The following is a 72,089-nucleotide window of genomic DNA, read 5'->3' on the forward strand; positions in this document are numbered from 1 at the left end:
GAATTAGTCATGAAGAATGTCATTAGTATTCTGAAAGCAAATGTACAGGAAGCTAGTCTAGGGGAGATTAAGTATTCCTGAAAAGGTGACATCAAAACTGAGACGTGGACAGTGCTAACAACTGGCTAAATGAATAATGAGGGAAGAGAGTTGCAGCAGTTGGAGAAACATGCATAAAGGCCAGATTATCAGGTTATTCTGGTCTCAGTTTAGGCACTACTTTCTCTAGGATGCCTTCCCTGACTTCCTGTGTCTAAGTCAAGCATCCTTTCTTTGTGCTTCCTCAGGAATCTTCAGTTCTATTTTCTCAGCATGTCTCAAAATATGTTTGCCTGTTTTCTTGACTTTCTTCCCTACTGGGATCTGGAAGGAGTTTCATGTTTGACTTGTTCCTCAAAATATCCTTGTGGCTACAAAGCATCTGACATATAAGAGAAGCTTAAGAAAATCAGTCAACTAATTGAATAGATCAGGGGGTGAAAAGGTTCCAAAGGTCAACAACTCTGTGGATGTAGATAGAGGCCAAGAGATTTGCTTTGCCTTTGTTGTGGTCATATTAATGGATGTATTCAAATTGGGTGAATTCAAGGCAATGCATTCCTGAGCATGGCCATTATTTGAGGCACTGTTGAAATATCACTTACTCTTCTTCACTCACATGTTACAGTGATACTACTCTTATTTATCAAAGGAAATCTCATTCAAAATAAATAATGTGCAGAGTATGTTTGGGTAGCATTTGAATATTCTTTTGGAGCAAGGATATTGTTTTTATATGTGTGTATCATTAGGACCGTTTCTTTCTCTTTCTCTCTCTCTCTCTCTTTTTTTTTTTTTTTTTTTTTTTTTTTTTACTTGCTGGATCACTGCAAGGTTTTGGGATCTGTAGCCATGAATGAGGAATTTGGAATTTGCCCTTCAAGAGAAGGGCAGTTCTCAATAGTACCTCAGTGTGTCATAGTCACTTATAAGATATTACCACCAAAAAATGATACTAATGTTTTCAGAGCTCTTGCAGTATTATCAGGGTTTTGGAAGAAAAGAGAGCAGTTGGGCAGCCTAGAAATTTCAGTGAAAACAGACCATTAGCACATCAACCTGTGGGATTGATGACAGATCAAGGGTTTTACCCCTTTTAGACACGTTAATGCAGTTGTAGGCTTGTAAAAGCCCTTTAGAGGAAAGAGATTGGAGGAGGAGGTGCTGGCAGACACTGTTTTATTGTTTAGATTATTTTTGATGAAAATCTTTACTTTGAAGTTGTGGCATTAGTTAGGAATTTCCCTGCCAAGAGTTGACATCCTAAAACATTATCAAAGCAAATCTCATAATTTTGCTGTGAAGGCACCAAATTTCCAGTCACCTTGGAGGAGAAAAGTGTGTACCAGTCCACTTCCTGCACTGAAAAAGGGTATAACCATCCACAAGAGGTGCTAAATTATAGACATTGTGGCCTTTACATCAATGGAGAATAAAGATTGGTTGCAGGCTTCTTGACGCAATACTTCTGAAAGTTGAGTTAACACACACAATTTCCAGCATGGTACTTTCATGGCAGGATTTATAACTTTGGCTTTAGTTATCATCACTTATAATGTCTTTTAGGGGAAAACTGCAACTATCACATTATTCTATTTTTTTTAATAATTAAGGGGCAGTGAAGTGGAATGAACACTAGACTGAGAAATTTCAAGTTCTTAGGTAAGAACTCTTAGGTAAGTGCAGTCACTAATTTGGTAGACATCTTGGATAAACTACTATAGGTGTTTAGCAGTTCAACTAAAAAATGTGAAGAATGGACTCTCTGTCAACTGATCTCAAGTTGTATCCCTCAAAAATGTCCCTAACACTCCTGAAAGACCACTCAGTGGGGAGCAGAGAAGATACTTATATGGGGCTACATATTTCTAATTCCATTTTGATTAGAATCGCCACTTTCATCTCCTTAAATACTGGGCTTTCTTGGAATATTTTCTTTGGACAAATGGGTCCTCTGTTCATTTCTTTTTTTAAACAGTGGACTAAATGACCTCCAAGGGCCATAACCCATTGTTCTGTTCCGAGTCATTGTTTAAAACTTTCATAAATTCACATATTAAATTCCTTAAAAATTCACCTTAAGATGTTTCCAGAATAAGTCAGACTTAAAAAAAAAAATTCTCGGGAAGCCTGGGTGGCTCAGTTGATTAAGCAGCTGCCTTAGGCTCGGGTCATGATCCCAGCATCCTGGGATCGAGTCCCACATCGGGCTCCTTGCTCGGCAGGGAGCCTGCTTCTCCCTCTGCCTCTGCCTGCCATTCTGTCTGCCTGTGCTTGCTCTCTTTCCCTCTCTCTCTCTGACAAATAAATAAAACAAAACAAAACAAAAACCTCAAGGAAAATCATTTTAAATAATGTCATAAATTCCTCAATCTACAGTTTATCTTAAAAATGAGAATAACAATGTTTATCTTATTTTATAGCTAATCATGAATATTCATCTGAAATTAGATATTATCCTCAGAATAGAGCACCAGAAAGCACAAGAAGTGGCTTCTTATTCTGAGACTAATTGACTGAAAGCTAATAAAAAAAAATTTTTTTCAACCAGTACTGTTTGAATATCTACTATATACTAGCCAGGTACTTTTAGGTTTTGAGAATAAAACAACCCAAATGTCCCTGATCTTCAAGATATAGTTCAGTGGGAAAGATAGACACATGGATGATTAATTACAAAATAATAATGTATATGCAGAGATAGAAGTATATTGCATATAATTTTAAAATGGTAGTAAAGCAATAAGATCTGTGTTCCATTATTTCATTATTTATTATGGCTTCGAGCCTTATGACTTGTTTGAATTATGGCTCCACTCTTTTGTCTCTCTGTGTGTATGTGTATATGAAATGAGAAGAGGAAAAGTATCTGCTTCTTAGGAATTTTGTTGTGCCAGTTAAGTGTTACAACCACTGTCAAATACTTGGCACAAGGTCTGCATTAACTACTACTTACATGGGAACTGTTGTATTATGTAGATTTTTTCAATTTTTGTTTCCTGTGTACTAAGTATATGGAGATAATTTGTTCCTATATACCTTGGAAGAGGATGCCCTGACTGCTTTTGTTTCAGACTCTCTCTTCAAAGGTGTTATAGAGCAAATAGCCTTGGAAAATGGAGATGGTATCTCCCCCTAGACCAGTATATTCCATTAAAATAAAGACAATCTCTCTATCAGGGGCAAAAGTTAGGCCAGTTTATTGCCCATTATAAAGGATTCGAGTTTTCCCACACCTGGGTTTCCTTTTCTGTAGCACAATGTACAGCATGTGTACGTATCTCTTGGCCCACTTTGTGTCACCGTGTGGTAAGTGGGGCTTGGGCAGCTTGTCTGCCTGCTGATATTCTGTGAGTGCTAAAGTCTTGTCTCTGAACCAGGAGTCCTGTGTCTTTTTACAGCATCCATGACAGTGTCAGGCTAACATGCTTGCAAGAAGGATATCATCTCAGACCTTTCATAGTTCTTGATTGAATAGAGATTCTGAGGGAGAGATCTTACCCTATTCAGAGGTTTTTTAAACCATATTTCCTTTCTTTTTCAACAGTTTATTATGAAAAAGTTTAAACATGGGGCGCCTGGGTGGCTCAGTGGGTTAAAGCCTCTGCCTTCAGCTCAGGTCATGGTCTTGGGGTCCTGGGATCAAGCTCCGCATGAGGCTCTCTGCTCAGCGGGGAGCCTGCTTCCTCCTCTTTCTCTCTGCCTGCCTCTCTGCCTACTTGTGATCTCCATCTGTCAAATAAACAAATAGAATCTTTTTTAAAAAAAAGTTTAAACATATGTCTAGGGGAACATCTATATACCCACCGTTTAGATGATATCAGCAACAATTTAGTATGCTGCAGAAGGTTTTTTCTGAATATAAAGAATAACATTTTTATTTTTCTGTGATGATTATAACTGACATCTGTACCTCACAAAACTTTAGGTCTCATAATTAGAGATCAGAACACTGAGCCTCACCAAAGGTTTAGGAGCTTGCCTGAAGTCCTAATGGTAGAAATTATTTCAGCTTCTGAGTTACTTGATTCCATATTTCTGGTTTTTAATAAAAGAGTACATATTCATTTCATAAAATCAGGCAGGAATGACATTGACTCCACCTTTCTGCGTTGAGGTGAAGAGTGCTTAAACCTGGGACTAAAGATAGAATCAAGCTCACTGTCTTATTTAATCTGAATTATCTCTCACTGAAAATATAAACACCCAATTTAGGGACATCCTGAACTTGCCGATGGCTGCTCCTTTGAGGGTCCCTACCTCTGCTTTAACTGACGCCATCAGATTTATCTGTACCAGAAACACTGCTGTTACTCTGGTAGACCCTCAGTTTCCCCACGGGGTTCATGAGCAGCTGTGAGGAATTTTTTCCCTTGCCTTCACTACCAGGATGGGGACGGGAAGGGAGCACAGAAGCTCTGGGATGCGAGGGAGGAGAAGCTGTCCAGTGTCAGGAAGGTCTATTGTGGTCTGAAATGAAAGTAGAAGATAATAATTTAGGTAGTTGTGAATCAAGTGGCATTTATGGTCTGGTCTGGGGCCCATCCAAAATTTGTTCATGCTATTTTATGGGAAATACATTGATTTGTAAGTAAACTTCTGTTGATAACATGGGAAATTGTAAGTTGGAGTTAAATAGGTATATATAATCCTTAGTCTTTAACACTAACATTTGTAACTTTATAAGAAATATCATTCTTACTGCCTGTGAGTATATCATGACACACCATCCAGGAGCAGGCCTTATTGAGTTACTTGCATAATGTGTTCATTTTGAACCCCAGAATTGTGTTCACACCCGTCAGTGGGTCCACTCAATGAGATTCTTTGTTGGGGTCCATAAAAACAACAATACTTTCGACTGATTGTGTAAAACTGGTACTTAGGACAGTTAGCTGACATAGTGGGAGGTACTAAAAATATTCACTGATGAAATGATTGAGTGAACGAACCTATATTACAGGAACAATTTCATATGAATATATGTAAATATATACCACATTTCATCACTGTTAAGATGCAGTTTTTTTCATATTCTAATTAATATCTCTCAAAGTAAGATGAATCTTAAATTGATAATGTTGGCAGCATTTTTTTCTTTCAGATAAAATTAATGATACATTTTCAGTGTAGATATTTTTTTATCTCAATGAAATGCACTTTTTATTTCTTCTTTACCTGTGTATTGTGTATTCCTATTGAATAAGCCTGTCCCTTCATTACTTGAAGAGGTACTGTATTCATTTCTCATAATGCATAATTTAAAATAGAACATTTTCATTAGCTTTGCTTTTAATAGTTTGAAACGTGTTCATATCTGCTACCATTCATTTGCATAGTGAGTGGGGTATAAAAACGTTCTCTCTCTGAGAAGCATTCTACAAAACTGTCAGCTGCAATTGCATGCTGACATAGGAATGACAAGTTAGTCTCTTCTAGTATTGGGTAGGGTGTGGGCATTCAAGGGCCATCCTGGGATTGAACAGACTGACCTCCACCTCAAGAAAATTTTTACTCATTACTCAGTGGTCACTTTCTGTGCAGTCTCTTAAGGGTTCCATCACCTCTGCAATATCTAGACTTTAAATTCTTAGCTTTTGACTCCCAGTTCTGCGTGGGCTTCTTTATCTGTCTTTATGTTCATTATTTAAGTGTTGCTGTTACAGTGGGTGGTAGAATGCTGTCTGAATTGTCATGGCAACCAGAAACTCATTTGTCTAATCTTGCCGTTGGTTATCAATTGTTACTTTATAAATCCATTAGATAAAAAGTCTCCACCTGTCAGATCTAATCAATCTTGTAGGGATGATTTTTCCACCTACCCCAGATATTTTAAGAGTAATTAGATATCAGATTGCCAAACATTTTCTTCATGGGTTAGAGTGCCAATAGCCTAAAGACAATGACTGTTCAGTGAGATTGGGGACAATAATATGTCAATTCAAAACTCAGAGTCCCTGGCCATTTATCTAGTTTATTTCCCCCTTTTTACTTTTATGTGATAATTAAATGTAATTACAGGGAATTTTTAAGTGTATAGTACTCATATCCTAAGTGCAATACTTTAACGTATCAGCCTGAGGAAATTCACTGGCTTATTCTTTGTAGATTGAAATGGGCCCTTTTAATTTTGTTCAAAATTTTGTAGCTTCCTGTACTAATGGTATTAAATATACCTTGAAAGAGAGGCTAAGTAGTGTTTCTTTTCCTTCAAATCCTGGAATACAGAGCAGCATAGGAGATAGAAAGCTATGACAAACTGCCTCGCTATCTATGTTGAAAGTAGAAATGTGTGCTTTTATAAAGGATTTAATTCACAGTGTTTCAAACCACTATGCTTGGGTTGGAATTATTGCCTTTGCTTTTAATGATAGTGGATGTAGAAACAAGATGGGATTGGGAGGGAGACAAACCATAAGTGACTCTTAATCTCACAAAACAAACTGAGGGTTGCTTGGGGGAGGGAGTTTGGGAGAAGGGGGTGGGATTATGGACATTGGGGAGGGTATGTGCTTTGGTGAGTGCTGTGAAGTGTGTAAACCTGGTGATTCACAGACCTGTACCCCTGGGGATAAAAATATATGTTTATAAAAAATAAAAAATCAAAAATAAATAAATAAATAAATAAATGATAGTGGATGTATATAGATGCAGAATAATTATTGATTGCTTTGGTGTGATTTATGATGGCCTGATTGGATATCACCATGGATGACAGACACAGTCTTCTGGGCTTTCCATTGTATCTCAGTGGGCTCTTAGCATGGAGGAAACAGGAGTAGGATTTTTGCTCTGGCAGTTCAGTGGATGGGACTATACAGAGATAGTTCATGCCATGTGTTATGTACCATGGATGTGCATTCTGTAAATAGTTTATGAGTCATCAACTTATTGGGCAATACCCTAGTTCATTTATTTTTTTATGGAGAATATAGTATCTTCTTTAGTTTTTATTATTCTTTATGCTAGGTGCTTTCCTTTTTATTTAAAGGCTCTCTGGATAATTCAGACAGTAAAAAAGAAATGAGTGTGGTTTAGAAATACCTGAATCGTCTGTTAGTCTTGAATTCTCCTAAGCTTGGTATGCTCAAACAAGGGCGCACATCAAAGAATCTCTGCCAATAAGAATGTTAAAGATGCCTAGACCTCCTGATTCAGAAACTTCCACAGGTAGATCCCTGTCTTTTTAAATAGATTTCAGATGTCCCTGGTCCCTCACTCTGGCTAAGAACCACAGACCTATTAAGTACTCTGCTACTGATTTATTTGGTGTATACCTGATAGTTTGCAAAGTGCCTTCATTTTATCCTTACATCACCTTGTGAGATAAATAGAGCATGGGCAGTGTGCATGGATGTACAAGTTGGTTCACCGCTCATGAGGTGAGGGCACATGTGATGCTTCAAACTTGGTCCACACAGGCAAGAACTTGAGTTTGAGCCTGCATCAGGCCAGATTTGCCCACAGGGGACATCTTATAATCCTCACCAAGGTGTGCCATGGGCTAGCAGCACCACTGACGTAAGCAAGCCAGAGATTATTATCTCCATTTATGACATGAAAAACTTTCAATGTTCAGAGAGAATCATTAGGTTTTCAAAGCTTCACAGGTAATGAGCAGCCAGCTCAGATGAAGTCACTTAATCCAGTGCTTTTTCTGTCATACTAGAAATCATTTCTGCACATTCTTTTAGACACCCATGTAATGCCACCAAAATGTTCTAGCAAATGCTCTGGTTGTTCATTAAAACTGTTTCTTGGCCACGTAACTGCATAGAAAGGATTTCTCTTTCTCATTAATCGGGATAAACTCAGTCAACTTTGTGACTTGTGTTTGAAAACAATCATATAAAGAAAACACCATTCTAATAATGAGAACATCATTAAAATTTCTGGGAGTTTTCATAAAGACAATGATGTGTATAAGATCATTCTTTTTTTAATTAAAATTTTTTTAAAAATTTATTTCTTTTCAGTGTAACAGAATTCATTGTTTATGCACCATACCCAGTGCTCCATGCAATACGTGCCCTCCTTAATACCCACCACCTGGCTCCCCCAACCTCCCACCCACCACCCCTTTGAAACCGTCAGATTGTTTTTCAGAGTCCATAGTCTCTCATGGTTCATCTTCCCTTCCAATTTCCCTCAACTCCCTTCTCTCAATCTCCCCTTGTCCTCCATGTTATTTGTTAAGCTCCCCAAATAAGTGAAACTATATGATAATTGACTCTCTCTGCTTGACTTATTTCACTCAGCATAATCTCTTCTAGTCCTGTCCATGTTGCTACAAAAGTTGGGTATACATCCTTTCTGATGGAGTCATAATACTCTGTAGTATATATGAACCACATCTTCCTCATCCATTTGTCCGTTGAAGGGCATCTTGGTTCTTTCCACAGTTTGGCGACTGTGGCCATTGCTCTATAAACATTGGGGTACAGATAGTCCTTCTTTTTTACTACATCTGTATCTTTGGGGTAAATACCCAGTAGTGCAATTGCAAGGTCATAGGGAAGCTCTATTTTTAATTTCTTAAGGAATCTCCACACTGTTCTCCAAAGTGGCTGCACCAACTTGCATTCCCACCAACAGTGTAAGAGGGTTCCCCTTCTCCACAGCCTCTCCAGCACATGTTGTTTCCTGTCTTGCTAATTTTGGCCATTCTAACTGGTGTAAGGTGGTATCCCAATGTTTTAATTTGAATTTCCCTGATGGCTAGTGATGATGAACATTTTTTCATGTGTCTGATAGCCATTTGTATGTCTTCATTGGAGAAGTGTCTGTTCATGTCTTCTGCCCATTTTTTGACCTGATCATCTGTTTTGTGTGTGTTGAGTTTGAGAAATTCTTTGTAGATCCTGGAAACAGTCCACAAAACAAAGAGGCAACCCACAAAATGGGAGAAGATATTCACAAATGACAGTATAAGATCATTCTTTTTTTTTTTTTAAGATTTTATTTATTTATTTGACAGAGAGATCACAAGTAGGCAGAGAGGCAAGCAGAGAGAGAGAGGAGGAAGCAGGCTCCGCACCAAGCAGAGAGCCCGATGTGGGACTAGATCCCAGGACCCTGAGATCGTGACCTGAGCCGAAGGCAGAGGCTTAACCCACTGAGCCACCCAGGCACCCCGTATAAGATCATTCTTAATGACATGATTGTTTCATGATATCTTAGAAGCAGTGGTTGACTGGAGGTTAGAAAACTCAGCTTTGTCCTGATATTCCCCCTGACTTCATCAAAATTATTTACTTGCATTATAGATAAATCCTTAAATAAAAGTATTGTTTAATGGAAACAATTATCCAGATATATAAATATCCAAATAGTTATCTGCCAAAGAAACAAGAATCTGTGTTCTTTCAGATGCCAATTTGTGTGGCTTGTTATTAAATTTTTATGTGTGTCAGTTGTTGCTAGAAAACAAAAATAAAGCCCCTATTTTTTATCTAGAGCCTTTGCTACTTAGAGTATGGTGTCAGGACTAGTGACATCAGCATCATTTGAGAATTTGTTGGATATGAGGATTCTCAGACCCACCCAAACCTAATGAATCAGAATCTGGATTTTACCAAGAATCCGAATTGATTTCTGCACACATCAAAGTTTGAGAAACCCTGGTTTGGAGTGGTGTATGTTCTAGCACTGATGTAGAATTCCATTATGATACAGGCAGCTGTTGATGAGATGTGCCCAGGGAGGGCATCAGTCTGTCCACATACCAAGTATGTACTTGGAATATACCACTGTTCATCAGCTGGAGATCTCTGTGAGAGTAGATGGAGGCTTATCATTAAGAAATCTCCTCTTGGGGTGCTTGGATACTTCAGTTGGTTAAGTGTCTGTCTTCAACTCCAGTCATGATCCCAGAGATGCACTCTCTCTCAAATAAATAAAATCTTAAAAAAAAAAAAAAAAAAAAAAAAAGGACACATTTCTCCTAATGTTTCTTCCATCTGGTACACACCTTGGAACGTACCATTTCCAAGCTCCATTTTAAAGCTCTGAGGTGTTGAGGGCCCATGTCATCCATCATGGAGCCTCAGCTGTGGATCTGTTTAAACAGGCACACAAGCTCATTAGTGTTATCTGAGTGACGGGGGCTGTTTTGTGACATCACTTTTGTCTTTCAGATTTTTGGTGCTTTCTGCTTTCCTGGTTTACTCATTGACCCTTATTCTCCAACCCAGAGGATTTCTGACTTTTACCTCTCTGCACACCTCCAACAGCCTGGGCCAGACTTCTGCATGCTGGGGTCTGGTCTGAATATTTTGTCAAGTCTCTCTTGACAAAATGGACATCCTGAGATGTCCTGACATCTTGGACATCCTGAGACTCAGTACCCCTCTCCAGTTCTGAAAATTGTCTGTCTCCTCTGGCTCTGGCTGATGGTGGACTCTACTGTCCATGGGGAGGTGGCTACTAGCGTGCTGTAAGTAGGACTGCTCCACCCGGAGGTGAACCCACCTTCTGATCCTTCTCTTCCAGGCTGGCTCTGCTTCAAGCCAGTCCATAGGCCTTTGGCATCCCTTGCCTTGCACAAAGGTCCAGGCCCATTAGCCTCTCTTCTGTAGAATGAGCATGAGAGTATGAATGAGCTACAAAAAAGGGAAGGCTATGAGCACATTAGTCAAGGGGGGCTGAATGGGTTTAATTTCAGCTGTCAGTACAGCCAATTCTGCTAAATAAAAGCACAAGCAATACACAGTCTCATTTGGTTAATAGAAAAAGTTGAATCTCACAGTCAATCAGGTTGGCTTTTCTATGATCCAACCAGTTGTGGAGATAAAATAATGTGTCTTATTCTCCTAACATGATGCCTGGTCTAGAGCATGTGTATTCATAAGAGCTAGTTCTCTTTCTCCTGGCAGTTAGTTCAAATAAAAGTAAAAAGGACTGTTTTGATGTGGTGGGTAAACCTGGCTTTAGTGACTATATTCTGTCTGGGTTCCTGGGGACATAGATTAAGTGTCATAAGGAAAATCTGAGGCCATTCAATTCTACTGGACAGCCCACCATTTCAGTCAGCAACACATCATCAAGAAATGTCTTTTTTTGTGGGTGGGGGGACAATGGTTTTTCCGTAATTGATAAAAGCTACAGAACAGTCTTTGCAAAACCCAAGGTCTCTTTAGAAGTGTGATGCCAGCTTGCGAATGAACAGTATGCATTCTGTTCAACTTGGTTCAAATCATTGAGCATCTGGTTTATGCAGATAATAGAGAGCATTTGTCCAGACACCTGGCATGTGTAAATTGCTTCTCATTTTTATACTTGCAAATGAGGAATCCAAGACCCCTACAAGGTTATGAATAAATAACAGGGCTAAAGGCTTACAGACCAAAGTCATCATTAAAATAAACAAGGTTTTGCTCAAGATTTAATAAGACAGCCACTCTGCAAGTAGTATATTCCCAGTTCTTCACTGTCATCTTTGTGGTGTATGTTCACCAGTCATTTCTTTTTCTCTCTATCTCTCCTTTTTAAGAGATTGTACTCATTGCCTCATTTTGATGGCCTCTGACAGTGGGTGCATTAAGGAAATACTGTTTAATGTAGTGAGCTTGCTTGGTACGAGGATGTCGTTAGAGGCCTTTGACTTTGTCCCTTTGGTAAAGTCTCATAAAAGAGTTGGCCCTGGATAAAATTCTGAGTGTATCCTTCCATTCCCTGAGGTTCCTCTTCCTCTACCCTGACTTTTCCTTTTTGGGGGATTGCCTCCCCCAAATGTTCTTTTTCTTCTCCCCCCTCCCCTTTGAAAATGTGCTTTCAGGAGAAATGCAGAAAAACTCTTCATGAGCAGACAGCTGTTAAAATTATAGTCCTTTTGCTGAGAATATTGATATTTTTAACTGGAGACAAGAACCCACATGTCAAAGGAAAAAAAAAAGAAATCTGTTACTTGCAGAATGTTAAGCATTAGTAAGCAGGTGGAGAAGATATTTCGATGGGAGAATGAAACCTTAAGTTCTGTTAACTCCACACAGGCTCTTTGCTTTGCCCTACGGATAAGAATGGCTGTTCTTCAGGGTTGGAAAGTCAGGACTGAGGTGAACTGGTGCAGGAGATGAGTGGTCTGTGTGAGGATTAGAGGGGAGACAGAGAAAGTAGAAATAACTGTGAAACGCTAAGGGGTTTGAGTTATCTAATTAGTTAAGAAATTAAGGCTTTATCTGATATGTCGTTTGCAAATATCTTCTCCCATTCTGTCAGTTGTCTTTTGATTTTGTTAACTGTTTCCTTTGCTGTGCAAAAGCTTTTGATCTTGATGAAATCCCAATAGTTCATTTTTTCCCTTGCTTCCCTTGCCTTTGGCGTTGTTCCTAGGAAGATGTTGCTGTGGCTGAGGTTGAAGAGGTTGCTGCCTGTGTTCTCCTCAAGGATTTTGATGGATTCCTTTCTCACATTGAGGTCCTTCATCCATTTTGAGTCTATTTTTGTGTGTGGTGTAAGGAAATGGTCCAATTTCATTTTTCTGCATGTGGCTGTCCAATTTTCCCAGCACCATTTATTGAAGAGGCTGTCTTTTTTCCATTGGACATTCTTTCCTGCTTTGTCGAAGATTAGTTGACCGTAGAGTTGAGGGTCTATTTCTGGGCTCTCTATTCTGTTCCATTGATCTATGTGTCTGTTTTTGTGCCAGTACCATGCTGTCTTGATGATGACAGCTTTGTAATAGAGCTTGAAGTCCGGAATTGTGATGCCACCAACGTTGGCTTTCTTTTTCAATATCCCTTTGGCTATTTGAGGTCTTTTCTGGTTCCATATAAATTTTAGAATTATTTGTTCCATTTCTTTGAAAAATATGGATGGTACTTTGATAAGAATTGCATTAAATGTGTAGATTGCTTTAGGTAGCATAGACATTTTCACAATATTTATTCTTCCAATCCAGGAGCATGGAACATTTTTCCATTTCTTTGTGTCTTCCTCAATTTCTTTCATGAGTACTTTATAGTTTTCTGAGTATAGATTCTGTGCCTCTTTGGTTAGGTTTATTCCTAGGTATCTTATGGTTTTGGGTGAAATTGCAAATGGGATTGACTCCTTAATTTCTCTCTCTTCTGTCTTGCTGTTGGTGTAGAGAAATGCAACTGATTTCTGTGCATTGATTTTATATCCTGACACTTTACTGAATTCCTGTATAAGTTCTAGCAGTTTTTGGAGTGGAGTCTTTTGGGTTTTCCACATATAGTATCATATCATCTGCGAAGAGTGATAATTTGACTTCTTCTTTGCCGATTTGGATGCCTTTAATTTGGACTAGTGTCCAGAATCTATAAAGAACTTAGCAAACTCAATACCCAAAGAACAAATAATCCATCAAGAAATGGGCAGAGGACATGAACAGACATTTCTGCAAAGAAGACATCCAGATGGCCAACAGACACATGAAAAAGTGCTCCATATCACTCGGCATCAGGGAAATACAAATCAAAACCACAATGAGATATCACCTCACACCAGTCAGAATGGCTAAAATCAACAAGTCAGGAAATGACAGATGCTGGCGAGGATGCGAAGAAAGGGGAACCCTCCTACACTGTTGGTGGGAATGCAAGCTGGTGCAGCCACTCTGGAAAACAGCATGGAGGTTCCTCAAAATGTTGAAAATATAATTGCCCTATGACCCAGCAATTGCACTATTGGGCATTTACCCTAAAGATACAAACGTAGTGATCCAAAGGGGCACATGCACCGGAATGTTTATAGCAGCAATGTCCACAATAGCCAAACTATGGAAAGAACCTAGATGTCCATCAACAGATAAATGGATCAAGAAGATGTGGTATATATACACAATGGAATACTATGCAGCTGTCAGAAGAAATGAAATCTTGCCATTTGCGACAACATGGATGGAACTAGAGCGTATCATGCTTAGCGAAATAAGTCAAGCAGAGAAAGACAACTATCATATGATCTCCCTGATATGAGGAAGTGGTGATGCAACATGGGGGCTTAAGTGGGTAGGAGAAGAATCAATGAAACAAGATGGGATTGGGAGGGAGACAAACCATAAGTGACTCTTAATCTCACAAAACAAACTGAGGGTTGCTGGGGGGAGGGGGTTTGGGAGAAGGGGGTGGTATTATGGACATTGGGGAGGGTATGTGCTTTAGTGAGTGCTGTGAAGTGTGTAAACCTGGTGATTCACAGACCTGTACCCCTGGGGATAAAAATATATGTTTATAAAAAATAAAAAATTAAAAAAAAAGAAATTAAGGCTTTACTCTAAGAGATAGAAAACAAAATTACTTACAATTCCTACTTAATGCATAAAGGCTATCCTCAAAATCCACTGTACTTGCAATGTAAAGGCATTCTTTTGAAGAGTGATAAGTCCTTATGTAAGAGCTTCTAATAATTCTTCATTTAAAAAATATCTTTAGTTGTTTTGTGCTGGATTTGCTTAAGTAATGCACTTTTGCGTGGGAAACAAACCTTAGGTCATAAAATTTAATCAGCTATCGTATGGTAGCCAGCTTCTAAGATGGCCCCAGTAACTCTTACCTCCTTGTGTTCACATATTTATGTCAGCTTTCCCCATGTTGAATATTGTTGATCTGTGCGGGATAGATCAAGCATATTATGGAAGTGACACTCTGTGGCTTTTGCAAGGTTAGGTGACAAACCTATAGAAGCTTCTGTCTCATACCTCTGCACAGCTTGCCCGGAGGAAGTTAGATGCCTTGTAATAAGAACATACAAGCAGCCCCAGTGGAAAGCCCATAAGGAGAGGAGGAAGCAGGGTCTCCTGCTATCATTCAGCTTCAACTTGCCAGCCAAATGAATGACTCCCACTGGAAGCAGATTCTCCAGACTCAGTCAGGGCTTCGGAGGACACCCTAGATGACATCTCAACTGCATCCTCATAAGAGAGCCTAAACCACAACCACCTACACAAACCGCTTCCAAGTTCCTGAATCACAAAAGCTATGAAAGATAATAAATGTTTATTGTTACTTTAAGCCAGTAATTTTGAGGGTAATTTGCTACAAAGCAATAGATGATTTATACATATGGATAAGACAAGGATCTAGGCTAGACCTTGGGATAGTAAAGTCAATGAATCAAGTCAGTAAATGTGACTCACTGATGTACTATGGCCAAGCGTAATTCTAGACACTGTAGTTAGAATTTTTAAAAAATGCAATATCCCCCCTTCTGAGATAAATGTTGGTATGATTGGACAAATGAAGTTTATCCACATCACCAAAGAGAGAGCACAGGGAAAGATGTGCTCGTGTTCTGCAGATATTATGAGCTATAGAGAGGAGGACAGTTTGGGTATACCAGACAGACAGTTAGTGTGACTTGTGGAGAAGGCACTAGAGGTGTCCCACAAAAGAGTCAGGACCATGTGAATGGATTTGAGAGAGGCTTTTCTGGTGGGAAGACTATAATCTTAAGGTATGGGGATGGAAATGAGCAGGCTCATTGTGGGAAGATTAGTGTCGGTATGTGTGTGTGTGTGTGTGTGTGTGTGTGTGCGTGTGGAGTGACAGTTTCCGGTTTTCTGATCTTGGAATATAATCTGAAGTAGAAAATATTAAAAATTCCTAAACATTATAAGTCATCTTGGAATCTGATTTTAAGAAGCCTAATTTGATTTTAGACTATACGATGAATTAGGAGAATGTGAAAATCACTGAGAGGTTCTCACAGTTATCCAGGTCTGAGAGAAATTTAGTTGGAGGCAATGGAGATGAAGAATGTGGGAAAATCTATGAGAGGCGAGGATGAAAGTGCCCAGTGACAATCTCTTTTCCCTTGAACTGCAAACAGCATAGTGTCAGGAACAGTGTCCCCACTGCCTAGCACATGACTGGCATTAGTAAATGCAATATATGTTTGTTAAATAAAGAAATAAAATAAAATGGAGCCCGTCCTTGGTAGAGACGCCAACACATTGATAGTTAATCAGTAGTTGGCACAGCTGAGACTTCAGGAAGTGTGAACAGCTTCCTTCCAAGTCTGTGTTCCTGTTCACTGGCCTTCTTTCAGGTGTGGACTCGCTGCCATGTTACTTGCTGTTCAGGGTTTTCCTCATGACACTGCTTGCCATGCTTGGGCCAGCCGCTCCTGGGTCAGTAAGGTAATGACAGATCTCAGGATTATTTTGCTAGTATCTGGCTCTCCAACAACTTGTAAATAAGCTCCACAGGAGAGGTACCATGTGTGCTAGAATCTTTATTATTTCCCCAGTGCATTTTATTGTCCACATCTAAGTGAGGGATGAGATATCAAGTATTTCTGTTCTTGACCTCTGCCATATGCATTCGCTTACTGCCTAGAATACCCCCATACTCTCCTTTTCTCTTCCTGAACAGCTCTTCAATGCACACCTCATATTCTCTCTGTCCAGAAAACACTTAATGTAGCCAGCCCAAGGCTGCTATCTTTAGAACAGCTGCTTCATGATTAGCCCTTGGCTGGCATCAGGAGTATGAATTTCTGCAGACTTCCCACCATTCCCTAACTGCGAAGAGTGGTTGATTGTACCTAGACTATTTGTACACACGTTGGACACCTGCTTGCTTTTGGGAGCCTGGAGATTTGGTACATGTGAGGCAGAGAGTGCCTGTGTGGCCAGACCCCAGTAAAACTTTGGGGCATTCGGTCTCTAATGAGTTTCCTGACAGACGCTGTTGCAATTCAGTGTTGTGACTCTCTGGGGAGACGACTCTTGGAAGTTGCACCCCATTCCCTCCGGCCTTCGCTTCATGCGCCTTTTCCCTTTGCCGATTTTGTTTTGTGTATTTGTGCTATAATAAGTCATAGCTGCAAATCTAACTATCCGCTGAGTTCTATGAGTCCTAGCAAATCACAGAAGCTGAGGGTGGTTCAGGGAATCCCTGACCCGCCTTCCATTGGCAGTGGCTCTCACAATAGATACTGGATATGACCATTTCTCATGCACTCCTCTGCTTCCACTTTTGTCAAAAACCTTATCATCTCTCCCTTAGCTGACTCTCCTAAGTAGTCTCCCTCTTTCTACTCATCCTTTTTTTCTACAACAGAGCAGAGTGAATGGTTTAAAACGTAAATATGACCTGTCACTCAGCCGCTCAAACCACCTAATGACCAGATATCCCACACAAAGAAAAAGCAAATTGCTTCCATGACTAAGTGTCCCAGCCTGCGTATCCTCCTTCCCCGCCTCATCCACTTCCCTCTGACCTGTGGGTTTGGGTTTGCCTGCTCTTCCTCACAAGCACATCCCCCGCTCCAAGCCTTCACACCCACAGTCATCTCATCCTATGATGTTCTGCCCAGAAGGATTTGTGTAGCTTGGCCCTTCAGTACCTTTAGACTTTTTATCGAATGGACCTTCTGTACAAGGCCCTCCCAGCCCCCCTCCCTAAAATATAAACCCTCTCTCCATTCTCCTCATCCTTCTTTACTTTTCTTCATTCACACTTGTCCACCTCCCATATGTGTTTACCTTGTTTGTTGTCTGCGTCTCTGGTATGTAACTTTCATGATAGGATTTTTGTCTCTTGTGCTCCTTGATGTATCTCCAGTGACCACAACAGTTTCTGACACCCTGACATACTTGGAACTCAATAAACACTTGTCGAATGAATGCATAGATTAATGAATGAATAATACACAACCTAGCCCCAAATCTCACCTTTTCTGTACAGCTTTTCTGAATTCCCCAGAACCATTTGTCTATATCTTTTTTTTTTTTTGTAATTTACTCATTTTCCTTATTTGCTACTCTTAGTTGACAATCATTTCATTAATTCTCTTTGTGGTCTCTGTACCTAGGATAGTGCCTGGCATGTTATAATCATTAAAACAAGGACAACGGCAATAACACATTTTTCAATGAATGAATGAATGAATGAATAAAAAAGCTTTTATTATGATGGGAAATTGCTTCCCGAGTGATGATTCCATATTATACTGCCACTAGCAGTATATGAGTAAGGTGCTTTCATTAAGATAAGTGAAGATTTGGGTTTGTTTTGCTAACTCTATCATGCTAAGTGTTTATATTATATTTTTGTTTGTTCTTTTGATGCTACTGCTTAACTCTTTTCACTTCTTCTTATTAAATCTGTAAATCTATTCTGCTTGACCCAGTTTACTGTAGAAGAAATGAAAAAAACAAAACAAAACAAAACAAAAAAACCAACATTTTCCAAAGACTATGGACATTAATTGATTTTCTCATCACCAAACTTGGCGAGCGTGTATGAGTCACAGTCCCAGATGCCTCTGGGGCCGGTCAGGCAGCATAAATTTGTGAACCTGGAAGTGAAGGTCCTGTCAGTGAAGACAAGATGTGCAATCTCTGCTGTCCACAGCAGCTGGGACTCAGGACAGCTAATTGGTGCCTTGTGGGGAAGCAGGGCCAGTGTTGCCCAAGTTCCTTTTCCAAAATTACATCTTTTATTTCATAGGCCTCATAGGTGAAAACCTTGAGGGGGAAATACAGAATAACATCAGCAGTAGAAATAATCGCCTAAAAGGTAATGAAATGGTAAAATGCTGTGAAGTAATCAACGACATGTAACAAGAGAAGCTGTGATACACACTGGCCACCCTGGAGAGTGTTGAACGTAGTGTGTATTTCATATTGAGGCCTCCGGGAAGCCCTGGAATGGCTTATGATGCTTAAGAATTCTTTTGTCTTTCTTTCTTTTTTTTTTTTTTAAAGCCCCCTCTGTCAGATTTCCAAAGTGTAATGATTGTAGTTGGTAAAAGGCCGCTGTTACATTTGATTTAGAACATGGTGATTCATTTATAGCAGCTATCAAATCCCCGGTGGGTATAGAGGGGAAGCTTCTGGCCAGCAGAAAGCACGTGCTGGGCACATTTTCTCAACCACCCGAGAGAGCGGACTGTCTCATTTTCATGACCAGCTGCCCTCTGCAAACACCAGCCTGGAGTTTTGTGCCATCTCACTAGGGCTCTTATGAAAATCTGTATTCTTGAAGAAATCACTTTGTTTTCAAAGAGTTGCTTGCCAGAAAAGGGGAGCAACATGAATAATACAGGAGCTCCCATCATTTGACAATTCCCTTGGCGGTCAGTTCTAGTTGCCCTCCTAGGGTGAGCAGCATCTGTTATACAGACTTCAAGTTTGCTGCTAACAAAAGGACAACTGAGAAGCTATTGAATGCACCTTGAGACTCCTCTCAGATTCTGTAGGTGGCATTCCCAAAGCTCAACTCTTTGGCAATAACCTTGTGTTAATCGTTAAAAAATGCTTCCTTCTTGAAATGTGACGGTTTCTATAGCTGCGTAGGGAATCTCGTGACACAGGAACAGGGCGCACCTGCTTTTTTCTGAAAATATCTCATGGTTATTACAACTTAAAATTCCAGAGCAGGCAACACTGACTGAGTTCGGAGCTCTCCACCAGGTGCTGTGCAAGGATTTAAAAGTGGGAAGAGTTTGGTTTATCTTGCTTAACAGGAGGTAGCTCCAGAGATACCTGATGGGGCTTATTCGGTTTTACTTAGGGCATGATTATTATGTTGGTATATTAAGAAAATTACCAAAACCCATTTTCATAATATCATGTAATGACTGTACTTTATCACAGCACTGTTGTCGTGTAATCTTAACATTATTGCCTTATCCATCACGCCAGCAACATTGTTTTCATATCCTATCTCTCCTTCATTTCCTCTCTCAAACAAGGCAACAAGTAACGCAAGCTCCCTTTAACTTTCCAGGGGCAAAGCTTTACAATAATTGATTTTATTCCTTTTTAAATATTTTTTAAACTTAGAATGATTTTCTTGATGTTTGACTAGGGTCTTATACACATCCTTGTCAAAGACATACAGCTACTTAGGAAGTGGTTGCAACTTCTTAAATCAAAGCAAACAAACAAACAAAAACCAAGCCAGAAAGCACAGTAATGAGAGGCTTGAAGGACTGGTCATTAATTTGTAAGAATGTAAGAGATTCAGAGGCTTCTATGCATGGGGTATGGGCTTGGTAGGTTAAAAACATTCATTGTTTCTGTAGGTCGACCTTACTCAGTGAGTAATATGTTTCTCTTTTTACAAAAAAAGAAAAACAAAAGCAAGTAGTAAGGGACAGAACTGTTTCTATCAGCCTTGCTATGTGAAACTAAATACTTTATTTTTGCAAAAAGCAGAAGAGATTCAGGATAAATCTACACAGGTAAATTAACTGAGATTTTATTGCAAAAGAAACAAGTTCAACAAACCAATTCACTATCGTACTGATTATGCTGTGTTCATCTTTAGCTGCTCGTCATAGTGACATTGACTTTTTTTTTTTTTTCCCAGTGTCACAAGATCATGGGCTTCCACATGAGTTCTGTAGCCTTTAAAATAGACATCTTGGGGATGCTCGACATGAAGAAAATAAATTAAATGTTTCAACGACTCTTTCCTTTGGATTGCCTTGAGAGTGTCTGGCACTGTTTTAACATTTTCAGTGGTGACAAGTTCTCTGTCTTTAGAGACTGGTTTTGAAAAAGTGAAGAAAAAAAAAAAACAAAAAAAACAAAAAGGAAAAAGCTGTCCAGAGTTAAGTCTAGAGAGTAAGGTAATAATTGCTTTACTTGAATTTTAATTGAGATATGAATATAAAATAAAAACCACAATTTTCTCTTCCTTCCCACTTCCTTTCCTTCCACATGTCTAGAACCTGGCTGAGGATGACTGAAATGTCAGGCACTGGCTGGCCTTTTCTCCCCAAAGGACCTCTCCAAGTGTCTAGCACCTACTTTCTCACAGTCTCAGCAGCAGTGGGTGATTTCCTCAGAGGGAGCACTTCAGGAAGCAAGAGGCAAAAGTTGTCAGTCTCAGAGGCCTGAGCCCAGGCACTGAGGCAGCATCTCTGCAGCCACATTCTTTGTGTAAAAGCAGTTTCATAGAGCCAATCCACATTCAAGGCCAGAGACACAAACCTCAGAACTGAAGAAGAATGTCAAAGAATCCAGGGTGTATTCTTAACCCGCCACAAAATCTAAGGCTATCCAAATAGAACATCTATCCTCTGGATTTTTCTCTTTTGAAAACATCAGAAATGTTCAGGGTGCTCTGTGAAATGTGACGTGTAGATTTGTCTCAGGATACTGCATGTAAATGCTCAAGATCTGGACACATTTATTTTAAAAATTTTATTTTAATACAGAGATTAATTTATATATCTACATGGCAGACTCATTCTAGAAAGTAATCTGTCAGCAAATTTTGGGTACTTTATTTGGAAAATAATGACCAGATAGATTAATACAGTTTACCTATTCTATGATGTAAATCATGTATTCCTCTCTATTCATGTTCATGTTCATTTCCTTTCTTGAAATATTCTATTTCTATTTGTGCTTGCTTTGCTTTTTGAAATTTCTGTTTGTCCATGCCTTCTGTTAAGCCTTTTCTCATCCCCACATCAGATATTTTCTTTATTTCTTCTAACTTACTATAATATTTTTTTGACTTCTCTTATGATTCTTCACATACTTTACCTTGGACTAAAGCTACTTATTTACTCATTATCTTTTCACCCCTGATAAGCTCCTGGGAGTTGGAACTGTTTCTCATTTATTTTTTTCATCTGATGCTGTGCTTTAGTGTGGTGTCCTGCCCAGAGGAAGTGCTTGAGAAGTATGGTTCAAGATGAATTATTGAAAGACTAATGCATCAGGGTTTCTGTTGATTGTGCCACTTTTATAGAAAGATCAATTATTCTAAAAGATGTGGTAAATGGAGCACTTAACCTGGCTAGAATAGTGTCAAGTGCTTTCCAAACAACATCCATTCAGCGGTTATTAAACTAATTCCCCAGCACTTGCCTAAGCATTATGCTAGGCCACCAACTAAATGCAGCTTTCTCACTCAAGGAACACACCTTCTGGTGGAGGAGTTGGACATCACACAACAAAACTGTAGATAATCATGTAGTAGGGTTATAATAAATGCCATTATCAAGAAGCACAGCATGCTAGGGAAGGTAGAATAGGGAGATCTAACCAAGCCAGAGGACTGGTTGTTAAGGAAGGCTTCCATGTGAAGGTGACTTTTGAGTGAATTTTTAGTTATGACAACGATGGCCTCATCTTAATTGTTGGAACCTGGGAACATGTTAAATTATATAGCAAATGGGACTTTGTAAATGTGACTAAATTAAGAACTGTGAGTTGAGAAGATTATTCTGTATTTTCTGGGTGCGCCCAGTGTAGTCACAGGGATCCCTAATAAAATGGAGGCAAATAGATTAGAGTTTTAAGAGAGAGATTGGCAGCAGCTATGCTCTGACTTTGAAGGTGGAAGAAGGGACTGGGAATTAAGAAGTGCAGTGGTTTCTAGAAGCTAGAAAAGACAAGGGAACAAACTCTCCCCTCGAGCTTTCAGAAGGACCCCATCCCTACCAACATCTTGATTGTATCCCAATAAGATCGATTTCAAAATTCTGACCTCTCAAAATGCCAATTTGTTGTTTTAAGCCATTAAGTTTGTGGCAATGTGTTAGAGTAGAAATAAGATACAAATATGTGATGGAAGAAATAGTTTTGGCTAGTAAAATTTTTATGTGCAAGATTTGTGCACAGGAAGGTGTGTTATTTATGCATATGGCTCTTAAACAACGATCTGCTCGTATTGATTGAGGGTGCTTTTACCGATGAGGACAGAACATGCACAGAACCTAAATTCATACCAGTAATCACTTTATTTCTCTTTTTTCTTACTATGGTATTATTTTTTCCCCTTGTTTGTTTTAAGACTAGTAAAAAAAAAAGAAAAGCATAAATAAACTGAAAAGTTCTTTGAGGAAAAGATTTTCCAAGATGTTTCTGTGTCTGGCATGATGAAACTTCCCCAGTAAAAATGATAACTGGAAAGTACAAAGCTCTTCAAAGTTCATGCAGAATGAGAGCCTGGCCTTTGGAGCAGAAGGATAGCATCTGCCATTACCATGATTTTGTGCCTGAAAAATTACTTGCCTGTCCTAGAAAGGTGATTTTCAGGCAAGAATTTCTAGTATAATCTACTCCAGTTAATATGATATTTTAGAAATTTGGGGTAATTCTGCATTATTCTTGGTACTGAACAGCTTCTCTCCCTCCCTCCTTTCTTATTTTATAGACATGTGGCCATCTGATCTCTCCCTAAAACCATTTACTCTGTAGTTAATAGTGGAGCATTTTGGCTTGGCTGGACATAAGTTTTCATTGTGCCTGTTTGTGTATGCTTCGCTTGTCAGAAAGTGAAATCTAAAACATTTAACAAACACCCTTCTGATGAATAAACATGGAGACAAAGATTATAATATGAAATTCAATATAAAAAGAGTAAAATTCTAACTTAGTATTAGGAATTGTTGTGCTTTCTTTAAGTTTACTAACTTTCTGTATTTTATAGGAAGCTCTTAAGAGTCTTTAATACCATAATAACACTCTGAATACAAGATACTAAAGTTACTAATATCCTTTAATTATTGAATATTTTTATTAAAATTCTCTTAAAATAAAATTGTTTGGTAATAAAGCATGGCTATCAATACTGCTCTATTAATAAAGTAATTATTTCTATACAGGAAGAAAAATATTTGCTTGGAATCCTAACTTAGGCCCTACAAAACTGAGGAAAATTGCTATTTTAGTTGAAGCTTATTATGATTTCAAGTTTATTACAATAGAATTGAAATTGCTCTAAAATCACATATTCCCTGCTCAGCATTCAGGCTAGGACTGTGATAGACTAACTGTTCACATTTGAGCCCTTTAGTAATTTTTACTTTCTTCCTCTCTAAACATGCCTGAAGTATGCAATTAACTTCCATTATTTAACCCAGAGCTTTACTTCCCTAGGTAGGCAGAGAGCAAGTGATTGTCAAAACAGGGTTGTGGGGTGTTGCATGTAGTTTGGAAAATCTCTTTTGTGGTTCTGATGCAGGCCACCCCACCTCTCCACTCAACTCTCTCTCTTTTTAAAGATTTTATTTATTTTTTTGACAGAGAGATAGAGAACACAAGTAGGTAGAGCAAGAGAGAGAGAGAGAGGCAGACTCTCCCTGAGCAGGGAGCGTGACGTGGGGCTCAATCCCAGGACCCTGGGATCAGGACTGGAGCTGAAGGCAGATGCTTAACCGACTGAGCCACCCAGGCACCCCTCCACTCAACTCAATAAAGAAAGTGCCTTTGTAGAATATCTCTTACTTTATAGAAACTTGAAGGCAAATAACCTCTCAATGAGGCAAAGGTTGATAACCATAATCATAATCCCAAGAAACTGGAGTTACTGCCTCTCCACCTACTTGTGATCTCTGTCTGTCAAATAAATAAATTAATTAATTAAAATAAATTTAAAAAAACATTTTCTTTATGCATACTTTATTGTAAGAATATGGAATACAGGGCGCCTGGGTGGCTCAATGGATTAAAGCCTCTGCTTTCGGCTCAAGTTGTGATCCCAGGACCCTGGGATCGAGCCCCACATTGGGCTCTCTGCTCTGTGGGGATCTTGCTTCCCATTCTCTTTCTCTGTCTCTCTGCATACTTATGATTTCTCTCTCTCTCTCTCTGTCAAATAAATAAATAAATAATATTTTAAAAAAGAATATGGTATATAATACATATAACATAAAATTTATGTGTGAACTGACTGTTTATATTATTGATTAGTTGAGCATAATGTGGAGGGTCTATTTCTGGGCTCGCTATTCTGTTCCATTGATCTATGTGTCTATTTTTGTGCCAGTACCATGCTGTCTTGATGATCACAGCTTTGTAATAGAGCTTGAAGTCTGGAATGGTGATGCCGCCAGCTTTGGTTTTCCTTTTCAACATTCTTCTGGCTATTTGGGGTCTTTTCTGGTTCCATATAAATTTTAGAATTATTTGTTCCATTTCTTTGAAAAATTTGATGGTATTTTGATAGTATTGCAATCAATGTGTAGATTGCTCTGGGTAGCATAGACATTTTACCAATATTTGTTCTTACAACCTAGGAGCATGAAATGTTTTTCCATTTCTTTGTGTCTTCCTCAATTTCTTTCATGAGTATTTTAAAGTTTTCTGAGTACAGATTCTTTGCCTCTTCGGTTAGGCTTATTCCTGGGATTCCCTAAGTATCTTATGGTTTTTGGTACAATTGTAAATGGGATCAACACCTTAATTTCTCTTTCTTCTGTCTGGTTGTTGGTGTATAGAAATGCAGCTGATTTCTGTGCATTGATTTTATATCCTGGCACTTTACTGAATTCCTGTATGAGTTCTCAAAGTTTTGGAGTGGGGTCTTTTGGGTTTTCTAAATAAAGTAGCAAAGAGTGAGAGTTTGACTTCTTCTTTGCTGATCCAGATGCCTTTTATTTCTTTTTGTTGTATGATTGCCAAGGCTAGGACTTCTAGTACTACGTTGAATAGCAGTGGTAATAGTGGACATCCCTGCCATGTTCCTGACCTTAGGGGAAAAGATCTCAGTTTTTCCCCCACTGAGAATGATATTTGCTGTGGGTTTTCATAGATGGCTTTGATGGTATTGAGGTATGTACCCTCTATCCTTACACTGTGAAGAGTTTTGATCAAGAAAAGACTTGGGCAGATGCTTTTGCGCATATATTGAGAGTATCATATAGTTCTTGTTCTTCTTTTATTAATGTTTTGTAGAACACTGATTGATTTGCAGATGTTGAGCCAACCTTGCAGCCCAGGAATAAACCCCACTTGATCTTGGTGAATAATCCTTTTAATGTCCATTGGTTCCTACTGGCTAGTATTTTGGTGAGAATTTTTGCATCTGTATTCATCAGGGATGTTGGTCTGTAATTCTCTTTTTTGATGGGATCTTTAATCTGGTTTTGGGATTAAAGAAATGCTGGCCTCATAAAATGAGTTTGGAAGTGTTCCTTCCCTTTCTATTTTTTGGAACAGTTTCAAGAGAATAGGTATTAATTCTTCTTTAAATGTTTGGTAGAATTCCCCTGGGAAGCCATCTGGCCCTGGGCTCTTGTTTGTTGGGAGATTTTTGATGACTGCTTCAATCTTCTTGCTAGTTATGGGTCTGTTCAGCTTTTCTATTTCTTCATGGTTCAGTTTTGGTAGTTTATATGTCTCTAGGAATGTATCTATTTCTTCCAGATTGTCAAATTTGTTGGCGTAGAGTTGCTCATAGTATGTTCTTATAATTGTTTGTGTTTCTTTGGTGTTGGTTGTGATCTCTCCTCTTTTCTTCATGATTTTATTAATTTGGATCCTTTATTTTTCTTTTTGATAAGTCTGGCCAGGGATTTATCAATCTTATTAATTCTTTCAAAGAACCATCTCCTAGTTTCGTTGATTTGTTCTATTGTTCTTTTTGTTTCTATTCCATTGGTTTCTGCTCTGATCTTTATGATTTCTCTTCTCCTGCTGGATTTAGGCTTTCTTTGCCATTCTTTCTGCAGCTCCTTTAGGTGCAGGGTTAGGTTGTATACTTGAGAACTTTCTTATTTCTTGAGAAAGGCTTATATCGCTATATACTTTCCTCTCAGGACTGCCTTTGCTGCATCCCAAAGGTTTTAAACAGTTGTGTTTTCATTTTCATTTTTTTCCATGAAGTTTTTTCAATTCTTCTTTAATTTCTGGTTGACCCATTCATTCTTTAGTCAGATGCTCTTTAGCCTCCATGTATTTGAGTTCTTTCCAACTTTCTTCTTGTGATTGAGTTCTAGCTTCAGAGCACTATGGTCTGAAAATATGGACAGAATAATTCCGATCTTTTGGTACTGGTTGAGACCTGATTTGTGGCCCAGGATGGGATCTATTCTGGAGAATGTTCTGTGTGGACTAGAGAAGAATGTGTATTCTGTTGCTTTGGGATGGAATGTTCTGAATATATCTGTGATGTCCATCTGGTCCAGTGTGTCATTTAAAGCCTTTATTTCCTTGTTAATCATTTGCTTAGATGATCTGTCCATTTCAGTGAGGGGAGTGTTAAAGTCCCCTACTATTATTGTATTATTGTTGATGTGTTTCTTTGATTTTGTTATTATTTGTTTTATATAATTGGCTGTTCCCATGTTAGGGGCATAGATATTTAAAGTTGTTAGATCTTGTGGACAGACCCTTTAAGTATGATATAGTGTCCTTCTTCATCTCTTGTTATAGTCTTTGGCTTAAAATCTAATTTATCTGATATAAGGATTGCCACCCCAGCTTGTTTTTGATGTCCATTAGCATGGTAAATTGTTTTCCACCCCCATACTTTAAATCTGGAGATGTCTTTGGGTCTAAAATGAGCTACTCATAGACAGCATATCGATGGGTCTTTCTTTCCTTCTTTTATTTTTTTAATCCATTCTGATACTCTGTGTCTTTTGATTGGGGCTTTTAGCCCATTTACATTCAGGGTAGCTATTGAAAGATATGAATTTAGTGCCACTGTATTTCCTGTATTTAGTGCCACTGTATTTCCTGTATTTAGTGACTGTTACTGTATGTTGTCTCTGTTCTTTTCTGGTCTATTTCTTTTAGGCTCTCTCTTTGCTTAGAGGACCCCTTTCAATATTTCCTGTGGGGCTGGTTTGGTGTTTGCAAATTCTTTTCATTTTTGTTTATCCTGGAAGCTTTTTTCTATCCTTCTATTTTCAATGATAGCCTAGCTGCATATAGTATTCTTGGCTACATATTCTTCTCGTTTAGTGCTCTAAAATATTAGGTAGTCTGCTGTCTACCTAATATTTCTACCATTCTACCATTGTATGTTACAGAACTCTCGTCCAGAGCTCCTTTCAGGATTTTCTCTGTCACTAAGAATTGTAAGTTTCTCTATTAGATGATGGGGTGTGGACCTATTTTTATTGATTTTGAGAGGGTTCTCTGTGCCTCCTGGGTTTTGATGCTTGTTCTCTTTACCATATTAGGGTAATTATTATAATTTGCTCCAATATATCTTTTGCCCCTCTGTCTCTTTCTTCTTCTGGGATCCCAATTATTCTAATATTGTTTCATCTTATGGTATCACTTATCTCTTGAATTCTTCCCTCATGGTCTAGTAGTTGTTTGTCTCTCTTTTGCTCAGCTTCTTTATTCTCCGTCATTTGATCTTCTGTATCACTAATTCTCTCTTCTGCCTCATTTATCCTAGGAGTAAGAGCCTTCATTTTTTATTGCACCTCCTTAATAGCTTTTTTAATTTCAACTTGGTTAGATTTTAGTTCTTTTATTTCTCCAGAAAGGGATTTTATTTCTCCAGAAAGGGATTCTCTAATATCTTCCATGCCTTTTTTGAGCCCAGCTAGCACCTTGACAATGGTCATTCTGAACTCTAGTTCTGACATATTACCAATGTCCATATTGATTAGGTCCCTAGCCATTGGTATTCCCTCTTGTTCTTTTCTTTTCTTTCTTTCTTTCTTTTCTTTCTTTTTTTTTTTTTTTGTGGTGAGTTTTTCCACCTTGTCATTTTATCCAGATAAGAATATATGAACGAGGGACACCTGGGTAGCTCAGTCAGTTAAGCTGTTGCCTTCACTCAGGTCATGATCCCAGGGTCCTGGGATTGAGTCCCATATCAGGCTTCTTACTTGGCAGGGAGCCTGCTTCTCTCTCTGCCTCTTCCTGCCACTCTGCCTGTTTGTGTGCTTTCTCTCTCTCTCTCTCTTTCAGACAAACAAATAAATAAAATCTACTGAGCAAAATAAGTCAAGCAGAGAGTGTCAATTATCATATGGTTTCACTTATTTGTGGAGCATAACAAATAACATGGAGGACATGGGGAGATGGAGAGGGGAAGGGAGTTGAGGGAAATTGGAAGGGGAGGTGAACCATGAGAGACTATGGACTCTGAAAAACAACCTGAGGGTTTTGAAGGGGTGAGGGGTGGGAGGTTGGGGGAGCCAGGTGGTGGGTATTAAGGAGGGCAAGTATTGCATGGAGCACTGTGTGTAGTGCAAAAACAATGAATACTGTTACACTGAAAAGGAAAAAAAAAAGAATATATGAATGAGAGTGTAGAATACTAAAAGTATGGCAAAGACCTTAGAATAATATATGTTAACCAAATCAGAAGATACCCCAAACCACGGGATGATGTGGTGGGAAATACACACACACACACACACACACACACACACATACACACACACACAGACACACACACATACACATACATATAAGTATGTATATATATTAGACTGCTGAATAGAACAGAGATACCCACTTGATTTTAGTATTCTGGTCTCTTAGAAGAAACTACCCCCCAAAATTTTAAAGAAATAAAAGTATATATATTTTATATATATATAAAAAATAAGGGTAAACATGATGAAGGGATGGAATATGACTGTAAAGATGAAAATTTAAAAAGATTCTAAGCAAGGAATTGATAAGATAAGTTGGTTGGAAAAAGAAAAAAAAAGAGGAGAGAATGTGATCAGGCTGGAGCTAGATTTACGGTATGTTTTGATCTATTAGCAGAAATTATATCTGAGGGGCATCTGGTGGCTCAGTTAGTTAACGCCTCTGCCTTCAGCTCAGGTCATGATCTCAGGGTCCTGGGATCAAGCCCCGCATAGGGCTCTCTGCTCAATGGGGAGCCTGCTTCCCCCCCCCCCCTCTCTGCCTGCCTCTCTGCCTGCTTATGATCTGTCAAATAAATAAATAAAATCTTTTTAAAAAAAGAAATTATATCTGAAAATTTTAAAGGAAAAAACCTATATGTATACAAAAATAAAGTTAAATACAATGAAGGGATAAAATATGACTATCAAAATGAAAATTTAAAAAGTTTTAAGTTATTGATAAGATAAAATAGTTTAAAAATGTTAAAAGAGGAGAGAGGAAAAATTAAAAATACAGAATAAGAAATAAAATCAAATTAAAAAAATTAACTTTGCAAGACTAAAGGATCATGGGAAAAAGCCATGAATTCTATGTGTTGCTTTCCCTTAACTCTGGAGTTCGGCAGTTCTCATTGATCAATGAACTTGGTTTTGGCTAGAAGTTCTTGCTGATTTTCTGGGAGAGGGGCCTATTGCAGTGATTCTCAGATGTCTTTGCCTGAGGCAGAATTGCACCCCCCTTGCCAAGGGCCAGGCTAAGTAATCTGCTCGGATTCACTCTCTGGAGCTTTTGTTCCCTGAATGCTTTCTGTAGAGCTTTGGAGGATGGGAATGAAGATAGAGGCTTTGCAATCTCTGGCTTGGAAGAGCCAAGAGCTCAGGGCCCCCCTCCTCAGTGTGCCCTCAGAGAAAAACAGTCAATCCCTCTTGACTCCCTGGTCTCCAGCCACACTCTGAGCTTACCCAGTCTGTGACCAAGCATTTGTATCTCTGGCACATGGTTCTGTTTGGAGTCTCCAAACCCAGCAGACTCCTGCTGCGTGCTCCTGTGCCACTCCTCCTAGAGGAGGAAGGGGGGCTCTCCGAATCTGCCACTTTTGGGGTCCTTGCTCTAAGAGCAGTAGCTGACTGTGACTTGGATCATGGTTTAAGGTAACCAACAGCTGAGAGTCCCCACCTTGGCTCCATCTCTGCCGCCAGCTTTCCTGCTCTGATACCTGGCAACTCTGCCACGCTCAGGCACCCCCAGTCTTTCTGTGACCCCATAGGTCCTGAGACTACACTGTCCCTGTGAGGGCTCCACCCCTGCTTAGCTTCTGGAGCAATGTTCCTCAGTGGAGCAGACTTCTAAAAGTTCAGATTCTGTCTTCTGCTGCTCTACTGCTTGCTGGGAGCTGGCCCCACCCCCCGTGGTCTATCTTCCCAAATATTGCCTCTGATTTTTTCTCTGCACATTCTACCCTCCAGAAAGTGGTCGATTTTCTGTTCCTAGAATTACTGCTCTTCTCCTCTTCAATCTCCTGTTGAGTTTGTAGGTGTTTAGAATGGTTTGATAACTATCTAGCTGAACTCCTGGGACCTACAGCTATTTCATTTTCCTACTCCTCTGCCATCTTGTTTCCTCTCCCATTTATTTATTGTTGACACTTAGGTTGTTTCCATGTCTTGGCTATTATGAATAATTTTGCAATAAATTCTGGAGTTTAGGTAACTCTTCAAGATAGTGATTTTATTTCCTTTTACTGTATACTGAGAAGTAGAACTGCTGGATCATATGGCTGTTCTGACATTTTTCAGGAATGTCCATGCTGTTTTGCATAATGGTGGTGCCTGTTAATATTCCAGTCAACACTACATGAGGGTTCCCTTTTCTCCACATACGTGCCAACACATGGCATCAGTTATCTTTTTGATAATAGCCATTCTGACTGGTGTGAATTGACATCTTTTTGTGGTTTGAATTTGCATTTCTCTGATGCTTAGTGATATTGAACAACTTTTCAAATACCTGTTGGTCATTTCTACATCTTAGGAAAAATGTCTGTTTAGGTCCTTTGCCTTTTTTGAAATCAGATTACTAGTGTTTTTTGCTATTGATTTGTATTAATTCCTTATATATGTTTTATAATAACCCTTATTCTAGTGTATGGTAACAAATATTTCCTCCCATTCTGTAGGTTGCCTTTTAATTTGGTTGATTTTGTTGTTGTTGCACAGAAGCTTTTTCCTTTGATGTATTTCCACTTGTTTGTTTTTGCTTTTGTTGCTTGTGCTTTTGGAGTCATATCCAAAAATTATTGTCAAGACCAATGTGAAGGAAATATTTTCCTATGTTTTCTTATAGGATTTTTACAATTTTAGGTTTACATTTAAGTTTTTAATCCATTTTGAGTTAGTTCTTGTGGGTGGTGTAAGACAGGGGTTCAGTTTCATTTATAAGCATGTGAGTATCCCATTTTTCCCACTATCATTTATTTTAAAGACTATTCTTTCCTCATTGAATATTCTTGGCTCCCTAATCAAACATAAGTTTACTGTGAATACATGAATTTATTTCTATCACTTCTGTTCCATAGGTCTGTATGTATGCTTTTATGCCAACATCATTCCGTGTATTACTTATAGCTTTATACTATAGTTTGATATGAGGAAATATGATGCCTCCAGCCTTACTTTACTTTTTAAGGTTGCTTTGGCTATTTGGGGTATTTTGTAGTTCCATACATATTTTAAGATTTTTTTTTCTCTTGCTGTAAAAAAAAAATGGAATTTTTTTTTAAATTTTTTATTTTTTATAAACATATATTTTTATCCCCAGGGGTACAGGTTTGTGAATCACCAGGTTTACACACTTCACAGCAGTTTTGATAGAGATTGCTTTCAATCTGTAGATGACTTTGTAGTGGTACGGATACTTCAACAATATTAATTCTACATGAACATTGGATATCTTTTCATTTATTTCTGTCTTCTTCAGTTTCTTTATTCAGTGTTTTACTGTTTTCAGTGTATAGATATTTCACTTCCTTACTTAAAAGTAACTATCTCATATTTCAGATTGGGAAACACAAGCTCAACTACAATTACTAAGAAGCTCAGGAAAAGACAAGGAAATATGAAGCCCAGATGGAAAAATTCATTATTTGCCTCTCCTTATAGTTTCTTCTCAAAAGTAACTGTTTACATTGCTGGTGAAAATACCCAGTGTGTTCCTGGACATTTTAATGAAATATACCTCATAGCTGGGCTTTCAAATATCATTAAAAAATTCTCATATAAGTAAGATGATGTACTCATGGTCATGGAAGTCCTTTTGGGAAGTACTGATTAAGGAGGAAGCTAATTTTCTATCAGTTATTTTGCTGTGCTCTTCCTCCACCAAATAGGGACATAAAGTATGAACCCAAGAAAATATTTTCTTAAAAAGTTTTAGTGGGGGAAAGCTAGAGTTGGTTCTACAGTTATCAAAGTAATAACCTTGAAAATCAAGGGCTTCTTGCTGTTAATAGCTCTGTTAATAATTCAAGGTTTTCTGTCTGTGGCATTTTAAAGAAGGCCCTTCAGATGGATGGTCATGTTTATAAAATAATTCACTCTGGTCTTACTGTTCTGAAAATATGATTGCCATTTGACTCTAAGTAAGATTATATTTATTGTTAGGTTTTTAACCTTCTTTAAACTTATCTTAAGACATTTCAATATGTGTCTTTTAGCTTCCTGTTGATTTCCATTTTTATTATTATTTTTTTCTCCATCCTACTGAGAAAGAGAAATGGCCAAGGAATATATGTTGGTTAGAGTTGGTATTGGATTTGACCTTGATAGGTAGCCTAGAAGTTGGTTATCCTAGACACATGTTTGATTCAACACTGCCAATTGTACTGGTAGCACATTCAATCTCGATTGATAACTGCACCAAGTTCTATAGGATTGCTCAGGGTGGTGATATTTGAGTTGAAGCTCCAATGATGGGACTATTGTACCAATGAGATGAGTAGTCTAGTCAAAGATGCAAACTCAGGTGTAAGGTGCTTGCATTTTTATAATTCCTGGGAACTTTAAACATACTTAAATGGAGTGGAAACCCTATTTCTTGAAGATAATGCTTTAATTTTCCTTAATTTCCCATCATGAATATTTGAAAAAAGTTCAAAGAGCATTGTAAATGAATACCAGCCTATCAGCACATGAAATATTGCTGTTGTCAAATGAAAAAATTGCAACAAATATCAATGATACAATTAACACTGCTATACTGAAATTTTCTTAGGAAGCCAGGGGATGCATCACTGTGTCAGAGCAGATACAGCAATGAATGGTTAAGGACAGGTATGCATTTTAAGTTCTAGTAGAAGTCTTTGCTTCATTTACCTTGGATTAGATTAAGTGATTTAAAGTACTTGGTTGAATTTTTTTTAATATAGATAAATAGACCATGTTAACAAATCATCTAAAAAATTCTCATTTAAAACAGGAATAAAAGCAATAACACATATAAACTGTTTGGAAAATAGGAATAGTAAAAAGTAGACATTCATGAGTAAATTGGCTTCAATTTGATTTGCTTCTGTTGTGAGTTACAAATTAAGAAAACATGTTTACAATTGTTTGAATTATGTTTAACTATATTAGTCTTTTCCTTGGAATGCAGAGAACATGTATAGCCTTTTAATCAGTGTCTCTAGGGCAGCAGAATCCTCCTCTTGGAAAAGGGAGGGTGGAATTCATTAGAGTCCTTGCAAAAAGTGCTTAAGCAGGACAAAAAGGATGATAGCTATGGGGGAAGATAAGTGGCCATCACACTAGTATCATCCACTAGGATCTGTAAAGTATTGCTGGCTAGTGAACAGAACCAGAAGAAAAGGATCATTTTCTCTACGATTACTGCCTCCCCCCACCACTACCCACCCACCTAAGTGATGGTAATGCTTGCAGTAGGTCCATTTGGCTGATCTTCTGAAGACCTTCCCCTGGTGCCTACTTTGAAGAATTTTAGGAGACAGGACTATTCTAAATAGAGCTTTAAATACAGCTTCTGGCTAACTTAGATTCTTTGAGACTTAGTTTTCCTTATCCTTAAAATAATTACCATTTTCCTACCCACTTCCAGGAAAGCTGTAAAAGCCAAATAATATATAGTAGAAGGCTTTGAAAATTGCCTAATAGTATCTGACTATTAAGATGGTGATATCATAATACATACCATACTTATTATCTACCAGGGATAGTTTTAGGTGCTTTATATGCATTATTTTGTTTAATCATTAAAACAACTCTATGAAGTAGGTAATGTCATCATCATCTCTATTTTGTAGGTAATAATTTAAAAACAGAGAGACTAAATTTTTCCAAGGTCACAGTAAGTGGTAGAGTCCAAAGTTAATTCTGGACAATCTAGCTTGGAAGCCATGAATCTCTATTCCACTGCCCCTTTTTCCTGATAACCCCCCACTGAGGATAACAGTGACAACAGGTATGAGAATAATGAAACTCACTACTGATGATAAGTATCTAATTTAGGAAATTGCTTTTTGCACCAAATACGCCGAACATCTGATAGTCTGACACTAGATACTAACTCTCTTATAAATTCTTAATCTGTACAGTGAATAGAGCTAACCTGGGAAGATTCCTTCAAACTTGCCCTCCAGTTTTCTAACTCTGATTTATGAAATGTTATACATTATGGAGTATAACATTTAAAAGGACATTGCAGGTCAAGGAGTTTTGAACTTTCAGTAAATAGATGTATTGCTAACTGGGCTCCCTATTTCACTGCATGTCGTCTTTGGGTCTTTGGGAAAATGGATGAGCTAAGCTTTTTTTCAGTGCTCCAGATTTCACTGTCACGTGCCCATTCCTAAAAATGTTAATATTCTTGAGAGAGTTATAATTTTAAACGGTTTAAACTTTCAATAAGTTATTACAGGTGGTATATATCTGTCAGAAATTATTCAAGTCACAGCTGAGAAGGGAAGGGAACAGCCCTCTATTACAAATATAAGAGCCTTAAATGGAGGACAAAGTGTAGAAGTCTGGTATTAAATCTTTGTCATGGTGCCTGGATGGCTCAGTTGGTTAAGTGTCTTTGGCTCAGGCCATGATCCCAGGGTCCTGGGATGAAGACCTGCTTCTTCCTCTGCCCCCCCGCCCCCCCCCCCCCGCCACTCCTCTCCCCTCTCCTTCCCTCTTCTCTCTTCCCCAACACCCCTCCCCACCCATGGTGCACACGTACACACTCTCTCTCTCAAATAAATAAATAAAATCTTTTTTTTTTTTTTTTAAGATTTTACTTATTTATTTGAGAGAGAAATAACATGAGCAGGGTGAGGGGCAGAGGGAGAAGCAGGCTCTCTGCTGAGCTGGGAGCCTGATGCAGGTCTCAATCTCAGAGACCCTGGTATCATGACCTGAGCAGAAGGCAGATGCTTAACCAACTGAGCTACCCAGGTGCCCCAATAAATAAAGTCCTAAAAAATAAATAAATAAATCTTTTTCCAAAGATGGTGAACCTTGGGTAGGCAGGAGACAACCAGCAGGCATTCGTAATGGGATCAGGGAGAAAGTATTAATTAAAAGTTTGGAGGATTATCAAGAGGGAGATGTGTGAAACAGGTACCAACAAAGTAAACTTCACAATTTGGGACTTTCACAAAAATTAAAGTCTTTTCATATTCACAGATAAAGACAGACTGTATGGATGCTTCTGCTAGCAAAACGGAGAACACATGAGAGAGATCATCAAAAGAACTGAGAGTCATTTGGCTTTTCAATGTGCAGTTGGAGAAAGAATGTGATGTTTCAGGATCCATTTCTTTCTTTATTAAACTCTCTTGTTTGTAAAAACAGAGATCTGCTCAAGTTTCTTTTAGAAGAAAAAAGAGTGTTATTTTAAGAATGTACCAGATCTAAAACTTGGACTGGAGAGGGTTAGACGCTAAAGCCATTCTGGGATTGCTAACTCTCTCCAGCAGCCCCTGACCTTCTCTCTCCTGCCTGCCTTCTCATAGTTTCCTATGGCCGGGGTGACTGGTGGCTCTGCTCTCTACATGCCTTTCTAGCTTTAGCTTGTCTGCTAACTACCTCATTCTTACAGCACTTCCTGCTATACATTGTTAAGATAGGGAAGCTGATGGACCACGTTTCCATACCAATTTTCTTTGTAAGTTCCTAGCCAATTTATGGGTCAACTATCCTTGGGTTGGGTAGGTGAGAAAAGAAAAGTGAAAGCTCTGAGTGAAAAATATGTATACCTAAGTGCTTCCTCCCATAGGGAATGAGAACAATTCATGACCTTCCCTAGAAAAAAAGGGGTCAATCTGGCCAAATAATATTTCTTTTTTTTTTTTTAAAGATTTTATTTATTTATTTGACAGGCAGAGATCACAAGTAGGCAGAGAGACAGGCAGAGAGAGGTGGGGAAGCAGGCTCTCTGCTGAGCAGAGAGCCCGATGCGGGACTCGATCCCAGGACCCTGAGATCATGACCTGAGCCGAAGGCAGCGGCTTAACCCACTGAGCCACCCAGGCACCCCCAAATAATATTTCTTAACATCAGTCAAACTTTGTGTATAAATTATGGATGAAATACATACATATATAACTGGATCTATAAGTATAACCTCTAAACTTTAAATATAAGTATTTAAATATAAAATTTAGAGGCTAAAACTCAAAAGGAAAAATAAAGCCTCTGTTCTCAGGTTTCAAGTGAATGACTGATCATCTTTGTAGACAAAAAAACCCAAAAAACAAAAAACAAAAAAACAAAACAAACAAACAAAAAAACCCAGATTACTTCCCCCAGGGTCTTAGAATTAGCTGGTGTTACAGACTCACTTCTGTCCCACCAAAATTCCTGTGTTGAAACCCTAACCCCTAAAGTGACTATATTTAGAGACAGAGAATTTAAGGATGTCATTAAGGTTAAATGAGTCATAAGGCTTTCACCCTATCCCCCAGGAATGGCGTTCTTCATTAGGAGAGGAAGAGCCTCCATAAGTACACATGCAAAGGAAAAAACCATACAAAGTTTAGGAGATGGCCATCTGCAAGCAAAGGAGAGAGTCCTGGTGAGAAACCCAACTCTTTCTGCACTTTGATCTTGGACTTCTAGCCTCTGGAAGAGTGAGAAAATAAATTGCTGTTGTTGAAGTCACCCAGTCAGTGAGATTATGTTGTGGTACCCCAAGCAGACTATTATAGCTAGGTTGACTTTTTGTGGGTCTGATGTTTATTACATCTTGTCTGATGGAACTGCAGACTTAGTAGGTAAGCTGGATCCTGTAATATATACACAGCTAAGTGATCTTATGGGGCCACTTTGTCTTCTCATTTCATATTCAGCTTATTGCAAAGGGCTGCATTAATATACAGAAACATGATTACCAACTATACCTGTCATTAGGTGTACTATAGGTAACAGCAATATAGTCTTTGTTCATCTACCAGTCTCTATTTCTCACTGGGCCAATAGAAAAAAAAAAAAAATCCATACTAAAGCAGAAACTAAATTTGGTTTCCCTTTATGTGTAGAAAAACAAGGGATGTTATTTCTTTGTGTCTGAAAATATTTTCATGTAATGACTACTAAAAGATTCTCAGAAGAAGGTACTTCAGTCAAACATTTAAATTCTCTTACTAAGGGTTCCTTTACACTCCCTCTTAGGTTCCTTCAATCTGGAATAAAAGGAGGTCACATTTAATAGTCTGGTGCAGTCCCTTCCAGGTAGTTTCTGGAAGCCCAGTTTCACTTACCTCAAAATTCCCTTCTCAATTTTTTTCCTTTTTTTTTTTCCCTTCTCAATTATTGCTCATCTTTAAAATGTGCTATTAAATGTTAATATTTTTAAATTTTAAAAAAGAGCCTTTTTTTAAAGAGATCATGCTGATACTTACAGATGAAATGATAAAGTAGTTGAGATTTGCTTCAAAACCCAGGGTGGGTTGAAGGACGGGAGCTATAGATATGACAAGTTTGGTCATGGGTGGAGAATTCTTGAAGCTTCATGATTGTACAGGAAATTTCCTTATATAATTTTCTCAGATCTTGTATAAATTTGAAAATTTTCACAAGTTAAATAATTTTCTTCTTTCCAGAGCAAGAGATCTCAGGAGTGTATTTTGTGTGTTCTGAAATGTCATCACTAACTCATTAAGGCTATCATCGTATATTGCATTTTCAAGTTTTGAGCTCATCAGTTCTTGTCCCCATATTACTTGCTTCTGTCATACTAAGCCAAGGTTCTTCAGCTTTTCTCTGACAATCACTTGACTGAGGTCATGATCTATTAGCAGTGACAGATCTTTCATAACATCTTCTCATCTACCTTTAGATGTTTCCTCCCCTTTATAACTCTTTTTCTCTGTGTTATGCTATTTAGGAGGTGACTGTCACTTCTCTTTTCAGGGTGTAGGACAGAAGTATCAGTCAACTTCTTAACTGCACTCAGAATCATTTCTCTCTCTAATTTTCCAAACTGTGCCTTACTATCCTCCCTCTTCCCCCCAGTAAGTATTGGACAAAGTTTTTTTCCTTGATTCTCTGTAACTACAGTGTACATCTACTCCCTCCAGGATTCTCTCTGGGAGATCACGGGATATTGACCTCTGTTTCCCCAATTTCTGGAGGGGAAATCCTTATCTTCCACTCAGTAAATGAACCCCCATTCAAACAAAGCTCCTACTGGGCCATGACATGCAGCCACCACAACTCATTTAGAGTTACGTAAGTTCTTCATATCTGTACACACATAGACACACAGACACGCAAAAACACACATGGGCACACACTTACGGAGAGAGAAAGAAAGTGCATGCAATAGAATGTTTCTAAAACCTTACGAACTGTGATTCTTGGTCAATCCAGTTATATGTGACTCATATATGACTCAGTGGTATAATTGGACAGATAGAGACTCTGGGTAGCTATAGCTTTACCTCCATAAAAATAGATCCCTACCAAAGTTAGTTCTGGATTACTTTAGGAATGGTTCTGGTGTCAGGCTGGTAAACACAGCCCAAATGGCTTGGGGCACTGGAATTTAAGAATGACTTTCTTCTTTTCTCTAAGAACATGATGTTCTTTGGTGACACAGGAAGCTCTGGGGATGGGAACAGGCAGCTTCCCCTAAGAGACCATATGTTCCACATCGACATGGAGGCTGGTATGATGAGAGTAGGTGGAGCACACTCTCATCCCAAGCTGGCACTCATAATCCCAAGAACAGGCTGTGGCCTTGATGACAGATAGAATTATGCTGCCAACCTTCCTTCTCTGGAGCTTATCCCTGTGTCTTTTGACAGTGTCTACCTTGGTTAAGACTTATTCAAGAGATATGACAATTTTCTACTAGCAAATAAATTCTAGAAAAGGAAATCAAAGTTTCACTATGCACATTAAAATGATTAAATTTACTGAATATCCTTCCAAGGCGAACAGTCTGATTCTGACTCATTCCTAGTTATTTTTTCTTTGACTATTCATTCCTGAGAAAGGGGACCATTTAAGACCATTAATGACTAATGAGACTTTAATCATACCCTGATACACAGATTATTTGGCGATTAAGTAGCTTCTTCGGGGGTGGTGTTACAGAGTGGGAGAAGCATGGTAAAGAAAGTTTCCAATGAAAGAGCAATTTTTCTTTCAAAGATAAATGCAGTTGGAAAAATACTTCAGGAAAAATATGGCCTGGCTTTATATGATAAACTTCTTGATCGATGGTTTCCTTCCTGAAAGGTCTCTGGTAAAGCTAGTCCACCTTCCCTTGGTAGTCTTAGCTGATATTTAAGAACATTTATAGGCAGATAGTTCTTCCTCATAACTAACCTCCATTTCTTCCTTGTTTCCCCTTTTCTGGCCTGGAGGAAATGGAACCCTCTAGTCACTCTGCTTCACTCAAATCAATGAAGACAGTCCTTCTGCATACAAGTTAAATAAGTACAGTTCCTTAAATATTGACCTAAAGGACTTGTCTCCTAATACTTACATTGTTTTTACTTTTTATTTCTTGGACCCTTAATCAGTTTTCACAGGTACTCTTGTAAGTTATACGACATAGTGCTCTGGGTCCTGAATATTAACTATAAGAGTGAATAATTTCTCCTCCCTATTCTACTATTTTTAAGTAACAAATTGAAAATCATACTTAGCATGTAGTATATCTTAATACCTGATTTTCTGCCACAGTTCTGAAAAACTAGTAACATGAGTCCATAAACTTTCTGATATATATTTATTCTTTTAGGTTCTGAGTTGCCTTTGATTTTGGTTTGTTAATTCAAACTAAAATTTGATCATTTTCTTTTTAAGAATAAATCCATTTTTTCCTGCTTTTTGATGAACATTGATGACTTCATGCCCATAAACATTGTAGTCAAGCTGGGAATTAGAATTTAAGAATTATATCACCCTGACCCTTTAAAATCAATTCTGTCAGTGAAACTTGTTTATCACACCAGTATGACAGCCTAGATGGACACCTAAAATTCCCCCACTTTATGCAAAAATGAATAGTCAGGTTTTTAATTGTGATCTTATATTGTTTTGGGAAAAGATATTTGCTAGGAGACTATTCAAGTGATGGTATAATCAGAGAAACACAACCCAACCCAAACATAAATTCATACAGCTATAGATTCTGTATTTATTTTTTTATGATGCACCCACAATAGTACTATCAAGCTCCACCCCCAAATTCTTGTCCATAGACCCCCTCAAATTTGTTTTAAAAATTCTTCAACACTAGCCTTTGTTATTTGTGTTCACTTCTGTCTTTGGGAACTTAAACATTCTTGTTTTGTCCATAATAGTCTTTCCTAAAAATGGATCCTAGAAACTAAAGATTCCTATTGGCTTTACATCAAATTTTAATGAGTATTTCTCATTTCCTTTTGATCTCTTGTCTGCAACTTGATTTGAATGAAAATCAGAATAGGTAGAAAATAAGCACAAATGAGCTTGCTTGCTTGCTTTTCTTTCTTTCTTTCTTTTTTTTTAAGACAAGCTGTTAGCTCAGACAGAATGTTGTTCATGACATTCACTAAGAGCTGTGAAGTTGCCTCAGTCTTCCATTCCAGGGAAGACAAATATGAACCAGAAGCATGATTAGGTATGTACCAGAATTCTCTCTTACTGAGCTTTTGGAAACATCAGTGAATTGAGAAATGCAGAATAGTACTCTATGCTATCATGACATTTATCTTTCTGATACTATAGTCTAGTGTCCTGAGTACATTTTCCCAGACCCATTCAGAGAACTGGGACCAACAGTGTGGGAAGTCAGCTCCAGAGAAGCAGAGTGCAGAAGTCCACCATCTGCAGTAACACAGATCACACATTAATATGGCGCTCCTCTCCTCACAAGTCCATTCATATATATTCTATTTTCTGATCCTCATAACATCACTAGGTAGGGGGATCCCCAGGTAAAGAGATAGGAAAGGCTAAGGGATTTCTCCAAGTTCACTGGCTATTAAGTGGCTGAACAGTGGTTCCGACATTGCCCAGCATCCTCCTCATCAAACTTGAGCCTCTTTCAAGAGGCTTGCTTACTAAGCTTACAACATACTATTTTTAGATGGAATTCTCTTGATAAGTATTATCTGAGGCATTCTTCATTAATTCTAATAAGCCCATGAGGCTGTGGAAAAGTAGTGAGGCCTCCTCTATATATTAGGTCACTAAGGGGCAAAATGAGGAAAGGCTCAGAGATATATATCAGATATATAGCAGAATAGGTTCATATTTATAGAGACTCGTGTTCATGTTGGACTGAGGTCCACTAAGGAAACTGGTTTATGAGAGTCCCATCAAGCTCAGGGATCTTCATTATTAGACATCTATATGTCATCTGAGCCAATGAAACACATGTAGTAAACCTGGATTGGTGTTTTGTATTATATCAAAATTAATTGATATTTATAACCCAAGTATACACAGGGGGACTGTGTATCAGTCCCATTACAACCCCTTGAAGTATAGAGTCTGTAAATAGCAACTATCAACAAGTTCAGGACTGTTGACAAGATTCTAGGCAGTGAACCAGCTGAACTCTATAGTTGTTAATACCCTCAAGTATTACTGAGAAGAAACTTCCTAATATTACATAGTTTCTTCAGTGATCAGGGAGAAAGATGCCTTGAATGTCCCCAGGTATTGGCTAAAACCACTGGTGCAGAGTTATCCCTGCTAATTTGGACGTTAATTGTCTTCTACAGATGTGAACCACCTGAAGATTTAAGAGTGAGAAAAAAGTACGCAGTAACTTTTTGTGTGTTTTTTAAAAATGAGTAAATATTTTGGAATTTAGTAACTTTTACATAGTATAAAAACATTTTGGCCCATTAGAGCAATAGCCTTGTAAATCTAAACTAAAATCCATAATTGAGTTACTAATTAAGACTTCTGATCTTAAGAGGAAGTCTTTCTCTTTAAGTTGGTTAGATTTGTAAGAACAATTTAATCAAGAAGATTTTGTGTTTTTTTTTTTTCAAAGAAAACACTTGAAAAGGAAATGAAATATAAAATTCAGTTTTAAATTCTTTGAACTTAGTTTTTAAATGGAAACCCCTTCAAAGCCATTTTTTAAAATTGTAAGACACAGAATAAGAACATTTGGCTAAACTTAAAAGCTGAAGCAATAACTAGATTTTTTCATCTAAAACTTTAATAAGTTAAAAGGGTATGTGCTTTGGTGAGTGCTGTGCAGTGTGTAAACCTGGCGATTCACAGACCTGTACCCCTGGGGATAAAAATATATGTTTATAAAAAAAATAAAAATTATTTAAAAAAAAAGAAAAGAAATGCTATATAGCGCATTGCAATTACAGCTGCTAAAAATCAAAGTTGACCGAACATGTCTTTGGAGAGATACCCTAGTATTTCTTTTATGCATTCAATGAGCACAGACCCAATACATTTAGCTTGTAAAGTGCTTGGAAAAACTCATAAAAGCGTAAAGTATTAAAAAAAATACTTATGTTTTAAACAAAAGTAAGCCTCCAAGTGTTCTTTTCTCAGCAAAATATCACTCTCAAACTTACCATAAAAATTTCATTAACACTGCATTGTACTATAGAAATCTATTTATTTTAGTTTTTTTTTTTTGTTGTTGTTGTTCTTAATTTTTCTCCGAGTATTTCCATTTTATTTACCTTAGCTCCCTAAAAAAAATCCAGAGAAGACTCTGGTGCCGGCTGAGTATGCAAATTTTCACTGTATAGAAAAGAAATAGTAACACCTGTCACCAAAATGGTGGATTCCTTAAAAACATCCTTGTGAGTCAAGGAAATCTGGCTCACCTCAAATAGCACCAAGGGATAGGTAAAGAATGAGTGACTTCCCCAACTCACCAGATCAATCCACTAGAGGCCCACCCATCCTCTTTCACACAATCCACACAGATGTACACATATCTTTAAAAAGGGTGGCCACCCAAATTGAGATTTCAGAATCTCATGTAGTTTCACTTTGTTTTATATATCCAGAATTTTGTTGGTAAAAACAAAAGCATTAGAATGTCTAGTAATTGTGAAAGAGTAATGTTTCTGGGGATTTAAAAAAAAATTTTTGAAGTCCTTGTTCCATTTTAATTCTGAAAAAAAAAATTCATGGAAGGATGACATGAGACTCTAGGTTTACCCTTTTGGCTACAATTTCAGTTCTATCTGGGGAAGTTTTCAAATATTGAACTTGTATTGAGTGTCAGTTATTTGAATAAGGAATTTGAAAAGAGCTTTTCCTTTCTGGAACAGGAAAGGGGTTGTCCAGCAACCCTCTATGTGTGTGAGTGCATGTGTGGTGATCTGCATATGTGTGTGCAAATGGGTTGTTTTGGGGATGAGAGAAATTAGTATTAGGATCTTTCATACTGGAGGTGGGCTTCACTGGACTGTGTTCTCTCCCCTCAGTTGTCCTATATCTTCAAGGAGCTTTTATGAGATAAAAATAAATTTTCATGCTCTACTCTCCTCTTGACACTGAGGAAACTAAATACTTGTCACTAGAACCTTGGGTAATGCTTTACAAAATCTCATCCCTTCCATGATTGCACTCAACTGCAAGAAGTACAGGAACATCAGAAATGTGTCCTCTTTCACATCTCCTGCACAGGCATCTGATTGGCCAAACCAAAAATGGAGATCTGGTCTCCTGGCGTAGTATGCCATTTTTCCTGAAAGGTATGGTTCCATCAGGTTTTCACATCTAGAGATGGTAACCTCTCCCTCTGAAAGGTGTGACTACCCCTGCAGGTGCTACATATACAGTCCACATGGAGTTTTCTGCTTATGTTCTTCCAAATTCAAAGCAAAAGAAGAGGGGCAAATAACAATGGAACTGATGGAAATAGAGGGTAATACTTTTTTAGGTTCTCCAAGTGTGAATCACCCTACATCTGCCATCTTTAATCCCTGGGAAACCCGCAAAATGAAGAGATAGAATGTGCTGATAGTGGAAGCCAAGGTTTCCACTATGGAAGTGTCCCAAGCATCGGGGCTTATCCTTTATCCTGTTAACTGTGAAGGACCATTCTTTTGTCTTCTGATTTCCTTCCTAGTTTTGTCTTCCATACACTCAGTCTGCCTTAGCATCAGAAAGATGTGGTTATACTTCTCAATGAAGGAATGGAATGAGTTTATGTACTTTCACCAATAAGATTTAAGTATATACCTATACTTTACGTATTGTTGTGTGACAAATAAAACTTTGAATATACTTATTTTCTTGATGGTCCTACTTTGATCTCTAGGAGGCATTTGTCTCACTCTTTGGCTTTGATTTATATTTTGGGGAAAAGTTTTTCTTCCTGGTCTCCAATTTAATCTTGGAGAGGCACCATGGTAGAAAGTGTGATGCCACAAGCTGGAGGCTACTCTCTGCATTTCAGAATTCCTTTTCCCATATATGGACAAAGTGGTGAAACACTATCCCCTGGACATTAAGTGGACTTTATTTATAGCTTCAAATTATGGAAATCCAAGGAGAATTAATGGTAGAGTGGTCTTCATATGAAGTATGCTAGTTTTAATACTTTCTATTTTCTCTTTAGTAAAAGCCTTGACAGTTTCAGTTAAGGGAATCTGCTTCACCAAAAATCAGATACCAGGCATGAAAAATTTAGAAGGCATTATGAGAATAAATTTTATTATAATAGATTCTGGTAACTATTGTTAGGGCTGTTCAAAAGTTCTTCCCATTTTTTTTTTAATGTAACTATACTTTGCTTATCCCTGACTACCCACTCCTAGTAACCAATGTCTTACTTAGTCCCCACTACAGAGCTAGGAAAGACCCAGACATTTACTAGCAAGACACATTTGCTATTGAGTTTCTTATTTCCAATGGTAGGAATGTTGTTGCCTCTTTAATTATATACTAGACAGATATGAGGTTGGGGCTTGTGGGAGCCAAACTATTTATCATATTAAAGAGGCCTGTCTTGAGTAAGAAAGAATGAAGCTAAACAGATGTAACATCAACCTTCTGTTTTGCTCAGAAAAGCTAGGTCTTCCAAGTACAGCGCTCAATTGCATAAACAGGCAATAAATGAAACTCTTTGTTTCAAGTATTGAGTAGTGACCTCCTTCTTTGATGGGCAGAATAAAGAATACTCTGGAAAAGTATTAGGATGCCCAGGCTAACAAAAATCTGATAGTTCCTGGCTCATAGCTGTTGCTTGATTTCTGGTTTCTGGTTATGGATCTTTTGTTTTGTCTCAAATACTGTCTTCTTCCATTGGCTTTTATTTCAATATACAACAGCTTAGTTGAGGAGGTAACTCCTTAATTCTGAAACTGAAATGTAACTTAGTGACTCCAATAACTTAAATCCTCAACAAAAGGAGCACTTTGAGGTTGAGGTAGACAAATCATGGGATTTTAAAAGGCACAGCCCTTCCATCCATAAATAATATGGTCTTGAAACCATCTCCTAATGTTTCTAAACCTCATCTGTAAAAGTCAGTAGTAAAATCTGCCTCACAAAGTTACTTATGAGGGTAAGTAACAAGGTGAGAATGTGAAGTCTAAGACACCTGAATGCTGATGCTAATTTACTTGATTGATCCTTACTTACTAGAAGGTATAGTCTTGGGGAGGGTTTTTCCCTCTGTGAGCCTTGAGCTCTTCACCAGTAAAATGCACATTAACACTCACTTCAAAGATCTGTTGTTAAGTACATAATGAGGTAATATGGAAAAAAAAATGCCTAGTGCTGGGTCTGGCCCATAGTAAGTAAGCAATCAATAGTATTCTACTTTGTAGAGATTTATAAATGATTGGAGACATTGATTAGAGGTTCAATAAATATCTACTTGCTTATCCTCCTCCTCCCCTTAATCTGTGAGTGTTGGGAAGCAGCAGGCATTGAGAGAGAGGGAAAGAGCTAGAAGTGTGGTGAAGCTGCCTCACACCAGCTTGCAGGGACCAGTGGTTCACTTTTCAAGAACGATGTGAGCCAGTCTTTAAATACTTTCGTTACTAAAAATTGAATTTTATGAACCTACAATTAAATAAATTCTATTAAGAACAAAGGTCATAACTGCTACAAACTCATCACTTTCTAATGATTTTACTACATTTATGTTATCTATGTTTCTGAGGTTACTTACACTGGTATCTGTATGGGGGAAATATAATGGTGTGTTAACGGGACAGCTGTCCTACTTCTATGTTTAGTGACATCTTGTTGGTAGTTTGAATTCAGCCACGGTGGCAGTATTTACACCCCGGAAGCCACCAGATGCTCTAAATCAGATGATTTCCCACCGGTCCTCCACCAGAGAGCCAGTAGCTAAATCTGCCCTAGCCTATCCCTGGAGATAACAGCCACTGAGTACCAAAGAGGGAGACTCCTCTGCTCATAAAACTTCCAAGTCTGGGTCAGGCTGCTTTTAATTCTGAAATGATGATTCTTATTCAGTAGAAAGTTTCCAATATTTAAAAAAGTGCTATTTTAGAAGTCAGGAATAAAGGTGACACCCTGGTTCTGGTAGGGTGGGTTGGTGTGGGCTGCACAATTTGAGCACTGGTTCCTATGTGTCATTGAGAAATGAGATCACAACAACGTCCTCGTCAAAGCCATCAGAAGATGTCTCAGTCATCCTTTGCTTCATTCTGACAAGCGAGAAAGGTAGATGAAAAAAATTTTATCACTTAAAATAAGCTAGAGCTTCTAAATAAAGACCCGGATCATTAGGGCTGAAAATAGTTATAATTTTAAAATGAGAGGAACAATAGGACTCTGTTTTTGCTCTTCAGTTGCTGCACTTAAAAAAAAAAAAAAATCCTCCATGATGAAAAAGAGACAAAGCAGAAGAAAAGAGGGGAAAGGAGGGGGAGAAAAAAGGAATCGCTTTAGAAGGTCAGTAACAGTTAAGAGCAAAGGCGTTGAAGTCCCCGTTTAGTCATACATTAGGATTTTTAGAATATGGAGGAAAAGAATCATGGATGGTCCTCAGTTAAAGACATTCCTAGAGTTGTTTACATGATTCCAGGTGTCCACAAGAACAGTAAAAAGACACACAGAGTGTAAGAAGGACAGTTATTTTCTACATAATGAACTATTATTATTCCTCTAGCAATTAAAAGACCCAAATATTAAAAAAAAAAAAATGAGGGCTCATACAGTTTGTTAAGTTCCACACCGATCAGATAAAGTCACTTCTTTTTCACCTTCTCGAAGTGAACTGTAAGTGACAAGTTCATCATTGTACGAGGTAGGCCCTTCTTCACTGTGACATGTTCGATGATGGACACAACAATTGGGGCCAAATGAAAAGTGGTCCCTTTACAGGTAATTGAACAAAACGACTTCTGAAGGCCTGGGAAGGTGCATCGTATTACTGGCTTTTCCGGAAACACGCCTGTGCTGTCCAGAGAGTCTTGCTTCTATCTGTAATAACAGAAGTACCATTGTAAATAGTGAGAGAAGTGTTTTCAGGGTGCTGCCAGCTTTCGTGGAGATGCCCAGCCTGCTTTTCTTCCAGGGAGGGGTAGAAACAGGACAGGTGGTCACTCTAGAAAAAAGTCAAATGTCCGTAAAACCATTACTGCCTCCCAATTCTCTTCAAAAGTGTTAATCAGCTACACGTCAACGATATTACATACTGATACAGAACATAAAATTTATAGTTTTATTATGTTGTGTTCTTGATAGCCTGACTGTCTTCATCAGTATAACCATGCAGGTAAAGAAGTCTGCTAAGCTTTATAATTAAATACACTTTTAGGTTAAATATTGAAGGATACTGAAGAAATCTCAAGATATTTTATTCATTTTCATGAAAACCTATTATATCCTTTCCAACTAACTCTTTTCATTTATGCAAGTCTTTTATTTTCTTCCAAGATTTTTTAAAAATTCAAATTAGTGAACATAGAGTATAGTATTGTTTTCAGGAGTAGAGTTTAGTGACTCATCACTTACATACAACACCCAGTGCTCATCCCAACAGGTGTCCTCCTTAATGCCCCTCACCCATTCAGCTCATCCCCTTCCACATCCCCTCCAGTAGCCCCCAGTTTGTTCTCTATAGTTAAGAGTTTCTTATGGTTTGTCTCCCTGTTTTTATCTTCTTTTCTTTTTCTTTCTCTTCCCCTATGCTCATCTGTTTTGTTTCTTAGATTCCATATAAGTGGAATCATATGGTAGTTTTGTTTCTCTGTCTGACTTAATTCACTTAGCATAATACACTCTAGCTCTATCTCTGTCATTGCAAATGGCAAGATTTCATTCTTTTTGACGGCAGAGTAATATTCCTGTGTGTGTGTGTGTGTGTGTGTGTGTGTGTGCCTACATGCCACATCTTTATCCATTCATCATGGACATCTGGGCTTTTCCCATAATTTGTCTGTTGTCCATAATGCTGCTATAAACACTGGAGTGCACGTGCCCCTTTGAATCAGTATTTTTGTCTCCTTTGGATAAATACCTAGTAACTATGCAACAGTCCAATACTCAAAATTATTACCTTCTGGTTTGGCATACATGCTTTTTCATGAATCTCTTTGTAACTCTATCAGTAGGGGACACCCTTACTCCCTGACTCTATCCTTTTTTTTCTTTTTCGGACACCCTGCTTCTAAAGATTAAAAACATTCCACTTTGTGGCTGTTCAGAGATTTCTACTGTCATGATCATCTCTGGTTCTGAGTTCTTGAATCCTCCAAATTCATACAGTTGATGAGTATCTAACTAAATTTCCATAGTTTTTTGCTAACACACGCACACACTCACACATATGTGCACAGTGATGTACAAGTACAGCTAAGTTGAGGCAGCAGAGAGTACTGAATGGGAGAAAAGTGCAGGGGTTGACATTGAGACTCATAGAGAGAAATAACTTAAAACGGAATCTTAGATGTTCTTATAACCAAAACTCCTCCAACATATCATGTTATTGGAGTATCCTCTTTCACTTGTGTCCCCTGTCCTTTTCACTCTCTTCTTTGCTCTTTTCACTACCTATTCTGATTTATTTCCAGTAGAGCAGCATTTAGGTCTCCCTCTTGGTATCTGGTCTTCCATTGACCCACCTCTTGCCCCCAACACCTTATTAAAGCGTACCTTTTTTTTTTTTTTTTAAGATTTTACTTATTTATTTGACAGAGAGAGATCACAGTAGGAGAGAGGAAGGGAAGAGATCACAGAGAGAGAGGAAGGGAAGCAGGCCCCCTGCTGAGCAGAGAGCCCCATGTGGGACTTGATCCCAGGACCCTGAGATCATGACCTGAGCCGAAGGCAGCAGCTTAACCCACTGAGCCCCCCAGGCGCCCTAAAGTGTACCTTTCTAAAAAACACCCTGTTACCTCTTTAAGAGAACTTGTGGCTCTAGCTGTTCCCATAATGACTTTCAACCCTACCATTTAAGATTAGATCAATTGTTACAAAGTTAGTAAATAGCTTAAAATGAGTTATGTGAACCGAGTTCTATAAATTAGCTTCACTTCTATGTGTACATGAACACTTGTTCTTTTGTGTAGAAATGGCCATATGTAAGTACATTTGTTCATAAAAATGCTCATGAATGTCCCCAAATGTTTAGTTCCATGGAATATTGCTGGACCATCTGGTGCCTTCACCACTTTCTCTTGCCACCTTCTTTTCCTTCTTGGGAATATCTGGAACAGAGGAAAAATCAGAACTAGAGTTACTTTGAGAAGTGCTAGCAAAACCACTGTAAAATCAGTAAGTGCACAGAGAACATGGACTTCACAGTTAAGCAGATCTGCAATTGCATTTTTACTCTGCCATTTACTTAGTTATGTTACTATGATGACTCTAAAATTGGTGATAAAATACCCACTTCAAAAGATTATATAAGAATTTAATAACAAAAATGAATGTAAAATTCTTAGCACTTGCCTGGCATATAGTGTTCAATAAATACTGGCTATTTTATTTTGATTCTTATAATTTTATTACATTTAATTAATTGTGTTTTTTTAAATATCGAGCACATATGGATTGACTACCTAGAGGCAGAGAATTCCTCTGAGCCCTCACTCTCTGAAAACAGTTCGTCCTACCTGCAACATTGATGCTTGAATTTTTTGAATATAAGCATGGTGATTTGGGAGGTGGCTTTGCTGCTTTGCATTGCATATCAGCTTTCCACACTGGTTCTCAAAAGTAGTTAGGAATTTAGCTCCCGCCTGAGCTCAGTCTCATACTTTCCCTTTAGGAGGATGCCAGCAGCACAACCCTGCCCCCATCCTGCTTTCATAGTTATGTCCAGGGCTGAGTAAGGGAGCTGTAGATCTCTTCAGTTCCTAGTGAAGGCTACCTAATTGCTAAATAAAAAATAATAAATCATATTTTTAATGTCCCCTTCTGTGCTCTTATTGACCCATTTTTATCCTGAGTCCATTAATGAACTTTTGCACATAGTGAGGCTGAAACGCCGCTACCCCAGAGCTTCCCTGGCTGTTACCCTCCCCGGAAGAACCTGGCATAGTGGTCTCTCTACATACACCTGCTGAGCAAAAGAGGGTGATGATCGGGATTTTCTTGTACCTTCCCTTCTGGGGTCCTCTCCGTCCTTGAGGGGACATCTTTTCATCTCCCTGATTGCCAGCCTCCCTGCCCTCATGCTTCTACGCAGGCTGGGAAGCTCACTCTGGTCCCTTTTTTCAGTTCCTTATGTAGCACTGCTAGATTTGAGTGATTAAAAGTCTCACTCATAACAAAGCATAAATAGCTGTTTATCTTGTAAACTTTGCTACATTAATTAGTCCTCTATAATCTTAACAGTTCTATTAAACAAACAGGTTTTGAAAACTAGTAATTATCTAAAGGGGGAAATAAATCTCTTAAGAATTATTTTTCTCTCTGAAGCCCAGGTGGTTCTTTATTTGCATCTCCACTGTGGCGCTTAGGACATATCCCAAGAATCATTGATATGTGTTTAGTGGTTTTATTTCCCACTTCAAGGTGATCTTCTCCTTAAGGACAGTAACCACATCTTCTAATCACTAATGACCAGAATGGCAATAATGTTAATGATAGCCTCTCGTTACTCTGCACCTTCCATGTCAAATCTAGGATAACTCTGGCAAGTAGGTATTAAAACAATCTTTTTACAGATGAGGAAACTAAAATAGAGCTGAGTCAAATTCACTTCCATGAATTTAATACTTGAAAGTCATGTTCTTTCTGTTGTCTCCAGATTGTCTCTTTTCTACCATGGGACAGTCATCAGCATTCAGTTTACATTCATTAACTCTGAAGAGTCAAAAGGATATCAGGAAATCTAGGAATGGGGTCAGAGATTCTCCTTATTTAGAAATAAGGCAAAGAGATAGGGTAGGGAAGCATTATCTTTTATTTTTAATAAATTTTTTTAAATTTCTTTTCAACGTAACACTATTCATTGTTTTTGCACCACGCCCAGTGCTCCATGCACTCCGTGCCCTCTCTAATACCCACCACCTAGTTCCCCCAACCTCCCACCCCCCACCCCTTCAAAACCCTCAGATTGTTTTTCAGACATTATCTTTTAACATACTACTCAGGCATTAAAGTTTCACCCAAGGATACGTGATTCTAACAAATGCTTTTTCCCTATTTAAATTTTTTTTTCTATTTTTAAAACTTGTTTTATATTCTTTGTTTGTTAAAATTAATGCCCAACATTTTCATGTCAATAGTAACTATCTCAATATTAATTATGTAGTATGTCAGCTTGATATGATGTTCAGGATCCAATTTAATTTAAAATATTGAATATCTATATATTCAGTGCACTCATATAAACCTTTCCTTCCTGTTTTTATGGTATTATATAAGCACACTTACCTATGTGCTTGTATATTAAGATTTTACACATATATTTTAAATATGCTTAGGAGATGATGTTATTGGAGGAATGATAATGACTTATAAGCATCTTCACCTGTGTCTGCAAGGTAATGAGGTTTGTTTCTGCTTATCAAGGGAAAAAGAGAATATTTTTTTAAAAATGGAGTTGATCCAAAGTATGCAAGAACATAGAGAAGGATAAAAGTCAGGGTATAAATGCTGGAGAAGATCTAGCCAACAGAGAGAGACCTCTCTACAACCACTATGGAAAGATACCTAATTTATTATCAAGTTAGTATAATGGAGTGCTTGCATGTTGGAAGCCCTCAGGAGACTACAAAGTCACTCAAAAGTTTCACACAGTTTATATAGCAAAGCAGATAATACAGAGCTCATTGGGAATTGAGACAGACATTTGCTTAGTTAACTATTCTTCTTGAAGAGAATACTGTAACTTATTTCCTCATGAGACAAAGGTTCTACTGGGAGATAAACTACAAGGTCAATTCTGAAGCTATGTATTTACATATCCAGGGGTGATGAGTCTCCAGACCTGGGAGCAATCTATTGGGGAACTGGAGACTGGGCATATCTGGCCCCAGGACAGATTCTGTTACCTGCGAAAAGCCAGCTATGTCTTCAAGGAGATCCTTTCCAGGGGGGAAAGCAGGTAAAAGGGGGAAGAGGAGGTAATTGTCATTACTGAACCCATTTTTATCCAGAGTTCATGAAGCGCCACTTGAACATACAATGAAGCTGAAAGCTCTCTGGCCTCAAGCTAGCTTTTGATAGATTTTTTGGATGTTCACTTTTTAAAGAAGTATGTGAATCTTATATTATCAAATAATATATTGATGAAAAAATGGACTCCCCACCACCTTGTTAAAATGAGAAGAAAATCGGTTGGTAAAACTATTCTTTACCTATGTCATCTGCCCTTAAAGCAGAGATGATTCTCAAGAGAAATATTTGTGTTTGTGTTGGGCTTACATTCTTAATTATTAAAAAAAAACAAAAAAAAAACAGGTTTCTCTCTTCTAAAAGAAGCTAGGATCAAGGTGCCTAGCTGGCTCAACCAGTTAGTCGTCGGACTCTTGATCTCAGGGTCCTGAGATTGAGCTCTTCGTCTGGCCCCTTGTTGAGTGGCGAGTCCACTGGAGATTCTCTTTCCTTCTCCTTCTGTCCCTCCCTCTTTCTCTTTTTCTCTCTCTCTCAAATAACCCTCTTACACTGTTGGTTGGAATGCAAGTTGGTGCAGCCACTTTGGAAAACAGTGTGGAGATTCCTTAAGAAATTAAAAATAGAGCTTCCCTATGACCCTGCCATTGCACTACTGGGTATTTACCCCAAAGATACAGATGTAATGAAAAGAAGGGCCATCTCTACCCCAGTGTTCATAGCAGCAATGGCCACAGTCGCCAAACTGTGGAAAGAACCAAGATGCCCTTCAACGGACAAATAGATAAGGAAGATGTGGTCCATATATACTATGGAGTATTATGCCTCCATCAGAAAGGATGAATACCCAACTTTTGTATCAACATGGATGGGACTAGAAGAGATTATGCTGAGTGAAATAAGTCAAGCAGAGACAGTCAATTATCATATGGTTTTGTTTATTTGTGGAGCATAACAAATAGCATGGAGGACAAGGGGAGCTGGAGAGGAGAAGGGAGTTGGGGGAAATTGGAGGGGGAGATGAACCATGAAACACTGTAGACTCTGAAAAACAATCTGAGGGTTTTGGAGGGGGTGGGGGTGGGAGGCTGTGTGAGCCTGGTGGTGAGTATTATGGAGGGTATGTATTGCATGGAGCACTGGGTGTGCATAAACAATGAATTCTGGAACACGGAAAAGAAATTTAAAAAAAAATAAAAATTTTTTAAAAAGAAGAAAAGAAAAACCATCAGAGAGCACAAAAAATCTATCAATCAATCAATCAATCTTCAAAAACAAACAAAAAGCTAGGATTATTTACAACCATGTTACTCTCTTTTTTTTTTCCATGTTAATCTTTCTATGTGTATTTTAAAAAATTGTCTTGTTTTTTAACAGGTAATTAAACTATAACTATTTATTGTTGTCAAGTACCCATCCTTCTGTCATGACCAAGTGACCAAATATTCTTCATAATCATTTTGACTTTGCCTTTCTATGATCTGATCCTAACTTTGGAAGAGTAAAAATTTCTAATATCTTCTGAAATGAAAAATACTTTTCAGATTTCCCAGCAGGATCTTGGGAAATTGCTAAGATTTGTTATTTTCCCTATAAAAAGAAAGGTGAGAAAAGTCATTAGTTTGGTAGGCTCAGTATTTTTTAATTAGCTCATCACTATTATAAGAGCTACGTGGGTGGGAAAAGCTGCATATCAGAAAAGAAGCTTGGGATGTAAGAGTGATCGGGCTGGGACATGTGTCACCCCACTGATCACTAGAGTGATATGGCTGATCTTGTTGGCCAGGCGGGTGTCCTCTTCCTCCCTCACTACTCCATGTGTGTCCCTCGTGAAACTATGAGCCTTCCCTGATTGAGGAGGCCTGTTCTTTTGTTAAGGGCATAGGAATAGCTACACTCCCCTTCTAGAACTTCCAGGCAATCTCTGGGGGTCCATTTTTAGGAGACCATAGGGTAGTCAAGCTTCCAAGACTCCCGGTATATCCAAATGAGGCACTGCGTATGGCCGTCTGTATTTCTTTAAAAAAATAAAATAAAATAAAAAAGGAAAGAAAGAAAGAAAGAAAAATGAAGCTTGGCCTTTTCTGCTGTTGATTTTGTGGTGACTAAATATTATTAATATAAGTGTTTCAAAGATTGTGGACTTTACAGAACGGATTGAAGGGCCTTGGCATTTTGTCAGTGCCCTCACTGAGATGTTCTTTTGAGATGTTCTTTTCCTCGGGGGAAGCACTGATCAGGGGCTGGTGGGAGATCTGTGAGTGGTACTCCAGTGGAAAACTTGACTTTCTTCTGCTTTGTTATTATTAGTTATTGTAATAGGATGACTGTTGCTGCTCAGTGTCCCCAACAAGTGCATTGTGCTTTTTGTTGATGGTTTAGGTTAGAAGTTGTTTCTTCAAAAAACTAGGCTAGTCTTAGTCTTGGAAAGAGGACTATAACTGATATTCCTAACTATTGTTATTTCAAAAAAAAAAATTGTGTGTACTTTAAGACTTCAGAGCTTAGAGCTGAAGTTTTAGACAGCTTTCTCACCATACCAGTAAGCTTAATCTTTTCAATGAGAAGAAATGATTTCATTAAAACAGACTGCTAACCCAAAATCCAATAGAACAAGCATTAGTTATGTAAAACTGAATGAAAATAATGAAGGAAAATTAACTGTGATTATTTTTTAGACATTACTGTTAATGGTTTTTTTGTTTGTTTGTTTGTTTAGATTTTATTATTTATCCAACAGAGAGAGAGCATGGGTAGGCAGAAGCAAAGGGAGAAGCAGACTTCCCACTGATGCGGGACTCGATCCCAGGACTCTGGGATCATGACCTGATCCGAAGGCACGCATTCAACCGACTGAGCCACCCAGCCATTCGCTGTTCATATTTTAATGTCCTATTTTCTGATTGGTATATAAGGACGCACTTTGCCTTTCTTCCTTATTGCCAGTCCTCAATTTGGTAGATGATGCTTTTGTAACTAGCCAAACATTTTTTTGTAACTAGTCAAACATACCTGATTCTCACTAATTCCTCAGAATTCTGAAATAAATACTTTTTACTGAGTCTTACTACTTTTTATGGCAATATATTTATTTGCATGAGTCCCATAAGTATCTGTTCTCTTGCTTGCCAGGATACAGACAAGTTGATTTTGCAAGTGCTTTAGTTGGCGTGTCATATTCAAGAGGAACACCCATGTAATCAGCTATGAGAAGGCCAGCATTACAGAGGCACCAATGGGCTTTCCGTAAGAAGTCAGTGCTTACAAAGTCCTCTGAGGAAAACAGGCTTGGTACACCTGGCAGGGTAAGGCAGTCATGTCCTGAAAGGCCAGGGATCCTAGTTTGTTTTAGGAACTTTAAAGAGAGAGAAATCCGTATAAATTTATAAGGGTAGCAGGTGAGGAGAATTCCTTGGGCTTGGCTTCCTATCTTTGGGCAGAAGAGCAAATAACTACGAGTGTTTAAAAAGTTAAATCTGAGACTCCTTATTAAAATTTCCAGGAAGACGTTAATTCTCTGGCTTCAGTCCTTGCTCAGTACCCACTAGCTCTAGATTTGCTGAGCAAACTCAGTGAGGCTCACAGGAGTCATTAATCCTCTTGCCCTGCATCTGTAAATACTCAAGCCAAACAAGAGATCAGCCTTTTTTTTTTTTTAGTGTAATCAAGAATATTCTTTGACAACTATTTATGACCAAAATAGGAGACTGTTAGGAGAATATTATCCAAAACCTAGATATAAGTCAAAAGTCAGGGAAGGCATATCTTCCTAGGGTCTGGCTTAGCAAGCTTACAGTTTGTTTAACTCTCTAGGAACATACACTTGTGTTTAACTTGTTATTTACTCTTTCACTTGGGCCAGAAACACGTTGTTTTGTTTTGTTTTTTTCCTTCTGAAACATGTTCAGTTGTATATTTATGTCCAGTAAGAAAGGTCACCTCAAAATTTATAGTACCCCTTGTCCTATAGGACATCAAGTGTTTTTATTATGTATATACATGTGTATGTATGTATGTATGTATATTTAACTTAGCCATCTATCACTTTCCTTCCTTCCTCCCTTCCTTCCTTCCTTCCTTCCTTCTTCTGTGTCTTTCTCTTTCTCTTCCTTCTTCCCTTATCCGTTTTCTTTCTTTCCTCCTTTCCCTTCTTAATGCTTGGAAAATCCAGTTCCTTGGGTGCTTTTGAACTAGCTTTGCCAACTCACTGGTTTCCTTATTACTGAATTAAACCTTTTTCTACATGTGTAAATTTTTAAAAGGATTTTTATTTATTTATTTGACAGAGAGAGAGAGAGAGCACAAGTAGGCAGAGAGGTAGGCAGAGAGAGAAAGAGGGAAGCAGGCTCCCCACTGAGCAGAGAGACCGAGTCAGGGCTTAATCCCAGGATCCTGAGACCAGGGTCTGCTGAAGGCAGAGGCTCAACTCACTGAGCCACCCAGGCACCCCTACATGTATAAATTTTAGATTCATATGAGAATCATTTCTTTCACTTTCTGTAAATTACATTTGATTACCCTCAAATACCACCTCATAAGACTGTTTATTTTGACACCGAGCAGTCTCTACTGCATTTCTCTTATAAATGAGAAAACTGTGGACATTTACTTGTATTTGGATTAAGAACATTTTTCTCCTGTTTCCAAAAATGAGTTGAGGTAGTTTTCCTTTAAAATACCACTGTGGGATGTTTGAGCCCACATAGAAACCACTGCTAAATTTGCAAACCCTGTGAGCATGGCTGGCAAATTTGTGGGAGATTCCCATTAGAATATCATTTTCACGTCGACCTAAGAAACTTTCTGGCACTTCATAGATTCTAGAGAACTGAGTGCCCATTAGGTATTTTATTTTCAGAATATCAGCATTTTCAACGGTGGCATCTGCAGTGGTAGCCTGTGGGAACTGGTACCACCTCGAACAATCTAGTAGTAGCTGCCAAGAATGACAGTGGTGCCTAAAGCGGCGGTGGTCTCCCATACAGTGGGAGCAACCTTTGGAGAAGACAGCTGGTCTGTTGGCACCAGAGGCAGCTGGGAAGGGAATCGAGCTAATGCAGTCCAAGTGCACTGCTTATTAGAACTCACAAGAAGGAGAGAACTTGACATAAATATAGCTTTAATGATGTCTCTTGAATATCATTAATCTGAGATTCACTTTTGACAGGCATTCTCTGGAGAATGACTGAAGGGCAACTATTTTGAGGTTTATTGTTAATTGTAAGGAAACTAGCTCTGCACAGCGAGGCAGCAGTGCTGTTATGGGGTTAGCAAATCAAGGAGCTTGGATGTTTTCTTCTAAATGGAGCACAAATCTCCTTCTGTAGGTGAGTCACAATATACCTACAGGCAAAGCCAACAAAGTCTTTAGAAAAGAGATTCAGATCTTCTCAAAAGTGCAAATATTGAAGCCGGGAAGCAATGTCTTATCAGTGGTTTAGAAATCACTAGATAATTAGGATGTCTACAGAAAGATACTTTATTCTTTTTCCTTCTAACATTTTAGAGGCTTGGAGGAAATAAAATTATTCCTGGGCCTGTTCAGTTAAACTGATAGACAGCGTTTCATGAAAGCAAATTAGATAGCTATGTATACAGAATGTGTTAACGGCATTCTGGGAACTCAGGGTCTGTAAGGTATTGTTAACGACAGCAAGAATGTATATTGCTCCTGTGGTGACCGCAAAGGTGTTTGCTAAGTGAAAGCTACCAAGTGACCTCTGCTCTTGAGTCAATGGTTTCAGTCCTAAGCATTGTGTTGTTTTCTTCCTATACCAATTATGAGACTATGGAGAACAAAAGGGAAGCAGAATAAGTAATAAGAGCTTGACGAGAGCCTAGTGTTTTAAGCTTCCTTTGACTGAAAGGCATTATAAACAGTTCCATCGGTTTTAAGGTACAAATTCTGTTCTGAGAAAAATCTGGTTTTTTGAATTCCCTTACATTTGCTGAAACATCTAGGGAATATTGGAGGTAACAGTGTTGGATCTTCGAGACCACAGGAGCTGAGAACCAACTAGTGAGGTAGGAAAATAGCACGCTCAAAAATACTTTCCTTGTCAACTGTGCCAGTGTTTAACAGCGTTATACCCTTCATGTCTAAGGATAGGAGAGCGATTCTGGCTGGAGTGGGAAAGGAGAGCAGGACGGCCTGAGAAGAAATGTCGATTTGCTGCTCACTTCCAAAGTCTTTTAGGCATTTTATAATCACCTAAACTTAGTGTCACAAAGGAGAGTTCAAGTAGAAATGCCTGTAAGATATTTTGATACACGTGTCTGTAAGCATTCTTTTGGTCTTACCTAGTATTCAAAGGAGATACAGTTTTATAGAACTCATAGATTTATACAATTAATCAGGGTGACAGGGACCCTGAGAGGGTGGGTCCATTTGTTTCATAAAAAGATAAAGTGCAGGATATATGATGATTCAGTGGGTTAAATAAGTGTCTGCCTTCAGCCTTGGTCAGGGTCAGCAAGGAGTCTACTTCTCTCTCTCCCTCTGGCCCTCCCTCCACTTGTGCTCTCTCTCTCTCATTCTTGCTCTCTCTTTCTTGAATAGATAAATAAAATCTTTAAAAGAAAAAAAAAAAGATAAAGTGCAGAGAGAAGATGCACTTCTCTAGGGGTCCCACAGTAACTCATTTACACAGCTGGGTTGGGAGTCTTGGCCTCTGGATTCAGTGATAGTGCCCTTTCCCGGACTGTTGCACAGTACCGACGCAAGCTTCGGCCCAGTCCGGGTCTGCATTTCATTTGGTCTTCTGAAATCAACCAGGGAGGCCACACGTCATCTGTCTTGCTCTACAACAGTTTCGTGCAAAGATTTGATTATTCCTGTGTCTACCTAGATTCACGTAGCTGTATTCGTACCGGATCCAGATCTGTGCCAGGTAGAGAAATGTCTTTAACTTTCTTAGTTTTAATTTCTCTCTTCCTTTCTGCCCCAATTTAATGAAATATATTCCATGTTCACCACCTATTTTAGTTCAAACTTCCAGTAAAGTATTAAGTGATAAAAGATAAAATCATTTTGTCATGAGGGCCAGATCCAATTGGTTAGAATAGTCCGTTGCCTGGACAAAGATTCAAAATGATTCTAAGCAGCAAATATTCTAAACAAAAATGAAGTTTGTGTTGGTTGGTGCTACCTGTTAGATTGATGGAGAAGGAGTGAGAAAGGTTTTCAGAAGGTAAATCATAAAGGCTTTTAAGGGCTTCAGTTGCTACCTGAAGGAGACCAAAAGCAAGAGAAGGAAGGCTCAGACATAAGACCATACAGTATGTGTTCTTTGGCTGTAAAGTAACTGTGATGAGCCAGAAATGAAGATGTATGGAAAACATGGAAAGGGAGTTTTCAAAGACAGAGGCCAGCCCAGAGCGATGACCTCTTCTGCTGGGTTCTGGAGTTTGGACATGGCCCAACGGTCAATTATTTGGGTCAAATGCATGGCAGGATTAAAGCTGTTTTGCAGGAATATTAACCCAGCAGCAATGTATAGAAAAGTTTATAAGTGATAAGGTAGGAATTATGAATAGCAATTAGGCTGCTTGAAAGGACTTGATGAGAGGCAATGAAAGCTTGCACTAGGGCTTTGCCTGCAAACCCGGAAAAGATAGAGTGGATATGAATGGCTCTGGCGAAGCAGACTAGTAGTGACTTGATGCTCAATATTATGTGTACATAATGGAAATGGTAGGTTTAAGTAACGCTAATGTTTCAAGCCTGAAGCAATGTGTGTTATTAACTCTAATGGGAGAGCTTACACGTAGGGGTCAGGTATGATATATGATGATTTTGTTCATTGCATTTACTTCTTCCCAGTCAAGAGTTAATAATCTCAGAAATGTAAAATATTCATGTGGAAAGTGACTTTAAGAGACTTAAGTTCACACAAAATCATACTTGAGGTTTCCTGTAATTTTTTTCCCCACATTTGTTATATTTAGCAATACATTTTCTACAGCTTTATTTTCATTTCTAGACAGCTGGCAAAATATCCTAAGTTAATATCTTTCCACCACCACCCCCCAAAATGGCTACGCAAATAGAGAATGGACCATTTTCCAATAGATGAAATGTCTAGCTGTTCATCTATGGTACTGTAGTTAAGTACCTCAAATCCCATAATTAGTACCCACTTAAATGATGGATTATCTCACGCTCTAACCAAAACTTTAATTGTTTTTGCAGTGCTGGGAGCTATCCCTGTTGCTAATGACTTTTTAGGATGACTTCATTTGTAATCAGTGCACAAACCAGGTACTTCTGAAAACAGCCGATACCTGGTTTTGTCAGCTGTGAAGGGAAGAGTCAAAATGAATTTGGACAAATAGGAAAGACATCTTTTTTTTTCCCCTACAATAATGCTGGGTTTAAACATAACTTAGATGTGAAAACTTGCAAATTGTATATTTTCCAAGTGTGCTTGCCTTGAAACTTCACTGATATTCTCTTGAATTAAGTCCTAAAATGTATAGCCACAAATGAGCCAGAATCTTCAAGGCTTTGCTTTCACATTTCTCTTTTGCTCCATATAATGTTGTAAGCAAATTTACCTGGACCATGCTTCAGCTCGAATAGAAAGTTTAGTTCTATGTATCTGATAACCATTTAACTTCATAAAGATTTTCTTTCTTTCTCCCAGCTTTTAATTAGAAATAATGGAAGCTCAGAGTCATGTTCAAAAGAGAAAGAATTAGAAGCTTCCTGGTAGTGCAGACTCGGCAGGTCTAAATCGAACAGCAGTTAACTCTAACTTCATGCTTGTCCTTCCTGTTAGATACATTATACCCGTTAAGCGCATGTAATCCTTTTCTCATCCTTGTGTTGTTGGTATTTTATTCTTCATATGTCACAGATAAAGAAACTGAGCTTTAGAGTATAATTTTCCCAAGGTCATGTTATCTAGGACATATAAATCAAGAACTTGAATTGAAATCTGTCACTAAATTACTAATTCTCATTGGTATTGACCTACAGACCCAGGCCTAAGTAAGACCATGTAAATTGAGAGACCAGTCAAATAAATGAAATAAAAATGACAAATTTGGCTGGGATTGGACTGTAGGGTAGTGTGTGATCCTGGGCAAAAAGGAACTGCAATCCCCAAATCAAATCAAAAGGAACTTTAAGCACTATAGAGTCTGTAGTAGAGAGAAAGCCCCTGTATTCCACCTAACCCTTCCACAATTTTGAAGGTCAGTCTAACCTCATCACCTATTTTTAATGATTAGATTTGCAAAGGGAAGGCCCTCCCACTGCCTTTCCTTTGGAATGTCTCTTTGGAAGTACTTCTAGTTTTCTCCTTCAAGGATGAAGTGACAACTTCCCTATGGACAATGCAAATGGAGAAATTTGGTTGTAACCCCCAATCAGGACACTGGTTCCACTTCTCTGCAGTAGGCAAGCCAGTGTATACTGTGAACTTGGAAGAAAAATGACCACTGTGTATAATAATAAAACAATGGCTTATTACCATTTCCAGTTAGAAACACCCTCCTGGGTATCAAGAGACATTTTTCCTTTATGCTAAAATAGTGCTACATTAATAGCAATTATTAGGTTTTGTGACTACCTTAAGTTTTCTCAGAGTCTACCCACCCTCCTATCTTTTGAAACCCAGCTTCTGTTCTGTACTAGAAGGAAGCAGGGGTCTTGATTCCATTTGCAGATAGAAGAACAGAAGAGTCATTCCATTCCATGGTCTTTCTCATCCACTGATGTCAGGACCACAGTGCCTGAAGCCAGAGCACTACTTCTCCCTTCTGGAGGAGTGGGCAGGATATCTGCATTGTTCCTGAAGTTATTCTCATTACATACTGGCATGCCAAAGGGCCAGATGGTGTAACTAATGGTCAGATCACCTTGGGTTCTCAATGGCAGGTTCTCCCTGCTGCTCTCATCCCCACCCAAGGTGAAGCCTTCTCCAAAGATACTCCGATACCCTTTGCACTCTGAGAATTCTTAGAAAGTCCCAAGAGAGGGGAAGTCAGACCCCAAAGTAATTGCTAAGTACATTGGGTTATGAGCAGAAATAGTTTGGGGGAAGCAGTTAATGCATTTAATAATCATAGCATAGACAGATGATAAGATGGGGAAAAGCCACCTGGGGCTCTTGCCATCAGAGGGAATAGGATCAACTTACCACTTCCTGCTCACCATTTGATTTTAGACCTGGTGATACCAGGAGCACAGGTAGTTTTTGAGAACTACTTGGAAAAGTCTTTATTTGGCACAATTAGACACAGGATAAGCTCAGATTATTGCCAACAGTAAGCTCATCTAAGATTTTATAATTTTGGCCTCAAAGAATGTAACTTGTTAGAGATATTTGTAAAATAAAAACATTTATTTTTTTAAAGGTTTTTATTTATTTATTTGACAGAGAGACATCACAAGTAGGCAGAGAGGCAGGCAGAGAGAGAGAGAGGAGGAAGCAGGCTCCCCGCTGAGCAGAGAGCCCGACGCGATCCCAGGACCCTGAGATCATGACCTAAGCCGAAGGCAGTGGCTTAACCCACTGAGCCACCCAGGCGCCCAAAACATTCATTTTCAATTTAAATCCTAATAGGTTGTTCCAGACATGAACAGCTAATTCTTTTGGTTTCTAGCACCATCCATTGACCTTCTTAACTCTGAGAACCCAGAGGTTTTCTTAACTCACCAGAAAAAGAAAATGCGCTTAATATTAACACCCTTGGAAAAAGAAATAAATTTAAAGAGCTTGAAGGAAGGTGGCCATAATGATAGAAACTTTATCTTTTCTCCCCAAGAGCCCCATTCTGAAGGACTTAAGGAAGGAACCTGGAATGGGACAATGAACCTGAATGGAGAATACTGTGGAAGCTAGAGAACAACCAAGAGGAATATGTCCCTGTAAATAGGTCAAGGTAAAAAAATACATTCATTCCACAGATGTTTATCAACAGCTGGACCACAACATAAATGAATGCACATAAACATACAAGCATATCATACATTTAAAACAAAATCTGAGTATAGCTTGAAGGTGAGAACGCAGAGACTCACTAGTAGCTGAACTATGGAGCCATAGAGCAGAAGAGAAGGGGTTTTATGGAAGTGTGAGGGTCGAGCCTCTATTCTTTGGGCTTCCTGTTTCCCATGGACAGACTTTCAATACAGTCATCTCTTCTATACCGGACTTCCTTCTCCAAATTCTTACTCATTCCTTCCGAGGGAAGGAGGGGTGATTTATCTGATCTATCTGATTCATCCTCACACTTGAGAGTCATTGAACTTTACTAATGATGAACAAATTAATATGGTGAGCAAATTATCAGAATAGAAAGATACAGATTTTAATTAGATCAAACCTACAAGGCATCTGGTGTTGCCTAGAAAAGAAACAGGTGTCAGTAGTGACATATTTCAGTCCTACTGCAGAAATTCAGCAGGAGAGTACCCACCATCCACACATCACTGTGACTGGCATATCTACATCATTCCAGAAATCAGAAAATCTGGAGTGGTTAGGTATGAGAAATTAAAGAGAAAACTGGGAATCACTAGAGTTTCTATTCCCATATATATAGATAAGTGTCCCAAAGGGAAGACAAGTGTGTTTAATTGGATGAGTGTGGTAGACCTTGTTGCTGAGAAGCCACAGTGGTGATTGTTCACAGGGCAATGCAAATTCAATGCCAGTAAGTTTAGTTATAGGGCATATAGATCAACAAAAATCAACAACACATTTTTGGGGCACCTGGCTGGCTTAGTCAATTGGAACATGTGACTCTTAGACTCTTGATTTTAGGGTCATGAGTTCAAACTCTATGTTGGGTGTCAAGATTACTTAAGTAAATAAAACTTTAAAAATTACACATTTTTATGGCTTTTACTAGGTATATATACTTAGGTATATATATATATGAATATATATAAATATTTAGAATATGGATCAATATATGTATCTCATATTTATAACACATATACTTATTATGTACATTTGTAGTGAATATGGTACATATAGAAAAATATATTGTGAAAATTTTCAAACATATACAGAAGTGGATATAATGGTATAGTGAATTCTCCATGCACCCACAAACTAGTTCAAGAATTATCTATTTATTAATTTGTTTCTTTTTAGAGCCTGATTCATTTCCCCTCCCTCCTTCCTGAATATTTTGAAACAAATCCCAGATGAGATATTATTTCATCTATGAATATTTCAGTTTGTCTCTAAAAGGCAAGACAACTACTTTTAAATGACCACAATACCATCATTATATTATACCTAACTGAAATTGTTAACTGTGGGATTTTTATTTAACCTTAATCTTATTTTGTATTACCTTTCTCCCAGGCCCAAATCCTGGTTTTCATGAACACCAACATAATCACTTGATTTCTTTATTTATTGCATATACAGTATATGTAACAGGCTTAATACTGCCACCAACAATATGATTGCTGAAAATTGGTTTCAGGGTTTTGTTTTTGTTTTTTTCTTCATGCTCCTCTTTGTGATAAGAGATGTACTTTCAAAGTACTACATTTTATAGTCATTTGGAATAGTTCCTGCTTCAGTTCATCAACTGGAAACTCAGATTCATTTTATTTCATTTTGCTTTTGATGTTTAGAGTTTGCTTTTTAAATTTTAATGTTGTTTTGTAATTACATAAAATATTTACATGGTTCCAAAATCAAATCCACAAAACGACTGATATCCATGGAGGTTTAAGTTGTATTTCTGTTTCTTCCATATTATTCTCTTTCTATTTAGGTAACTCCATTATTATTATTATTGTTACTATAAACATTATTTTAGAATTTGAAATAAACACATAAGCCTAATCTGGCAGTTACATAGTAACATTTATCCATACTTTTCTTCACTTTGCTTTTTTTTAAAATAATATATTCAAGAGAATATATTATAGTAACATATAGATGTATTAATCATTCCTATGATAGGTGCATAGATTTCCATTGTGGTATTGTACCATAGTTTATTCAGTCTATCCAATTATGTTGAGTTGAGTTGTGTCCTCACAAAAAAGCTGTGTTGAAATCTTAACCACTGGTACCTTTGAATGTGACCTTTTATAGAAATAGGGTCTTGGCTGATGTAATCAAGTTAAAATGGCATCATATTCATATATTGTATGGACACTAATCCAATATGGCTGATCTTCTAAGAGTTAGAGAGAGACACACAGGGAGGAAATGGCCATGCGATGATGGAGGCACAGATGGGATTGATGAGTCTACAAGCCAAAGAACACCAAGGACTGTTGGCAAACACCAGAAGCTAGAAGAGGCAAGGAAGGATTCCTCTCTCCCTCTCTCAAAATGAGGATGGTCCTGCTAACATCTTAATTTTATACATTTGGCCTTCAGAAACGTGACACAGTAAGTTTCGGTTGTTGTAAGCCAGCCACTTTGTGGTAATTTTTTTGAGGCATCCCTAGGAAATGAAGACACCCTCTGACTTCCATTTGGGTAAAATGGCTGGTATTTTGCTTTACAAACAAGGCTACCATGAAAATCTTCATAAATATATCATTTTTTATTTTTGCCATACTTTGGAAAGATTCTTTAAAATAAGATTGTTGGGGTGCCTGGGTGGCTCTGTCGGTTAAGAGTCTGTCTTTGGCTCAGGTCATGATCCTGGGATCGAGCCCCACATCAGACTCCATTCTCGGCAGGGGAGTCTGCTTCTCCCTCTCCCTCTACCCCTGCTTGCTTTCCCTCTACCTCTGCTCAGTCTCCCTCTACCCCTGCTTGCTCTCTTGCTCTCTTAAATAAAATCTTAAAAATAAATAAATAAATAAATAAATAAATATGATATTGTTGGTCCAAGGGTAAATGCAGATGTAGTTTTGGAAGATAGTGTCAAATTCCCTTCCACAGGGGTTTTATCATTTTGTATTGCCAGCAGTGATTTTCAAAAGTTTCTATTTCCCCACACTTCAACAGTTGCCAATCTGATAGATATAAAAATGGTTTCTCAGTGTAGTTTTAATTGTCTCTTATTAGTCAGGTTGACCATATTCTCATATGGTTGATAGGCATTTGTCTGCCCTTCTATCTTTGGTGAACTGTCTATTTATTTATTGGCCCATTTTTCTTTGAAGTTAAATATCTTCTTTTCCATATCCAGCAGTTATTTTTATATTAGAACTGTTACTCATTTGAGCTATGTGATAAATGTTTTCCTGGTTTTTTCTTTTTATTTGTATATTAGGGGTTAATTATTTAATGTCATCCTTAAAGCATTTTAAGGTCTTTATATCTTGACTTGAACAGTTTTGATCTACAATAATTCCATAGAGAATATATATATCTTCACTAAGGATAAAAGCTAAGACAGAGGATTTTTTAGATTAAAATTTAAAAACCTTATTGTACATTTTTGGTTCCCTGCTTAAAATTGATACTGAAAAAGCCAGCACAATTCTAAGTTTTATAGCCTATGGCATTCAAGTTTGTTAAGGGATCTTTGCTTGAACCAGAGATGTCTCATTAGTGTCTGATGTATGGATAGAAAGTACTAGATTACTTATTAGTAAGGAATGAACCAGCAGTTAAACATTTAAATTTTTTAAATGCATTCAGTTAATGTTTACATACACAATTCATATACTCTAACAATGCAACTTTCATCAAATACTAAAAATTTATTAAGCCTGGGACGTATAAATATACATCTTCTTTCAAATAAACTTGTCATTTAAAATTGATCTTTTTTATCCAGATCCTACAAGTAATTATACCCTTGAGCAAATGTGCTTCAGTTTCTGTCTCTGTAAAATGAGGGAATTGGAATAAAATGTTTCTTAAGCCCATTCCAACTGTAAAATGTGTTCATCTGTTTCTGTGATAAAGATCTGATATGTTTCTTAGAAAACCCTTGAACTGATTTTACTTTTCTTTGTTAGTACTTTCACTTTGTACAAAAATCTAGTTCAGTACCTCTTAACTGAGAGTTAAAAAAATGAATTCTTTCCCCTTCTGTGCTGTAGAGCGACTTGGCCAGAGTCCTCATTTATAATAGTGATGTTTCCAGAGTGCAAGTGAGGTGTACATGCAGAGGGTGAATTCATTTCAGGGGCCTTTATGTGTGTGTGTGTATATAGATAGGTGTATCTGTACCAACATTATATATCTAATCTGGATCTGTTATCTATATCTATATACATACCTATCTATCTATCCTTCTATCTATCTATCTGGCAGAAGTTCTTCTTTAGAAGGAGCTATGGAGTGCCTCTTTCCTCTCTCCAGGTAACAAGGAAGAGAGGTAACAATGAGAGCAGGTTCTCCAAAATTTTCCCCAAAATTGGCATTCTTATTGATAACTTCCTGTGCTGAATTTGGACTCAAAACTTCAGTTAGTGCTGACCACCCTGAAAAAAGTGTCCCACCATATTACTGTCCCTCCTGCCTATTCTTTTCCTTCATAGAAGTTATATTTGAAAAATATATATTTTGTTTATTTGTTTACTCTTTACCTGTGGGTCTGGATTGTAAGCTCTGTGAGAACAGGAATCTGATTTGGTTTGATTTTACACTACTAAATAGGTAATGAGTTATTTTATAATTATTTTATTGTATTTTAAATTTGAATTTGTTATCTGATTTAATAATTATAGTGAATTTAATAAATGATCTCACATTTGTACCTCATTATTTGTGGATTCCATATTTGTGAATTTATCTGCTCACTCTGCTTATTTGTAACCACCAGGCTGCTTCTCCAGATGCTTAACTGGTCAATTGTAGAGGTGTGCATGCACAAAATGGCAAGAAGTTGTGTTACCTACTGCACAAGTTCCCAGCTGAGGTAAACAATGTGATGCTGTCTATTTCAGTTCTCAGGCTATAAGCAAGTGTCTTTTTCAGGACTTATTTAGTACCATGCTTTGTGAGTTTTTGTTGATAGTTTTGCTATTTAAAATGTTTCATGAGTATGGTGCTGTAGTGCTGCCTGGGGTTCCCAAGTGCAAGGAGGCTGGGAGGTCCCTTATGGAGAAAATACGTGTATTAGATAAACTTCATTCAGGTATGAGCTATGATGCTCTCGGCTGAGTTCAGTGATAATGAATCAACAAAATATATGTTGATAAAGTGTCTTTAAACCAACACAGACATAAACACGGCTATGTGTTGATTGGTTGATGAGAATGTGACCAGAGGCTCACAGGCATCTCACCCTCTCTTTCCTCCACAGTGCCATGATTCAGTATTTGCTAATTCGGTGCTTCAGGAGATCTTAGAGAACATAATCATGGTAAAGAATGAGGCTCAACTGTGTTTAAGTTTAGCTTATTTTTTTTAAAGAACACCTAATGAATATATCTGGCAAATAACTGGTCAATAATAAATGTTTGTTGAATGAATGATGATGATTGTGCTCAGTCGAGATCCTGATAAAAAGAGTTTTTCAGATTTTTTAGTGATTAAGCCAATAGCTATGAATTAGTGGGACAGATTACACTGTGTGCAAAGAACGCATGCCCTAACTCATCTCACCATTTACTGGCTAAATGGCCTCCTGTAAATTCTTTCACTTCCATGCTACTGTTTCCTTATCTATAAAATAACAATTATGATATTCTTACTTAAAAATTGAGATGGGTTTGTAAATTAATATGAAATCACTTGATCACAGGCCTGGAAGTTAGGGGCCTTCAAATCAACCTCAGCCTGAGTCGAACTCACTGTGAGATGCTGACTCGCTTCTCTCACCCATCAAGACTTGTCTCAGAATTCTTTGTTTATAAAATCAACATGTTAGACTGGATGATTCTCAAGGTCTTTTCTGGCAATAGCCTTGTAAGGGCTGTGTTAATAATAGTTTTGAGTACTGAAGGGATTTCAGGGAGCTTGTGAATAGATCATAGATTAATCTTCATTCATGACAAGGACAATACCGTGGTCATGGTCATAGTCCTGGTCCTTGGAATGATCTTCATTTGTCTCAGGCCCTTGTAAACTGACTGTCTCACTGGGAAACCCTCTGTTAAACCTGTTACCATGATATTCTCTTCTCCAAAAGCAAAAGGTCAATAGCACTGAAACCTGAGGTCTTCCCTGGGAAGTGTAAAATGATGTTTCTCGGAATTAAGTAGCATTCAAGAGCTCTTAAACCTGGTGCCCAAGATGATGTCAAAATTAGGAATTTAAAGGTACAGTGAAGCATGAACTTTGTTTATTGATTTGTACAAAGAGGGTGCCATAGATATTGGTCCAAACATTCACATGCATTAATGAACTGTTGAAATTTTATAAAGCTTAATTCTGAAATGACACAAACTAGTTATGGCATATAGAGCAAATCGTATGACTCCTGAGGTTTCATTTGTTCAGCAGTGAAATGGTGGTGACAAGGCCCTGCTTTAGCTACCTCATAGTCTTATCCACAAATAAGACATATACGTCATAAGCTTTGGGTGAATATGAGAAAATGTTACAGGTACTACTTATTCTAACCTAGTGGAAATTCAGAATTACACAGTGACAATGGCATCTGAGTCTACCCCTTACATAGCAAATGCCAGAAGAAAAACCCTTGAAATTTCATTTTGGGTCATTGTTTAAGAAATTAATGAAGAAGAATTTAAGGAGAAGCAGCAATTTTTGCAATCTTAAGACCTGCTTTGATGAAAATAAATCTGTTCTCTTTTGTCCTTCTATTAAAAGATCCAGTTCTTTTCAATGGCCCAGAAATAATAACTGCAATAATGAAAATATGATGTGTATGAATTCTAATACTGAATATTCCCAAGCAAACAAAATAGAAAATTACCCAGAGACACATCTATTATCTATGCATACCTATGGTCTGAAAGGGACTTTTAGTCCTGAGTAATAAACTCATGCTTCCAAAGCCAAGTGCTATAGGGATTTGTGTCTAAATTTGACATCTGCCTCATTAGGGATGCAATTGGCCAAATAGCTGAGATGCTGATAGCTATGGGCATATTCATATTAATTAAGATTATTTTGGCAAATCTCTTTCCCAGGAATCAAATAAATAGAATCAGTACACAACTCTATAGTTAACAGAGATAAACAGGTTCACTGTCTGCAAATAAGTATTCTGTACAGTTACTGAAATGTCCTGGCTCATGCTATTCTTTCTTTGGATTCAAGGCTATTCTTTCCACTTGTATAACTGTCATAGTGAGAAACAAGGCTCTTTCAAGTCTCTGTATGGCTTATTCCTAAAGTCATTTTCCAGGAGCAGTGTGATGACTCATCTATAAACAATGACCTTGTAAAAGTCATCTAAAGGGAGCTGTAGAACTTTTATTTAAATTGATAAAAAACATCAAGAGGTCCATGTATAACTCAAAGCAACCTTGGTTTTCGGCTTGTTGCCAAAACTAACTTTTTTCCTTTTTTTTTTTTTGTTTTTTTTTGTTTTTTTAATAGTGACACTGGCTGAAATTAAGAATAATAATATGAACAAAAAATATCCCCAAATATCCACTGAGGGAAAATTATCATATTCTCTCACCAATCAGAGCCCCCAAGTAATCTGAAATATATTTCTGTATTTAATTTTTAGTAAAAGGTCATTTATTCCATTATCACAGACTCACCCGAATGTTTATAGCAGCAATGTCCACAATAGCCAAACTATGGAAAGAACCTAGATGTCCATCAACAGATGAATGGATCAAGAAGATGTGGTATATATACACAATGGAATACTATGCAGCCATCAAAAGAAATGAAATCTTGCCATTTGCGACAACATGGATGGAACTAGAGCGTATCATGCTTAGCGAAATAAGTCAAGCAGAGAAAGACAGCTATCATATGATCTCCCTG

The sequence above is a fragment of the Mustela lutreola genome, chromosome 5 (genome assembly GCF_030435805.1).
Source record: "Mustela lutreola isolate mMusLut2 chromosome 5, mMusLut2.pri, whole genome shotgun sequence".
NCBI lineage: Eukaryota > Metazoa > Chordata > Mammalia > Carnivora > Mustelidae > Mustela > Mustela lutreola.